General features: G+C 37.0%; 1 protein-coding gene across 1 annotated transcript; it reads right to left on the reverse strand.

Moving 5' to 3' along the window:
• Window positions 1-6,382: 6,382 nt before the first annotated feature.
• On the reverse strand, window positions 6,383-51,860 carry LOC136246715 (uncharacterized). The gene is made up of 8 exons (XM_066038269.1): window positions 51,765-51,860; window positions 42,207-42,273; window positions 32,258-33,932; window positions 31,530-31,882; window positions 27,638-27,691; window positions 27,423-27,458; window positions 22,945-23,048; window positions 6,383-6,790 (listed from the first exon to the last, which is right to left on the reverse strand). The coding sequence occupies exons 2-8, from the start codon at window positions 42,247-42,249 to the stop codon at window positions 6,608-6,610; spliced, it is 2,448 nt and encodes an 815-aa protein (XP_065894341.1). The 5' UTR covers window positions 42,250-42,273; window positions 51,765-51,860; the 3' UTR covers window positions 6,383-6,607.
• Between the last annotated feature and the right edge of the window lie 20,229 nt (window positions 51,861-72,089).

The following is a 72,089-nucleotide window of genomic DNA, read 5'->3' on the forward strand; positions in this document are numbered from 1 at the left end:
CAATCACAATTAACAATATTATTTGTCTTGATGAGTTCTATAAGGTTGATAAGCTAGTCTTTCATCATCAAAAAGTTGTACAATAAAAAGCTAATACTTTTATAGATGCTGAAAAACTTACAAGTTTTTTGATAAAAAGACTAGCATATCAACCTTGTCAGGTTTTATAGTAGCTCTGAACGGTGAGACAACATTTCCTGCTGTGCTAAACAGCCTCTCTGATGCCGAACTGGTGGCACAAACACACAAATACTTTTGTGCAAGCTTTGCAAGTACTGGAAAGTTAAACTGCTGCCTTTTCCACCACATCAGTGGATCCTCTTCAAAATCTAGCCTGTGTCCTGACAGATATCCATCTATTTCCTTCATCATAATCTGTCTATGCTGCTCCTCTTGATTGACAGGGGAAGCGTGCTCTTGTTCTTGTTCTCTAATCCTAAACTCAAAGTCCTTGAACAAAGTTCCAAGGTTACGTTTCTTCTGCAAACACAAACTGTAGCGGGTCAAACAGTACTACAAATGAGCCAAATTTCAAAATCATGTGTAATTGCATCCATGAGTTATTGAATGTTTTTGAGGATTCAGCTCAACGTGAACATCTATAGTATTGGTATCGGTAGTATCTATAGTATTGGTATCTATAGTATTGGTATCCTGTTTGGCTTTCCATCACTACATGTTATTGCTACATACAGTTTGTACCTGGTCAATGTGTGACACCAGTGATGGTGTAGAATCTGTATTGACTACATGTGACCAGATTTTACAAAACCAATCCAAATTGCACATCAGGCAAAATCAAGCTAACATCACCTCTGGATGGTGCAGAAAGCTCGAATGGCGATTTATGGTCTTGTGAAGGGTCTGCCTTAAGTGGTTTACTGGTGAATGGCCTGATAATGTTGGCCAGAGATTTTTCTGTTGATTTTGCTACATATCAGTCACTAAGAAGCCAGCACAGCCCTGTAATCTCGTGTCTGGACTCCAATTGTGGTTTACCTTCATTTTGAAATCTATCCCTTTCCTAGCCCGCCACCCCTACCCTCCACCCTTTGTGAGCACTCGTGATACTAGTTTGCTTGTCCAACTTAGATTTTCTATCTTATTTGTAGGAACCTCTACAAGCAGCTACAGGTACTGGAAGTGATCTAAAAGGTAATAATAGATTGATGCATCTTTTCTGTAAATTTCATACCCTTGCAGCCATTGTTAAATATATTAGCATCAACATCCTTTCAATTACAGGCATTTTGTTTCCGCTACCTTTTTATTTCACAACTTTTTCACCCAAGCTATTTGAAGGCTACATGTGCTTGCTATCCTTGGCAAGTTATGCTGACTTGAATTGTTTAAAACCATTTTCTTGAAGCTTCCAATGTGCGATTTGGATCATTTTTCCGAAATCCAGTCACAAATAGGTCTACATCTGAATGACACAAATCCAATATTTGAGTAATATGATTAGCTATAAGAGATGTGTTAGTGCCACAACGTGTCATTGTCACACTCATACAATCTATCATAAACTCTACGTGTTAATGGGGTCAAGCAAAGTACTGTAAAATATACGCACATTGTACTATATGAGGTGAGGCACTGAATTTTGTAACGGAGTTAGGGGCGTGGCACATAAAAGTTGTAGCAATAATATCGAAATGCTTTAGCCGCGCACTCTAGTAGATCATACTAACATGTACTTCAAACACCACTGTATAACTTTCACCCTGATCTACGTATGCACCTCCTACTCTCTTTGCTAATCCTGAAACTGCCCCTACACCAAAAGTGACCTGCCTGATATAGCCACTTGTTTAATAGAAGGACAGGACACACTAAACCTTACGAAGGTAACAGCAGGCATTATTGTACAAGTACAGTTGCCACTTTTGTACACACTGTAGTTGTACACTACCACTAAAGTGTTGAGAGCTATGTTATGTACACTTGGACAGCATTCTGTGGGGTAGGCAGACTACCATTCCATTATTCTATTATTCTACCATTCCATTCCAAAATGATCAGAGTATTTTGTCAATAGGTGTATATATCAAACAGTACAATAGTACTGCTTAGTAGGGTTTTTCTCTAAAACGAATGACGCCTGCCAAAATGTTGCCATTAAAATTACCTACCCTGGGAGTCCATTCATTCATCTGGCCTAAATAAATCATTGGCTATGAAGTGTGCGTGCATTTGTACATGCGTGTGTGCATGGTACATAGTTGAAAATTGCAAAAAAAAATTTAATTGTGTTAACAGCATACCAGTGGAAGTACATGCTTTTAGGCTTGGATAACTAGTGTGTGTCATTGTGTATCCATGGTAACATTGTTTTGTTCTCCTTCAGACTTTACCCCTGATGAAGACATGACAGCTAATGGGTTCACAAGGAACACTAGAACTACTTACCCCTCAGTTCACCCATCCTATGGTCAAGAAACATGCCATCTGTCAACTGCACCAAGCTAATAATGAGGTATGTAACATTTTTTGTAATTAAGAATTCTATCAATGTATTTCAGGGATTGCTGCTGTATCTACGACAACTGGTGTAAACAGTAAGTGTAGCATTCACCACTGTGTATATCATACCTGTGGTTGACCATCACTGTGTTTTATGTTGACCATCACTATGTATGACTTCATGTGTTTTGTATACCATCCATCATGTATATAATGTTTTCTATAACTGTTGTGCACAGAAAACTTAAATGCTTTTGTAAAACAAAGGAAATCATTTGAATCCTTACATGAAGCGTAATAGAAAAAGCTAATGTTCCCCAGTGATTTCCACCATTCACTGGTTATATACTGTGACTATTAGTGTTCATGTGATATTCCAAGCGAAATTATGCATTAATGTAATATTTTCAAGTAGCACCTAAAATGCTTCTGCCTTCCTCTGGTGATAGTGGACAACACACACGCAGTAACAGTGACACAACACAGTGGGCATAACATGTACAAGGACACGTAACACACGCAGTGACAGTGGACATAACACATACAAGGACATAGTGACATTTGACGTCTCACATATAGTGATGTATAGTCAAACATAACATACAGTGATGGTCCACGTAATACACAGTGATAGTCAGCAACAAAAAAGTTTAGTCCATCCCAAACCAAGGGTTTTTCATAATTAATCTTAATGACGCTTAAACCGCTTCCACCCTCCTCTGGTCACTGTGTGTCACTATGTCTACCATGACTGTGTTACATTGACTATCACCATTGTGTATGGTGATTACCATTAATTTTGTGTATTATGATAACTGTTACTGAATTATGTTGACTGTCGCTTATGTATGTTGCTTGTCATTGTGTGTATTGTGTAAACTGTTACTGTGTTGACCATCACTGTCTGTGACTGTGTTATGTCTACCATGACCATGTTGACCATCACTGTCTGACTGTGTCATGTCTACCATGACCATGTTGATTGTTATTGTGTGTATTGTGTAAACTGTTACTGTGTTGACCATCACTGTCTGTGACTGTGTTATGTCTACCATGACCATGTTGACTGTCATTGTGTGTATTGTGTAAACTGTTACTGTGTTGACCATCACTGTCTGTGACTGTGTTGTGTCTACCATGACCATGTTGATTGTCATTGTGTGTATTGTGTAAACTGTTACTGTGTTGACCATCACTGTCTGTGACTGTGTTATGTCTACCATGACCATGTTGATTGTCATTGTGTGTATTGTGTAAACTGTTACTGTGTTGTGTTTACCATGGCCATGTTGACTGTCACTGTCTGCGTTATGTACGTCTGTGTGTATTATGGTGAATGTCACTGTTATATCAATTATATTACTGTCTCGTGTAGGTCAACTGTCTCGTGTATGTCTAATATTACTATAATGTCAACCATCACTGTGTGTGTTAGCTATCTGGTAAGTCATTCAGGTGTTGTACAGGTTGTATATTGACCTTTGTTTATCTGACTAGAATCTGGCAGCCACTCAAGCTACTATATTAGATATTCACACAGGTCATTCATTGTACTTATAACTTTAACTTATGTACAATATTTACTGCAGGTTTTTATGGGAGTTTTTCAACAGTTGTATTGAAGATGCTTCACATCAAAAGGGCTTGATCACACTTACCGTAAAACTTATTTGATTGTTAAAATTGCAAAAAAGAATAATGAAATACAATAAAAACATTTCAATGCATAGTTTAAACCCAACCACATTCAATCGGAAATTCATCCTCCAGTTGGCAGCAGCAGTGGCTTGTACGTCACCATGGAGAAGCACTGCCAGTAGATCTATTTCCTGTTCACCAAAGTGTCCCATTAACATAGGAGAAACGGACTAAGAGCCACCGCTCAAACATAATGGCGTCCAGTATAATGGGTCACTCTGATATACTGATAATAATCCATGCTGTACCACAGATCTAGTTTTCCTGTAATACATCATCATATTCCTAATTCTGTAAAGGAACAATATTCTCCAGGAACAGGTGGATCTCAGATAAATCATTTAAAACACCTATACTGGTATTTTGCACAGGTTGCAACAAATTTAGTTAAATGACAGACTTTAGCTTAACAGATGCAACAGTATTTCAAATCCATTAAATATTAAGCTATGCGTGCCATGAGGTATAGCTAGTGTAGACTTGACATTGACATAGGCTACTAATCCTACTGATGAACTCAAGTGTATCCATAACAGTACAAACCATCTAAAACATCAGTATCTATATAGCTGTGTGTATTATGATGTATATTGCTGGTTAATTCAGTTATTTGTAGTGCTACATGCATGAAATGTACTTGTACTTCTTCTGAACAGTAAGAGACACACTTAGTACTCACATTAAGTAGAATATTCACCAAACAATGGCATAAATCAGAGAAAGCCAAAAGCTGATGTCCAGAAACAGGATTACCACTTGGATTAGCCTAAGCATTACAGTAAATTATTTTATGGCAGTGGATACTGAACTGAAAGTCGGTTCAGTAATGTACCAGCAATTAAACCAACAATAAAACTTGCTTGCTCCAACCCTTTGAAGTCACCAAAACTTCATATGGTTTACCTGAAAAGCAACTTTCTTATTGCGAGCCAGTTGTGACACTTCACCAGCACCATTGAAACAGGCTCACTGGAACATTTATTTATAAGGGTTGTACAGCACAAGTGCTGAAGGTCTGTATAGAACACCTGGCATGTACAGTCTGTAATAATAATCATTAGTCCAGTATGTACCCTTCGTCACTCTGCTCAGCCTACCTGTTTTAAGTTGTTCCATTGCACTTAATCAAGGAGGATAGCTATTTCAAAAAGGATTTAGCTACCACGTTCACCTTGTTATGAGTTTTATGCTGTTCTTCCTGGCTGCTACCAGCTGTGTTAGTCCCTCAAGTACTATTCCACCTTGTATCACATCTAAGCAGACCTGATCTCATACTAGTTTCCACAGATTATATCATGCTATTAGAACTCACCGTGGTTACTATTACTCAGCATCACTTTTTGGCAGCAAAGAATCGTAAAGAAGATTGCTGTGGCTCATTACATGCTGGACCTTCAACATGCTGAATTTTTGGCTGATTTTTTGACAGTTAAAATAGACCATTTCATGCCAGTGACCATTACAAAACTTAACAATGTATGCCATCTACCAAAGAGTACAATACATTGCATACTTCAGTAGGTAGCTTGTGTGCCATCTACCATTTGTACAGGACATTTTACCCACGGGTTTAGGCATCATCTATTAAGTGCTATTCCACTATACACCTGTGAGAAGACTACACCTGTAAAATCATGGAATGTAGTCAATTTGTTGCAGAGATGCCAACCTCTAAACAATTTTAGGAGTGAGGCCTCAAACACTACCAGCAATGTGGACCAGAACTCAAGTGCAGCTTCAGGATTTTTGGTAGTGAAGACCAAAAAAAAGGTTACTGCACATGCTGCATGCTTAAAAATAAGCACAGGGCTGTCCAATTTTAAGCACAGGGCTAATTATGAAGCAAATCAGGCATGAGAACTAAGCTGAAAGAGTGAGAAACAGAGGGTTAGGTGTGAAAGTGTGAGATTATTGATCATGTTCTATAGCAAATTTAGCAGTTGGGTTTGGACTAAACTGTGTGCTAGTGTTAGCTTACATCCAGTAAAAAGTACCAAACATTTGCTAAAACGATTTGTAAGTTATAGAACAAATTAAATTTCATGGGAAGCCATATAAACAAACTGCACAGAGCACCCTTAAATGCAAAAACATTTGCTTTATCCTTTTATTTCTGCTAGCACATCGTTGTTTCTGCTACACTATTATTATTGTTTAAATTGTTTATTTTTGTAAAACTATAATTATATAATTTTCGCTGTTTAAATGATGAACATATCTAACAACCAAATTTTGCATGAAATTAAATATTATTTGTTTTGTAGTTTTCATTAATGGGGTATTATCACATATGAAAATTTAATGTCAATTCTGCATTCCACCACAAAGTTCTAAATTATCACTTTTGCAGGAAACAACATAGTCAAAAACCTACTGTAAATTTTATGTCGAGCTAAATAATGTATGCATAAACAGCAGCAGTTGCAGTTACTAAATAGTTGTACTGTCATTGTTTTTCAAAATCCTTTAGTAGGTTAGCCTTAACCACACCAGCTAAATTGGAATTATTAGATCCTTCCAGAGCATCCAGCACTTTCTGCCATGTTCTCTCTCCACATTCTAAAAACTTCCGAAATAGTGCTAACTTGCAATTATCAATCTGATCTCTCCCATTTTCAATCTTGATTTTCTAAAAAAAGTATAAACATGTCAGACCTTCAGTGCTGGTTATTGTAAAGTGCTAATAACAATAACATTAAGGTATTGAATACAATAAAATGTACAGTTGCTCAGTAGAAACATTACACTGGTAAAAAACAATTTGTATAGGAGTACCATGAAATTCCAGATTTGAAGTACAGTGGAATTCCTCTAAGATGGACACCTTTAATTATGTCCTTTATGGAGGTGTCCTTATTTAAGGGTTTTCTAAAATTTTAAAATAATCAGTTTGAGTGCATGAGGCTAGACTGAGTGGCGGGGCAAGATGGGTTATGGTACCATGTGAACCAGACATGATTAGTTTAATAGCAACAGAAGTGATGTTATTGAGCATGGGTTACCTAATGTGTGTGGCCTCTACTACACTACCAAGACAGTCAGGCACCACAAAAGTTTTATACATGTTTCATAAAGACTTGTCCGGATTACTCTGTATTTGATTAGTTATCAAGATGGTTGGCTATACAGATTATGTAGTTTATCCTGTAGTGCAGCTTATTCTTAAAGTGCACCAGCTACTATTTTCAGAAGATCTGGGTAAGAAAATTAACAGCAGTATTTGTATACGTATTCATATGGCTTCTCGTAGCTTCATAGCTTTATCTCACAATAGCTAAGTTTGATTGATTGTTGTAACTGGCAATGAACCTTTGTTAGTGTCTGCGATTAGCGAGGTGTTGTACTGTAGTGCTTGCCATGTCTGGGAATTGTGCACTGTCTGGTTTACAGAGTAGAGAGGTGTCCACTATTGAGCGGGCATTAATACACACAAGTATTGGAAGTTGCATTTGGGACTTTATTAATTGTCTGTTATAAAGAGGCTGTCCACCATTCATGGGGTGTCAGTTAAGAGGGGTCCCACTGTACTTGTGAATGGAAATTTAAAATGGTACCAGTAATGTAGGTTGGAATGACCAGATAAAATAACAGTTGGTTTTTTCAAGTTAAATGTATTTATACAAAAGCAGCCCAATAGTATAATAATGTATTAAATAGTTAGCATTAAATTAGTGTACACTTCATGTAATTATAGTATAGTATGCATGTTTAGAACACATACAAGTGCTTTGCCTGTACAGTGGATCCTCGCTTATCCGAACCTCAGTTATCCAAACACCAAATGTGACTGTTCTATTAGAGTATCTTGTCATCAGTGTGCATTCTATTAGAGTAAATGACTGTTCTATTAGAGTAGTTCAATGAAGCTCTGTACATAACTCAATGGGCTTCAGTTATTTGAACAAACAAATTCATGTATCTCAACACCTTTGGCTAACTATAAGAACAAAGTCGTTCAGACAACTGAGGATCCACTGTACTGCCACCTGTAGTAAACAAAATTAATGTTTTGCCTGGTGCATGCCATCTGTAAACAGGGCTAATTCACAGTTTGCTTTATTCATTTATTTACATTGAAAAGAGCTAGGGCTAATAGTGGCTTATTTTCAAAGTTATTGACAAAACTCTGTGGTTGCTAAGGGTTTCATGCTACACAAAATTGTATTAATGTTTTACTAAATTCATAGCTGTAATGTCCAATAAAGTAAAGGTAATCAAATCAGATTTACAAGGATGTCTACATTTAAGCCAAGCAGTATAAAATTGGCAACTGTGTTTTCTTTTCCAGGAAGAAACAGCAGAGCCTGAAATTACAGTCAGACATTGGACAATTTCCCATTTTTAGCAAATGTCTGACCAAATATGTCTTTGTGTGGACAGTGTCCGAGCCATTAAAAATGCTAGTTATCCATTGCCAAACAACTTACCATAAGTAATGCTACTGTAATTTTGTGTAAAAATATATGTCAATATACTTATGGGTGTGGCGCGCCGGCTCCTTGGGCCGCACGACACACTACCGTGTGTCTTGATTTACATTAATGATTAGTAGTTTTATCTCATATAAACATTTTCGTGTAAGAAATTTTTGTACAAATTCTGCATGAGAAACTTATTTTACAATAAAAAAAGCAAATTACAGTACTATTTGTTTAAAAAAATTTCCCTGTGGTACCAAAATTGTTTTTGTGCACTGTGTTTCTCTTGCATTATTTTGCTACTTCTTTGTGGAATGAAAGTTGTTTGCATACTATTCTTTGTCTTACTCATTGCATTATTTGTTGAAAACTGGGAAAGTTTGTAAGTTAATATTAATCTAATCAAAAACAGCCAAGCTGTAAAAAAAGGTGCGGCCCCCATAAAGGCCATGGTGAAAAAAGATGTGAAACCAAGGTGGCGGCCAAGAAATGGCTGTGATGGTAGGTTAATGGTTACATTTTAATAACAACAATTCAGGTGAATTTGGTGCCAAGACCAAGCGGCACAAAATTCACCTGAATTGCCGTTATTAAAATGTAACCATTAACCTACCATCACAGCCATTTCTTGGCCGCCACCTTGGATTTCACATCTTTTTTCACCATGGCCTTTATGGGGCCACACCTTTTTTTACAGCTTGGCTGTTTTTGATTAGATATCACTTCTTTTTGTATTTGTATACTGCAAAGCCGGCCTATGGCTGGCTTTGGGGCTTTTTTAACCCATGTGTTTTTTTCTTTACCACAGGAAGAAGAAAAGAACTTAAAGAAGAATTTTAGTACTTCAATTATTTTTGATTTTATTAGTAATTATACAAATTATATACATATATTTATTACATGCTCATTATTCCCCACAGGATTTTTTTTGCAGCTGATCTCTCTACTGGGTGACTTGAAATGTAGCTGAACTATATACAGGATGGTTTCTTTGTAGCTGAACTCTCTGTAACAGGTGATTTGTTTGCAGCTAAACTCCCTACATGGTGGTGTCTTTATAGCCGAACTCTCTACATGATGGTTTCTTTGTAGCTGAACTCTCTATAAGGTGACTTCATCTAGCTGAACTCTCTACAGGGTGATTTTTTTGTAGCTGAACTCTCTGCAGGGTGATTTGTTTGCAGCTGAACTCTCTACATGATGGTTTCTTTGTAGCTGAACTCTCTACAAGGTGACTTCGTCCAGTTGATCTCTCTACGGGGTGATTTGTTTCTAGCTGAACTCTCTACAGGTGAATTGTTTGCAGCTAAACTCTCTACATGGTGGTTTCTTTGTAGCTGAACTCTCTACAAGGTAACTTCTTCTCTACAGGGTGATTTGTTGTAGTTGAATTCTCTACTAGGTGGTTTGTATGAGGCTGAACTCTCTACATGGCGGTTTCTTTGTAGCTGAACTCTCTACAGAGTGATTTGTTTGCAGCTGAACTCTCTACATGATGGTTTCTTTGTAACTGAACACTCTACAAGGTGACTTCTTCTAGCATGATCTTTCTACAGGGTGAATTGTTGTAGCTGAACTATCTACAAGGTAACTTCTTCTAGCTGATCTCTATACAGGGTGATTTGTTTGTAGTTGAATTCTGTACAGGTGGTTTCTTTGTAGCTGAACTCTGTACATGATGGTTTCTTTGTAGCTAAACTCTTTACAAGGTGACTTCTTCTAGCTGAACTCTCTACTGGGTAATTTCTTTGTAGCTGAACTCTCTATATGATGGTTTCTTTGTAAATGAACTCTCTACAAGGTGAATTCTTCTACCTGATCTCTCTACAGGGTGATTTGTTTGTAACTGAACTCTGTACAAGTGCGTTTTTGTGGGTGATCTCACTGCAGGTTGATTTGTTTGTAGCTGAACTCACTAAAGGGTGATTTTGCTTGTAGCTGAACTCCTTGCATTGTATCTAGTTTCTAGCTGATCTCTCTACAGGGTGATTTGTTTGTAGCTGATCTCTCTACAAGTTGATTTGTGTGTAGCTGATCTCTCTGCAGGTTGATTAATTTGCAGCCGATCTCTCTACAAGGTAATTTGTTTGTAGCTGAACTGTCTATAAAGTGATTTATTTGTAGCTGATCTCTCTGCAGGTTGATTTGTTTTAGCTGAACTCTCTACAGGGTGATTTACTTGTAGCTGAACTCCTTACATTGTGAGTAGTTTCTAGCTGATCTCTCTACAAGTTGATTTGTGTGTAGCTGATCTTTCTACTGGTTGATTTGTTTGTAGCCGATCTCTCTACAGGGTAATTTGTTTGTAGCTGAACTCTGTACAAGGTGCTTTTTTGTAGGTGATCTCACTGCAGGTTGATTTGTTTGTAGCTGAACTCACTAAAGGGTGATTTGCTTGTAGCTGAACTCCTTACATTGTGTCCAGTTTCTAGCTGATCTCTCTACAGAGTGATTTGTTTGTAGCTGAACTCTCTATAAGGTGATTTATTTGTAGTTGAACTCCTTACATTGTGTGTAGTTTCTAGCTGATCTCTCTACAGGGTGATTTGTTTGTAATTGATCTCTCTACAAGTTGATTTGTGTGTAGCTGATCTCTCTGCAGGTTGATTTGTTTGTAGCCGATCTCTCTATAGGGTAATTTGTTTGTAGCTGAACTCTCTATAAGGTGATTTGTTTGTAGTTGATCTCTCTGCAGGTTGATTTGTTTTAGCTGAACTCTCTACAGGCTGATTTGTTTGTAGCCGATCTCTACACAGGGTATTTTGTTTGTAGCTGAACTCTCTACAAGTTGATTTGTGTGTAGCTGATCTCTCTGCAGGTTGATTTGTTTGTAGCCGATCTCTCTACAGGGCAATTTGTTTGTAGCTGATCTCTCTACAGGGTGATTTTTTTGTAGCTGACCTTTCTTCAGGGTGATTTGTTTCTCTCTACAGGGTGATTTTTTGTAGCTGACCTCTCTTCAGGGTGATTTGTTTCTAGCTGATTGCTCTACAGGTTGATTTGTTTGTAGATGAACTCTCTACAGGGTAATTTGCTTGTAGCTGAACTCCTTACTTTATGTCTAGTTTGTAGTTGATCTCTCTACAGGGTGATTTGTTTGTAGCTGAACTCCTTACATTGTGTGTAGTTTCTAGCTGATCTCTCTACAGGGTGATTTGTTTGTAGCTGATCTCTCTACAAGTTGATTTGTGTGTATATAGCTGATCTCTCTGCAGGTTGATTTGTTTGTAGCCGATCTCTCTACAGGTAATCTGTTTGTAGCTGAACTCTCTATAAGGTGATTTGTTTGTAGCTGATCTCTCTGCAGGTTAATTTGTTTTAGCTGAACTCTCTACAGGGTGATTGCTTGTAGCTGAACTCCTTACATTGTGTCTAGTTTCTAGCTGATGTCTCTACAGGGTGATTTTTTGTAGCTGAACTCTCTTCAGGGTGGTTTGTTTCTAGCTGATCTCTCTACAGGTAGATTTGTGTTGATTTGTTCATTGCTGATCGCTCTAAAGGTAATTGATTTGTTGCAGTTGAACACCCTGCAAAGTGATTTGTTTGTAGCTGATCACTCTAAAGGGTAATTTGTTTGTAGCTGAACTCTCTCCACAGTGACTTGTGTGTAGCAGAATTCTGTGTAACTGAATTCTTTAGAGAGTGACTTAATTGTAGCTGAATTCTCTACACAGTGCATGACATGTTTATAGCTGAACTTTCTTCAGTGTGACTTGTAATGTTCTGAATCTCTATAGTGGTATATTTGCTTAACTCTCCGCATGGTGACTGTCTTCTTGCTGAACTGTCTATAAGATTAACTGTTAGCAGCTGAACTCCCTACAGAATAACTTGTGATGTAATAAAATTCTATAATGGAGTAAATAAATTAGCCGAATGCTCTATTAGGGTGACTGTTCTATTAGAGTATCTCGATCTCGCATTTGCTACACGGAGTTGGCTTTCGAATCATAACTCAGTGGTTTATAATCCGATTCTTCTGTACTACTGCAAGGACTTTCTATGAAGATTATTCCAGCTATACACCGATTTTCAGCTCATTGCTCTAAGCGGTTTGCCTAGTAGGCGTGAAAACTAATACTTTTTTTATTCATAAAAATCGATCGCGTAATTGTGACACAGGTTGGGTTTTGTGTCATATCTCCGTGGTCTTTATCTCGATTCCTTTCAAACCACCAAAAGGCACTCCTACGATGGTTACTCCATCTACATAGCAATTTTCAACTCATTCCATGAAGCGGTTTACCCTGTAGGCGTGACAACAAATCGATCTTGTTTTACGCGAATAATCGGTCATAACTCCTGAACCATTCATCGGATTTGTACCAAATTTGATGTTAGGATTCGCCTTTGGACTCCCTTTCTGTGTGCCAAATTGCAAGGCGATCGGAGTACGCGTTTGCTTGTTATAGCAATTTTTGCAAGTGTGCGAAAAGACGAAGAAGAAGAAAAAAACGAAGAAAAAAAAACGAAACTTTGGCAGCTCGTATCTCGGAAATGGCTGGAGCGATTTCCTTCAAATTTGGGATGTAGACTCCCTTGGCTGGCGGGCAACTGTGTAGCAAATTTGGTTCCAATCAGATAAGTGATCACCGAGATACAAAGGTGTGAAAATGACGTTTTCGTTCTTCCTGTCAATATACTCACGGTGTGGCGCGCCGGCTTCTTGGGCCGCACGACACACTACCGTGTGTCTTGATTCTAGCTTTGTATGTTCACAATACAAGTGTGTGGCTAAAGCTGGATTGTTTAGAGAGCAATACTAGCTGGTCTACATCTTGTGTACCACTTTAACTATAATCTCTTGTAGTGTTTTGGTTGGCGGAGCATGCTACATGAATATCCAAGAGAAGTTATAGCAGAAAAGTATGTCAGAATGTGATGTGGTAGAGCCTGATGGTTATGAAAGGAATATGATGCTGGTGATGAAGATGTTGATAAGGAGAATGAGGAACTAGACAAGTTTATACTAGATGACTAGAATGATTGAGTTGTGTGATTTTGTTTTGTATTTTATTAGTTTCATTGTTTGCCACTTGTCTGTCACTTTATAGTTATACTTATTCCAGTACTACAATGAACTTGGCTATGTCAGACCAAAAAGTTGTGATGTCTGAACCCTTTGGCATTATGTTCAGACATATTGTCAGAACAGTTTGAAATTGTAATTTTTGGCCCTGAAACAGGTGGTCACCTTCAATGTCCATTTGATGTCAAAGGATTAAAGTATGAACTAATTACCTAGCCACCAATCTATTACAATTTTAAAAATTAGATTATCTTACATGAAATTTAAACCTTAAGCTATTAAATGAAGGACCAGGTATAGCTGAAACATTGGTCTCACATTCAGCAATGTACCACAGGTCTTGCTACTTGAAATATAGTAATAGTAAAGCCCAGGGCTACAGAAGAGAAGTGCTTCCACCACACTGGAATGTGATGCTCCTAAAAAGACAAGAAGCCAGTTGGATATTTCATTTTTCCAGCACGTACCTACTGTAAGTGTTTTTTTTTTGTGATGAGTCAAGTGGACAATTGCATAAAGCTAGTAGCTTAGAAATTGACTCCCATGTAAGAGAATGTGTAATTCTACTGAATGACATTAGACTACTAGCAAAGCTAGGAATACCAGATATACATGCATTGGATGCACAATTTCACTGAAGATGTTGGTGGCTCTTTAAAATCATGTACAGGACTGCATTAAGAGCAGTAGCACTACAATTAGTGACGATAGTTCTATGACTACACATGCTGTAGCTTTAGTGGAACTGGGTTTATACATTGAGGAATCAGTGCATATAGTGATGCTATGACATCAGTGTTTAAATTGTCTATTTTCACAAAATAATATTGTACACAGAACATTTGAATCAACCTCATCTTAACATTAGCAAAGTCAACTCAACAAGGTTAAAGGAAAGATTTCTTACTGTACTACCAGAATGAGACCATGTCATCATGGAAGGGATATTTTTTTGCATATGAAAAGGATAATGATACCTCAATCTAGAGGTGTACCGATAATCGGATCGGCTATAATATCGGCCATCGATATGGTAATTTTTACCAATATCGGTATCGGGTGCAGGACAGCAGGAGGACCGATATCGCTACCGATTTTATACAGTAGCAATAGTCTGTACATAAGCGGATTATTTCTACATTATCCATGTGGCTCTTTAGTGCCAGTGGCCTATTGTTCACTCTGAAACAAGGGCTACGCTACGAGAAGCCATATAAATAAACGCGATTCTAGTGTTTGTTGCTGGAAAGCTTATTGCAGTCTTTACAAATGAAGCAGTTATAGAGTACCTTGTTATAAAAAGAAGGGTCACAGATAACCAAGGAAACTTGCTGTACCAGCTTTCTCACGAGCCATTAGAATGCGGAGTAATGCAGAAATATCCGTTTAAAGCTTCATGGGAGTATACATAAAAATGTTTGTGGGTGCCTAATTGTCTGGATTGCACAATAGAAACCCAAGCTGGATATCACCACAGGCAGAGTACAGCAATGAATGCATGCACATGTTATAGGGTAGGTAAATGTACACTTTTAACTATAATGCAAATATCGGATCAACTATCGGTTATCGGCTTCTTTTGGTGGCATCAATATCGGACATCGGGACATGCCAAAAGCCCATATCGGTACACCTCTACCTTAATCAATGCTACATGTTAGAAAGATCATGATTCTGAAATTCTGGTGCTATCATACTGGCAAAAACAGCCAATGTAATTTGTGTACAAATTTTTCATCAGCAACAAAATAAGTTTAATGGATCCCATGTCAGTACCAGATGAATTGTTAACATTAATAAGAATGAGGCACCAACATAGCAGAACAGCCAAATAACAGTGGTGACTATAGAAACAATATGCAGCTAGTGTTATCTTACAACTGATATTATTCAGCATAAGTCCTACAAAGAGTCTACTGCAGCTCAGTCAGTGGTGCGACATAGTAAACACAAAGAAACCCTCATAGCATTGCAATTTCATTACCATATATACCACATATCAAATAGTTGCCCAGGAGTAAAACATGATACCATCAAACTTGATATTACTGCTCAGAGGAAAGCTGTTCCTGAAATTATTACAAACTGTTCAGTTGTTTCACCAGCTTCATTTCATAATAAACATCTGTGTGGTCCAATAACTCCCAGTTGTTACATGCCTACATTAAATTCAGGTTCTCAAGATGCCAACCAAGAAGTACAGCAATGGTTAGCTATAGTAAAATAATTAATAGGGCAGCAGTACTAGCAGCTTTGAGAAGGATATTTATATATCCTGGGAAGCATATCGTGATCCACTTCTATGTGGTCAAAAGCAATTATTGCTTTGTTACCTTTATTTTATGAAAATGCTAATTCTGTAGCTATTACAAAGCATGCCATGACCTGCATTACTAAAGAAGCAATAGAATCCTGGCCAAATTCTGGTTATTACAATAGATCAACCATTGTTAAGTTTAACACAGCAGATACGGTGGATATGGCCACATTTGAATGAGCATGCTTTGTCATGATGCTAGGTGGTCATAGAAATGGCCATACTAAACATGTTAGGAAAATGTTCAATGGAAGTGGTTGATGTAGTGCACTAGTTCAGGAAAGAATTACTACACATCTCAATGTGCAGAAACACTTCTTTCTGCTTCGCATGCGAAGCACTATTGTTATGCTCATGAAGTTAGTGACTGTTTCTTCCTTATATGTGCTTCAGAATACTGCATATCACAGTTATTGCAGTGAAGTAGTAGCATGTAAAGAGCAACTGTCACTGGAGGTATGCATTAAATCCAAAGTAAATAGCATCCCTAATTTTACTATTAGAAAACTGTGATAGATTTGAAAATACTAACGTTAGAATTCATTATAGGTCATTGTGAGAAAGAAATTTTGACTAGTACATGTATGTAGCTACTTTAAATCTACTTTCTCTATGGCTTTTCTTGTTTTGAACCATGTAAATTATGCATGTTAGCTTCCAGTGCACATACGAGACATGAGCATGCTCAACAGTACTCATCCATCAGTTTACAGTGAATTTCAGAAAGGTAATCTTGTAGTATGATGATCACTTCACCAGTTTTCCTGCATGGCAATGGATCAATCTCTTGAACATTTGAAAAAGAGGATCAAAAGAGATGGTAGTGCTGTTGGACTCGTGGATGATCCTGATGCACTTGATCGATAATAGCTGGTAACCAGGATTTGAGGAAATATTTTGTGACATGAATGCCACTTGTAAAAACACCATGAACAAGTACCACACATTCAGATCAATTTTGCTAAAGATGTCAACTCCCTTGTAGCCAGATTAATCTGAAGAACTGAAAACTTCATTTCTTGAGAAAACTAAGAACTTGATGTTCTTGACATAAAAATCGTTATGAATGACAAGGTTACAGAATCTGTGATGTTAGCTAACAGCTAGGAATTACACAATAGGGGACATTTGTAGCTGGTAGAAGTACTAGCAATAGTGAAGCTATAACTGATACACAATCAAGGAATAACCTTCCAGACTGGAATGTTATTTCCTCTCTTTCACAACCCATGCTCAACAAAAAATTCAAAGTTATCTCTATGATACCTGCATTGAAAAGAGATGGTCAGCTATTCTCTAGGCTATACACAGCATGCCAATCAAGGAAAGCAGATTTAGAACAGTTTGTTTACACATGAGAACCAACTGGAGCTACCTTCTTTATCCTATAAAGGAAATATTTGACCTGGTACAAAATGTGACATTCTCCAGTGTCTTGAAAAATTGACCCCTAGTGTATCAGGTGAAGTGCACCTTAATGTGACTGCTCATATTATAGATATTTCCGTTGTAATCAATATGAGAAAGCCTAAAGTTACCAAAACATTTGGATAGTTATGTAGATTTAAATTTAATGTAGAACATATAAGCAGATAGGACATTGTTTGGGAAATATACGCAGATTGCGCATTGTTTGGTTTCATTACTGCAAAGATATCTGGTCTCAACATAAGACCAGAGTTTACAAAACCATTCCAAATCAGACATCAGACAAAATTAAACTAACACCACCAGTGGATAGCTACACTAGCTAGTTTAACCCTCAGTACTACTCAAACTGCTTGAGGCTGGTTTTAACAGACGTCTTTTCTGGGTTGTGTGGAGAGCTCGAATGGTGTTTATGGCCTTGTGAATGGCCTGGCTTGGCAAGAATCAGTGGATGGCCAGATAATGTTGGCCAAATAATTTTTCTGCTGATTCTGCTACCACTAAGTAGCCAGCGCAGCCCTGTAATCTCATGTCTAGACTTCATGTGGACTACCTCCATGTTTAAGTCTATCTCTTGCCCACTCTGCCACCCCCTCCCCCTTTTGAGCACTCATGATACTACTTCACTTGTCCATCTGCTAAGATTTTTTATCTTATTTTTTTGGGAACTCTACAGGCAGTTACAAGTACTCTGAAAGGTAATAGATTGATGCATCTTTTGTGTAAATTTTATACGCATGCTTGCTATCCTTGGCAAGTTATGGTGAGATGAATTCTTTAAAATCATAATCCAGTCACATATAGTATGCAAGGAAATATACACATCCCATCTTGATATTTTGACAGTCCATGAACCTGATAACAGCATCAATGAAATCAAACCATGCAATCACAAAGAAGCAGGCACTCGTATGACCCTTCATACAGTACATGTAGCTATGTGCGGCCAGAAAGTTACCAGCAGGGGATGTTGTTGTCTTGGCTGTTGCTAATTTTCAGTTCTTACAGTTAACAGAATTGTGGATTGAATTTGGCATTGGGAAGCATTACTGTTTTATACCAGTATTGGACCTGAAAAAACTAATGCTTTGCCATTTTTTCATGCACTCACTGGGTGTGATACAACCTTTGCTTTTTGCGGCGTTGAAAAAAATGGCTTTGGGTGTCTGGGAAGTGTTTCCACAAGTGATAATTGTTTCCTCTAGTTTGTCTAATAATTTGTCTGAAATCAGTGACACATTTCTTGATAAGCTTGTGAATTTTGCTACTTTGATGTACTGTGTTCCAAACCAGTGAAACTGAGAGAGTCAATTAAGCACAACAAGAACTGTTTGCTAAAGGTAGATTAGTTGAAAACATCCCACCTACGCAGGGAGCACTGATACAGCACATATTATACAGAGCAACTTTTCAAGCAGGCTATATACATTTGGGTCCAATTACTACTCCTTCTAACTGGGACTGGGACAGAGTTGAAACTGGGTCGGGTCACCTGGGTCAACCGGGTCACATTTTGTCTGGGTCATCTGGATCTGACGCACTTTACAAATTATCTTGGTCTGAACAGGATTGGATCACATGCGAAGCAACTTAGTGGACCTTATCCGCAATGATGTCAAAATTGACAAAATGGCCATGTTTAGTGTGGGAACTTCATATGTAATCACTAAAATGAGCTTAGTTTGCAGATTTCACGACATGAAAATATTGGATAATAAAGGTAAAAGGCTAGTTAGCATGATTTGGCGATGCAAAATAGTCCCACCAGACGAAACCAGACTTAAGTTTTACTATCAACACAAAACCACATGCATTTATCTTATGTATGCCTCACCGTTCCCCTTGCTGCAGTATGCAAACATTAACAAAGCAAACTGACATCTCTCTCAATACCCTCTGTACAAAAGTACCCCCACACTATCGACCTCCATTTTGTGGTTTGACGTCATTTCAGGATAAGGTCCATTATTTGGATGATACAGAAGTGTATATAAACAATCCCTGATGTAACCCAGCTTATTATGTAAGCCACGCCCACTTATAGGGATGACAGTCTGCACATTTATCGGTGGTATTGCAAACTGTAGGTATACACGAATCTGCTGCTTGTAGAGCCACGCCCACTAATCGTACAAGACATGGTCTAGTCTTGCAGTAGGCCAGCTTTTTCATGAGCCACACCCACTTTGACATAGGAAATGTGTCATACTGTAATTATGATGTGTTAGGTATGCGCAAAACCACACCCATTTGCAGGAAATGTGTCTTGCTATCCTCAAACTTACGTGGACCACGCTGTATAACATTTGCTTAGTTTTCATACAGTATAGCTACCCTTGTACATACATAACGCGCTGGTCGAGCACTGCTCTTGGTGCACGCTTCAGTTTTGATTAATCTGAGACACATCCGGGTCAAATCTGGGCCTGACCGAGATTGCTATCTGGGTAAGCGGGTCTTCCAGTTCAGCAGTAGTGACCCAGTTTCAGTGCTGGACAAGGAAGAAACTTGCAATGGGTAAATACCTCATTGGACTGCACTACCTGAAGCAAGTGCAGTTTGTAATGAACTACTACACTGTGGTTGCAAAAATCATGTCAAGGATTGTGCAAAAGTTTTAAATCATGACTGTAGTATACCATTCTTTGTGCTTGTGCAGTATATTGCAGCAGACAAGACTCTGAATTGTAAATAATTTAACTATTATGTAACTAAACTAAATGCTGCTAAATAGTGACTGTCTCAGCAAAAACCTGATTTGTTCTCACAAGTATACATATTGAAGTGGTTACTGAATCGAAAGGTTTTTATTTTCACATCTGGTAGTTGCTCTAAGCATTCAACTTTAGGGGACATGAAAAGTAGCATTAGCATTAGGGTTAGAGTCGGGTTCAGTTTTGGTTTCTTCTTCACCTATATTTTTACTACACATACTGAGACAACTACATGAGTAACATTTATAAGATAGAAAAGTAGGGGTAGTGGGTAACTAGCAGCGGTAGCATAGTGGTTAGCACACTTGCCTAGACCCCCAGTAGTCCAGGGTTTGAGCCTCGGTTGAGTTTTGTGATTTTTTTTTCATTTAGTGACCCTTTTTTGTCTAAGTTTTACTGTTGGCTCAATAGCCAGTACAGCTTATTGAACTGACTTTCAGTTCAGTATCCACTGCTAATAGTTCAGTATCCACTGCCAATAGTTCAGTATCCACTGCTAATTCAAAAATAATTCATAAAACTATGTATGCTACAACAAAATACTCAAGTTTTTATTGGGGCAGCACTTGAAGAAGGAAGACATAAATCAATTAAAACTATATACCACCTTATTCACTTGCTCATGGAGAGTTCGAAAATCTTTGTTTTGTTTCTGTAGCTCCGGTGGTGTATGCGTCATGTGCATTTGTTTACAATGTGGTGAACGTAAATGAGATCATTATCATTTCTGCTACTAAACTGCCTTCATGTCCATACACACAAGTGACTACTGGAATAATGCTATACCTCGGCTGATTTGCTAAACCATGGTTAACATTTTAGGCCAAACTGCAAGATTGTAGACTAATCCAAATGGAAGTTATGACTGGGAATGTAAGCACCTGTAGTTTATTTTCAGTATAGTTGCTGATCATCTTGCTCTTCCTACTGTCTAGCACTATAGTTCCAAAACTACTCACCAAAGAAGGCTGAAACTTTGGTGATTCATTTCTTGGACACTGCAGAAAATACAGAGAAAATAAAAAAATTCCAAAATTGTGAAAACAAGTCGGGTTTTTGCTGAGACGGTCACAATTATGTATTAACTAATTGACAATTATTGGTCATTGGGATGGTACATTTCTGTTCTGTATGTTGTGTTTATCATTGTATTCATAGACAATTGCAGTTCCTCATGGTATTTAGCATGTATTTGTATGGCATCTAACCTGTAGCATTAATATCCATACAGTATCTAGTAGAGCGGTATAGCACAAAAAAACATTTTAATGCACACTCAGCTCTGAAACTTTCCACACAAATTGCACTCATTATGACGTTTATTTATTTTTGGTGACCATTACAGGCATTGTTGTAATACAATTAGCCATACAATTAGCTATTTTTGTCTTTATCTCCCTGGGGCATTATTTTACATGGTTAAAACACAGTTTCAAATTAAATGTCTTATTACAAGAAACAACTTGGTTTTTATTTGAAGTAAATAGATTATTCCAAAGTTATTATCATTTCTATTAGTCATAAAAATGAATTTATCTGCCCTTGGGGCATATATTACAAATAGTCAGGTAACTATATAATTTCATGGCTAATGAAAATGACCATAACTTTGGAATAAAAACACCTATTAACTTCAAATAAAACCAAGTTGTTTATTTTATCAAGACCTTTAATTTAAAATCATGTTTGGACAGTGTAAAAGAATGCCTCAGAAGATAAAGACAAAAATGGTAAATTTTCAATGCAAAAATGTCTGTAAATGTCATCAAAGGTCAAATATGCAATGGCACTATATCACAAAATAAATGTCATAAGAAGTACAATTGATGTGCTAAGTTACATGGTTTGCACTATGCCACTCTGCCATCCACAAAGTTCACCTGAGGTGATTATGTGCCATTCTGAAGGTCTCTAATGTAGTGAAGATATATTGTATTATTAATTGTAAACCTCATAAATGAGTATCGTGGATTTGTTCAATAACTGATTTAGACTATGGCTCGTGTGGCTCTGTTAATGGCAGCTTCCTGATCAAATTAGTGCTAAAAAAACTCACTGGTAAGCTTCCTATATGAATACAATCATCTTTATTATTCAGCGATGCTTTTTTATACTCTAGCGATTATTTCTGATGGCTGTTGTGACTGGATCCAGCAAAACATGTGGCACATATAGCTGAGCAAAAGAATCATTCACTTTTGATAAAACTGAGCACCAAATTTGGTACAATATTTACTTGATTCATATTATTTCATTTTAGATATGGTGCCAATAAATTACCAATCATCATATTACACTTTACGAGCCTTTTAAGTATGTAAAACAAATAGAAAATGTATTGGAAAGCTAGCTATAAAAGTATTTAATAGAGACAAGTAAGACATGGTTTCATCCAAAACTGATCAATGGAGGTGTCCATCCAGGTAATTAGCTTGTAATATCAATAAGCACAGAAGTTTGAAGTATATGAAGCCATAGATATGCAATATAGTTGAATTGGTCTGCACTTTTACACTGAAATATTGGCACCATTAAAAGTTTTAAAAACGGTTCATTTTACCACAATTCAAAAGATTTTCTGATTGCACTTGTAAATTTGAAATTCACTTGCATGCTTCCTGACAAGCGGTAAACTGGCTTATAACCTAGTTTAGAAGTTTCCAAATATGCCCTACAGCAATGATTTTGATGTGGCACCATATCTCAAATGATTAGTATACTTTACTCAACTTCCACAGAAAATCTGGTGCTTTCATCACAAAGTGAATGATTTCATCAAAATTTGTTTCTTAGCCACTCTACTAACCAATTTTTGAACAGTAGGTCAGGAAAGTCATCCAGATAAATCTAAATAATTATTAAAAATTATTTACGTACCTCCACCAAATAATTTGCATCATCTTCTGGTAGTAGTAATAAGCCAAACTCTTCCCACTTGTTCAATTTCATCAGATAACGTACCATTTTTGGTATAATAGGTGCTATGAAAAAATAAACAAACAATGGTACTATTACAGTATAGACATTATGTTATAATATATGTATGATGAGGTCAGATGTACATGTATAATCAGTATAATGGGTGCACTAGCAAGGCTGAATTCTCAATAAAAATATAGTAATTAAATAGGAACTGTAGCCAGTTTTTAATTTTTTATTGTTGTAAAAATTGATTTTATATGAGAAGTACTATGTGGTTATCAATGTTTATAGCTGTGCTACATTTCTTTATATATAGAGATATTGCTGTAAGCTTCTTTGTAGTCATTGCTATAATATACATTGATCTGTAGACAGCCTGGCATGCTGGCATAGGCTCATGGCTACTGCTATTATCACACATCTGTGAAGCCTCAAATACATATTTGTCAAGTTTACAAACCAGTACTACGCTATCACACCCCATGGCTTGTCACGACCTGTTGGAAAGCACTTACTGAAATATCTCTCAATAGGAACTCTATAATCCAGGTCACTGCTTTTGCACCATTGTTTAAAACACTGAGAAACTTGTGATGGCATCTTTGAGCATTCAAAACCATTAGTGATGGGTAAATAGAATTTGAGGAAAACAACCAAAAACAGTGGAATGGAATGGCCCACAGAAAATTCCTGATAAAACAATATACAGGTTAGATTTTACAGCACAGTGCTTCTTTGTAACATTACATCTTTCCGCTATAACAAATGAAACACTCTGATAGAACAGTCACCTGTATTAAATTACTCTAATAGAGCATTCAGAGTCAAGGAAGGTTTACTAACTAGCTATCCCACCATGCAACTAGGGACCTGCATTAGAATCCTGTGAATTGATGGACTATAGTTGTCATAGATTAGGTACAGAGACTAGCTAGTTCTTGGCTAACTTAGTTATACTTCACTGTCATCCATGACTCATGTATACTACATATAGCTAGCTATGTAGTTGTAACTAGAAAGTACTTGACATGTCTGCAGACAGTGCAGTAGCTACAAATATTTTATTTTACTTACATGTGTATACACATTTAAGATAAACATGACTGAAATTAGCTAGCTATTTCTTTTTTTTTTGCTTACCAACCAACCCAATATGTTGTAAAATCAATCCAAGCAACAACTTTTCAAATAGGTATGGTCTTAGGGATCATAGGAAAAATAGGGAGCAAGGGACGTTACACCAGCAGATATACTAGTGAATATTTAATCTTTAATTCAGTCATGGTTACAGATTGGAGTATAGGTTAAATGTAAATGACAAAATTCTCAGAAATTAGCTATAACTATACCAGGATTTACAACTTTAGCTGTTTTTACATTTTCATACCTACATAGTAACTGGTAATATTGCTCAGGCTTAATGTAGATTGCCCTGCCAGGTAGGAAACGTTGCATGAGATGTACTTCATTAAGGTAAGGGTGTACAAAAAACTCATTAGTTAGTGTGATGCATTAGCTGGTTCCCTCAGTCACATGACACCATACTGTGTGTCATATGGAGTGTAGTTTTGACCTCGATAATCAAAATGTCAATACCAGCAATAATTCATCCCTGTATCTAATCTATCATATATATATGACCGGATCTGCAAGTAACCCATATGTTCGCACATTATTCGAGTTCCCTTTTATTACATTTTCTTTATCCAGGAATCTAGCTTCAGCTCTAGAAGCCCAGAACTTTCAAAACTACAGCACTACTAAGTGGTAGCAGCAGCAGAAACATCAATTTGTACAGTAATTATCTGGAAATAAACTACAGATACTTAAATAAATGGTCATAACTTTTGCATGCAGTCCTGTACCAAGATGCAACTTACACCATTGGATTCTCCAGTAACAGGTGAATCCATTGCTGGGTAAACTTTGTCTTCTAGGCCCTTCCTAAAAAAGTGCAAAGGCAAAAACCTGAGAAACAAGTTGATGTCGTGCTATGTACTTTTAAAAACCAGGCGCTAGCTGGAAATATATTTCAACTAAAGCTCCTGTTTTGTAATAGTTCAATTATGCATACAGTTATTGTAATTTTGGATTTTGTAATTGGTGAGTTATTTGTAATTCTCTAATTATATTACTATATATGCATTTTTAAGGAAATGCATTTCAAACAAACTGCTTTCAACAACTTATTACACACAGAACTATCTACTCAACTGTATCATAGTTTGTCTATAGTGTTTTTCCACAGTTCTCTCTACAGACCTCAAGGCTACCTTTCATTTTTTGTTTGCTTGTGTGGGGGCATGTCCCCCTTTGAGTCAAAGATATCAAATTTCCTAGTAGCTTAAGAAACCTGCTATGTTGTTTATCAGTAGTTAAATTCATGATGCATGAGGTTTGTAGAGAGTCACTACACCCATATTTCATTGAAACCACCTCAGTGCAAACCTTGCCTATGCTGAAGTTTAATATGGCTTCATTATTAGTGATTAATTTTCATAGGCTGACTCCTTTTACCACTAATAGGATTTGCCCACGTGGATGCATACGGATAGACATAGGTAGACAGATACAATCTATTTCAGGTTGGTTACCCACATAGGCCAAATGCGAAAATATCACGTGAATAAAAATAACCAATGAAATTTCACACCAGGTGGTCGGTTTATTCGTGCCAGCTTGAAAGATGTGCAAAGCGAATCCCTGAAGACATTATGAATGGCTTCCACAACAGGCTATATGATTAATTCCCTATTTAGTTAGAATGGAATAGTATAAACTGCATGGACTCCTGATTATTAGAAGTTGCATAACATCAAATTGTTATGAAACCAATTTCAGTAAACCAGGTTCAACTGGCTGTGGGTGTGAACCTGGTTTACAAAATGATAACAAACTGTCCATCCAACATAAGCCACTATTGATCATATATATATATATATATATATATATATATATATATATCTTCTTTCTCCTTTAATTGGGAGTATTGACACGAAACAAAGATTTTCAAACTTCTCTTGCTTTGGGGATCATGATGCTATCATAGTTTTTGTTACATTAAATTTGTTGCAGCTCACTTGAACGTTTTCTGCTGAACTGTGCAAGGACCTTGGAAGGTAGATCTTGCTAGTCTTGCACAAGTGGTTTCTCTGGGGCACAACCTCAAAAGATCTAAGGAGATTTGAATTGAGTAATAGATAATGCTACACTTTTACAGAATTTGCTCTCATTATACCTCACTAGACCTACCAGTTAACAGCTTCCAAATCATCAAGTTTTATGGCAGCTTTACTACTGTATGTAGACAAAGAAGAAACAAAGGAAAAATTAAACCAATTGTTGAAAGCTTGCATGTCTGGAATAAGTGAACCAATCATGTTCAAATTAGCTATTTGGACTAGTAAAGGTAGAGGATATTTCAAAGCAAAATCCATGTAATTTTGTAAAGGCAAGGCAAGGCAAGGCATTGCTATGTTTTTATTACAATATTGTTCTTTCTGTTTAACAAACTGACGTGACACACTGCATCACAACACACTAATGTGTGTTTTGATTTTTTGAAAATTCCATAGAAACTTTTAGAAAATGTTTGTGGTTACTCTGTACTGTACATACTTAGCATGGGAGGATCAAAGTGCTGCCGCATATTGTATTTTCCATACAACACTGATCAGCTACATAGCTGTACAGTTTGAGTAATATGGTATAGTTTTGCACATATAGTTTTGCACCCCACAGTGACTCTTCTATCAGAGTATTTTGACTTCACGACTCACAGGTTTGCCTTGTAACTCTGTAGCTGTCAATGCAATTTTTCAACCACTAAAGGTTTGAGCTATGATGGTTAACCTATATGCATTCCTATTTTTAAGTTATTCCCATAAGTGGTTGATCATGTAGGTGTGACAACAAATCGGGATTCTTTAACACAAATAATAATCGTCCATAGTTCTACGAATATTTGCATAAAACTTGGTATGTGATTGAGCTACAATACATTCTTAAAGTGTACTAAAGCTCAAGACAATTAAGCTACACATTTGCATTATACGTATAATGGTTTTTGTGAAGTGTGCGAAAAGAAGAATCTAATCCCCCTGAGGCCACTAAAATGAAGAAAAAGAATGAAGAAATTAAGCCAAATTTTGAAGGCTTATATTTCATGATTGTGTTAGGCAATCTTGCTCAAATTTGGTATGTGGGGTCCTGAAGGTGGAGAGCATTTGCAGTATAAAAACAATTTCAATTTGAGAAGAGAGCATGGAGTTATGTATGCATGAAAATCGCATTTTGTTTCTTCCTGTAAACATACTCACAGTGTGGCGGACCAGCTTTCTTGGCCACACGGCACACTACCACGTGTCATGATACAATGCAAACACAGCATTTGAACTATCATATATTAAATATTATGCTTGGTTGCTCTATACCTTTGTTTAGCAAACTTGGTGGCAAGCTTCTATCACCTACAGAAAATGTGTATACAATTTTATAAGCATTATACAAAACACAAAGTTTGATGTGCCAATGCACAACTACATAATAGCACTACAGTAAATAGGTGACCATAGTATAAGCTTGTTTAACAATAACCCAAAGTTTGTAATGCTTAAGTTAAAGCTACAGTGTGTGTATAGGGTCTTACCACAGTCACTTGCTGCAGAACTAGTGCTGAGATCAAGCTTAATTCCTGACTGAGCTAATATGATGAAAATGTAACATTGTTAGTTTATTTACTTCATAGACAAATGAAATTATTACACCCACAATTGAATAATTGAGTCATCAGCTACACAAGGTATGTAAATAAATATGTATAAACCATAAAGCCAATTCAAACAACAGTGACCAGCTGAGCAAAAATTGGTCGTTGTTTATACATTCTTTGAATTCCATTTTATTGCTTCTCTGTTATCTACAGTAACAAATGAGTTGACAACCAAAGTTTCAGCTTTTTGCGATCAATAGTCTTGGAGTTATAGCACTAAACAGTTGGAACAGGAATATACTTGATTTATATAGCAACAGTATGGCAAATAAAACACAGGAGCTTAATTAATCAATGATAACTCATGACTAAAACACATCATGAAGACAGGGCTTGGCTCAATCTGTTCACCGTGAACTGGCACATTGATCAAGGTTTTTGTTCAGTGTACATCTCTGTGTGTAAAAAGAAGGCTATTTCAACAATTAAATGACGACGGTAAACTATTTCTACCGCATCATAAATAAGTACCCATAACTCATGTACTGCAAGCTGTATGAACATGAAATAAAGATTATCATACTCCCAATGGACAGGAGGATCTGGTGGTGTATAGGGTTTAATGATTTGAGCTTTTTTCATTTCATACCAAATCGGTTAAAACATACATAAAATTCTTACATAGCATGTGTATTTTTACCTAGGTTATTTCAACGGAGTAAGCCACCGATGTTTGGCCACAAGGAAGTTTTGGATGCTTGTATGCGGAAACCATAAAACAAATTCCCTTGAATTCTATATCATTGTTAGCTTAGACCCTCACCAACTAGCACACCAAGTTTTGTAAGATTTCCTCTAGGACTTTTTGTGGCAAGGCATTAAACCTAAGTCCAAACCGCATGCTGTTTTGGCAAAAAGTACCTATTTTCACACCTCACAAAGTGCGGCAAATGCAAAGATGTAGTTCATGTAGCTAGGGTAGTGCATGTACTCAATCTCTAGCCCACAATGGTGGATCCAGGATGGGGCATTTGGGGCAAATGAACCCCTCACCTTGTGGTGGAGCCAGCCATTCTTCTGATTAAAATAGTTAGCTACTAAACTTTATGTCAGTCCAAGATCAGTTTATAAACTCATGAAAATATGCACATTTTGATAGCATTTATTACAAATCCACTTGAAATCAAAGACCAAAGCCAAAATAGCTTTGAAATTGTTACCCAGCACCTTCGTGCGTACTAAGCACCACTAAAAATAATTATCATGTTAAGACATTCAGGGCCTTTAAACAGATTTTAAAACTTCATAACCACCTGAAAAAATCAAAATGGCAAAATTAACAGTGAGACATACTAAGAGGTGATTATTTGCTGCTTCAAAAATGCAGCAACTAATAAGAGAATCTAGCTCTCCCCAACCATCAGCAACTTGGCCTGTTTGTGCCCCTCCCCTGGCCCACCAAGTATCAGCTTATAAATCAATGTTAATCTTCATATATTATTAATTAGAAAATGGTATGCATAAAACCCTTTGAACTTTGGGAGATAATGAGGTCCTTATAAAATCCTCTAAGAGACCTGCTAGCAGGCTCTAAAATGGTTAGTAACCTGCTAGCAGAAAAAACCTCAAGCACCACAAATCTCACTTTTGATCATTGATTTGCAATGCTCCCTCCAAGCATAATCAGGCTGATAGCTTGCAGTGGGTGACCAGTCACCCAGGCCAACATGTGGTTAACTTCTCTATTCATTTTATAGGCATACCTAAAATAATTTGATTATGGGAGGTACAATCTAACGTTGTATGTATGTTTGTCACGATGAACGGAGAAGTCCAAAATATCACGGAAAATTCTGCTTAGCACCCATCTGTTTCTAGAATGTTTTGTTGTTTTCATCGTCTATTAAACTATGGATGGACATTACCAAGACCTAACTAGGTAAGCTTCTAGAACATTACTTTTTGCTATGTGTAATGTGAGTGTGGTCCATATTAGAAATCGTGCTTGCTCTTCGTGCTACTGTGGCTCCACTGAAGGCACAACTTGTGACACCTCATTCCCATCATGTAAATCCACACAAGCTGCTTCTTCGACACACGTGTTCTTTACACTACTGTGATGCCATAGGCACTGGCTACCACTATTATCGATCACTGCCATTTCCCAGCTGTGCCAGATCCAATTAGTTTAACTTGCGAAAGGAAGCAATGCGAGCTTCAATTTTTTCAACACTTCAACAAAAAACGTGTTCAGTCTTCCATGATTATTTTAATATTGCATGATGATTTCAGTATGACATACAACTCGATCCCACAACAACTCCACGTATATGCCCATATATAATGCATACATTTCCTAAGCTGGTTAGAACCATGCCCTTGGATCTTCATGTATTTTAAAAACCTACGAATGTCCTCCAAGTAGGTCTCTAACCTACACATATATGAGTACATGTAGGCTAATCAAATTTCAGTCATTGATTGGTACATTTAAATACAACTGCTGATGGAATTTGTGAGCAAATTTAGATGATTTCAGCTGTTTGTGACACCATTAACATCAAAGCAAATCATTTTGAGCGTTTAGTATATGTTATGATGATCCATAGCTGGGCTACTACCAAACTAGCTACACAGCCAGAGTCAGAACACCTGCTACAAAGTCACAAGCAAACACCAATTCAGTAAAAAATTTACATGAAATATTCTCACATGAAGAACAATACAGTAGAAAAGCATTTTGCATGGAATTTCATATGTGACTGTTCTATTAGAGTAGTTGATATATAATCCTGACTGCTTTATTAGATTATCTTAATTTATTTACTTAAATCTTGATTTCTTGCAACAAATTAGATACTCAGAATTGAGATACTATAATAAAAGCAGTCAAAATATTTTAATTACTCTAATAGAACAATCACTGAATTTTCATTTCAAAATGCCTCTGCACTGTATCATTCTTCATGTGAGATTATTCCATGTGAAGATTTTACTGAAACAAGTTTGTTTGTGGCTTTTTAACAAGTATTCTAACTCTTTGCATGCAGCTAGTTTGGGAACAGTCCAGTTACAGATCGTCATAAAACACTCTAAGCACTCTAAATGATATGCTTTGATGTTTATGGTGTCAAACAATTGAAATCTAAATTTTCTCCTAAATTCTATCAGTAATTGTAATTGTATGTGTCAATGAATGACTGAAATTTGATTGGCCTATATGTGCTCATACATTTAATAATATCTGAGGTGTAATGTTGATTTATAAGCTGATATTTGGTGGACTAGACCTTGAGTGGTTACCCTAGCTACATGTATTAAATCTTTGCATTTCCTGTGCTTTGCGAGGTGTGGTGTGAAAATAGGTACTTTTTGCCTAAAAGTCATGAGATTTGGACTTGGGCTTAGTACCTCACCAATACACAGTCCTGGAGGAAATTCTACAAAATTTGGTGTGTTAGTTGGTGACGGTCTAAGCTAACAATGATGCAAAATTCGAAGGAATATGTTTTACAGTTTCTGAGTATGAGCGTCTGAAATTTTCTGGTGGCCAAACATCAGTGGCTTACCCCACGTTTCTAAAGCAAAATAGAATTTTGTGAAAATGACTGGTTTTTACTCAACAGGTCACATACAAATATGCAACACATAAAATTTGGATATAAAATTTTACCACAAATTTTTTTACACAAGCATCATTGTGTGCATGACAACTTTGCAAAGCAAAATATGTGACATGAAGACAGTTATAAACAGTATTGTTTACGTAACTTATTATACTGTACTAATACAGTTACACACAATTGTACAATACTCTGTGTGTATGTACCTGGGTATTGCCTCAGACTCTTGTAGTAATCAGACGTCAACCTTCCCCGAGAGCAACGAAGTGGCATTTCATTAGCTCTGATCTCATCTAATCTTATATGGAGATTTGGACATAAGCTGCAAGGAATGTAACATTCTGGAGGAGCAGAGGCTGGCATAAATGTTGTTGTGATTTCTCTCAGCTTGGCACTAAAGAACTCAATCAAATTCCATCTATTCTGTAGCCCTGCAATGCTGACCACGCCATCTTCATCAGGTGTGATTGCTAATCGTATACTATCATTCTCATCAGAAAGAGTGACATAGTAGTATTGATCAATACCCAGGACTAGCTTGATCACATGTCTCCTCAGCCTGCAATTTAAAGAAGAAGCCATGAAATAAACCTTATTTTTTCATATAGTAAATATGTCATACTCATACACTCCTTAATTTTATAGTGTTATTTCAACAATCATTTATTCTGCCTTTGCAGCTTTTAATGATACTATGGCTTAGCTCCAGTAATGGGAGACTACTATAAACTGTGCTGTGGAAGGATAACACAATACAATAAAGCTTATGAGTACTAACTATGGGAAAGTAGTGTAAAAGACACCTTGGTATGATATAGCTTTGCTTGTGGTGTTTGGTAAGCATGTACGTGTTAAGCCACCATAAATGCAAACATAGGCACACAGGGTTGTATTTTTACATGTATTATAAATGCTGATTACAGACCAAACTTACAGGCATAGATATTCACTTTGCTTGATATTTCTGTTGATGCAAGCAGCAAGCATCTGGTAGAATACCATGAGGGGGATGAAGTGGTCTGGAAATTTGAAATAAACAACACAAACGTTTTCATCATTATCAGCTGGCAAATTGATGCCAGTTTGGGGTAAATTCCAAGGTAACATCGATGGTACAATAAAAACTTTGTCTTCTTGCTTTGGCAGTTGTATTTTTTCTTCTAAAAAGTAAGTGCTGTTGTCGACTTCAGCAATGAACCCAAATAGCCCCACAAATTCAATAGCTTGCTTAGTGGTTAATGGAAAGCCAAATTTCTTTTGGTCTAAGTTAAATTTTTGCGCCATGCAAGAGATGAAATCTTCCACCAAAACACCGTGATTTATTAGTCGCTCATATTGTGTATCATGGTGACTAGCATCAAATTTATATGGGTGCGCAACAATGACATAGGCAAAGAATTTTGCCAGCCACTGTGGTGAGAGAACCACTACTTCTCTCAATGACTGTGTGTTTGGAAAGTGCAGGATGGTACCTTTATTGTGAAAGTGTGCCAATGCACCTTTGAACTCCTCACTACCAATGGCTGTGAAGAAGCCACAATCATTTGTAATAGTGTGGAATTGAGTGGTAGTGATTACAGCCTGTTCGGTTGCAAAGAGCTCTTTTTCAATATTCAGGTAGACAACTGGGTGCTTTTTACCTAAAATATATTGTGAGGCTTCCATCAGTTCAGCCTTTAAACGATTTAGCTCCTTGTGGTTCCTAACCTTATTGCTTATAAAAAAGCAATACTTCTCCAATGCATTTCTGAGGCCATCCTTAATACCGGCTAAATGCTGGGCATATGGTTTCCCCTTTAGCAACTGAACCAGCCAATCAATAATTAGTTTTTTTCTTTCTTCAATGGCCTTCTCATCTCCTAGAGCATCTATATGAGTAGCAACAAGAAATACTACTGGTACTAGTTTAGATTTAGAGCCATGCTTGGTACCATCTTTGTGGCAAATGGAGTGGATTGCTTTCAGCCAATAGCAAACAGTTTCAGCACCAGTTGTAGTCGGATTTACAGATTTTTCTGTGTATGGATCTCTGACAACATTTCTGCCTTGTGTGTGATCATGGAGGTTTTGAGAGGCATCAAACACCACCATGGCTACATTGTCCTCTTTGAGGAACATTGAGTGCAGCCCATGATAGACAGACTGACCAGCAAAGTCCCAGATAATAGCATTAATGCCATCATCATCAACTAGGACTGCTGCCTTAGCTTGCTCCAGATCAGCTTTAACAGCCGCAGGCAGTTCAGGCAAGCTTTGCTGGAGCTCTTGCATGCTTGAGGCTGTGGACAGGGGCTCAATATGTTCAGCAGAGATTTTAATCTCAGCTGTTACCTTAAGCTTGGTATAAAATAATTTCTGCATTATTTTAGGAATCCCTGGCTTATCAATACGATACCAGTTAGAAGCAAACACAGTGCACACATCCACATCGGCACCACGTGTTGCTATGCGCTCTTCAAACTTGTCTCCTAAGAGGGTGGAAACCAGGCAAGATTTTCCAGCTTTTTCTTGTCCCAAAACATATATGGATACACTAGATGGATTAGCCTCTCCCTTTGCCAATGCCATGGCATAAGCTTTGTTTTCTCTGATGGCTTCTTCACTGTCACCTGTAGTAACAATATAAAAATAACTATGTAAAGTATATATAATTATTATTAAAAACGTGTTACATACAACACACCAACATTTCAATTAGTTTAAGCTACAACAGAGTTTACAAACTGAAAACAATTACATACATATGTGACCAGGCCTGCTAAAGTGAGCACATGAAATGATGAAATTTGACTACCTTTTCAACCTCTCATGACTCATATGTATACCCAGAAAGTTTTATGGTATGTATATTTCACAGTTATGCACTTTTTCAGGATTCTCACATTTTAAACTTTGCATCTTAGATTTCAGAAATGCCTTTTAGCTCAGGTATTTTTTTCATTTTACATTTGATGTAAAATCACAGCTGATAGTTGCTCAATTTAAAGATTTTCGCACAACTATGAGGGATCTGTGGACAGTCTGAATTCTGTAGACAACCTCACTTCTTTTATTAATTGAACTTAATTTTCTTTGTACTTATTGTTGCAGATCTAGATGGTTTTCTGTGGTTTCAACAGAAGCCCCTATTTAATTTAGGTCAGTGGCAGTCTTACTAGCTTCATTATTGCTGTGCTGATAATTTGTCATAGAATTGTGCCATAGAATTTAGAAAACAACTACATACCACTGTATTTCAGTAGCACGCATGCAGTTGCACTTAACTAACACCATTTATAGCTGTCAAACCCTCAGAAACACTTCACTTATCATCTCCCACTGCATTAAAAATGATCGAGATACTCTAATATAACAGTCAAGTAACTACTCTAATTGAGCAATCAAAGCTACAGTTTAGTCACAACTTTTTTTTGCCCTATAGTTGGCCAGATTAAAGCATTAGATTTTATTGTGCTTGTTAACTAAAAGCAGCCTACAATCTGATCTCAGTGCTTCTAAAACCTTAAAAATTTACTATGTTCAGTCCATTACACAGCATTACATAATTATACAACACTATGACAAGTACCTCTGCAATGGAAACTCTGACAATTTCCATTATAAGTGCAGGGAAGCCATCATGTGAAGCTACCACGAATTACATTTGGCAAAGATAAATGGGACAAAGAAAGACACAATGAAGCATGCATTGTATGAACTCGGTTATCCAAAAAAGAATTTCTTAGGCTGAAGTGACGTTGAACAGTAAAAGAATTAAGCCCATTTGTCTTAGCCATTATCAGGTTATTTTTGTCTGAAGGTACAAGGTGTATCACTCAGACAGTGAGTCAGGTAGTCAGCCAGTCAGTAGAAAACTCCACAGGATAATTAAAAAAAATTGTAGTATCCTATTGGAAGCATTTCAGGTTGTATTAAAGGCATTTTGGGCTTGGTTATACCTAACTAATACTCCAAGATGCCATGAAGGTATCATGAGGCTGTGATACGTTTAGTAGGACCTCAATTATTCGAATCACGAATATCCGAACAGCATATGTAAGTGACAATGATGATGATGATGTCATAATTTGACCATTACATGTACAATAGAATTACAAAGGGGTCTCAGGGTTACCAAATTATTAAAAAAAGTAATAAAAACTGCAGCCCTGTTAAGACAAAAAGAAAACAAAACTTGTAGTTACTTATATAAAACTAAACAATTATATCAATGTACATCCCATGATGCTGAAGCCCAAGCATTAAATATCCTGTACAAACAGGAGATGGTAACATGAGCTGCCTGCTGAAGTATGCAATATAATGTACTCTTTGGTAGAGGTATACATTCTATTAGAGCAGTTGAACAGAACTCTGTATATGAATGAATGGGCTTCATTTATCTGAACAAATTCAGTTATCTGAACACTTTTATGATTGAATTGGCAAGCAGGTGTTTGGATAATACTACTGTACTGAAGTACTGTATGATTTTAGCAATGCTGTGTCTCAGCACCAGTAGCAAAGTTAGAATCATGTGCTACTATAAATGATTTTACAAAAGTTATACTAGGTACATGACAAATGGCTACACATTGTAAATGAAATGACTATGAGATAGCCATTTCAGTTACAATGTGTAGAAGTTTCAATAGTTGAAAAACTCAGACATGTAAAATGCTAGGCAGGAGTCATTGTATTGTACAGCACTAAAGTACCTCTTTTGCAATATGAATTAAGTTAATAATGATTAAATAAACAGTTTCTTCAAATCACTTCAACAAAATAAAGCCGTATTCATCAGAACTATGGGAGTCTAACTTGTATATACACTTATTATGTTAATGGTAATTAATAATTGCTTAGTAATGAAATATGAAATGTGCAGTCAGAACAGTATCTTCTCAGCTTTGCTATACTTTCTATAGTGTGTTCTGAATTTATGTATTTGGTTAACATCTGTTCAACACAGAGCCTTTAACTGCTTGCACTCACATTTTCAAGCAAAAAAGCATTTCTATATACCATACCAACTTCAAGTATATAGACACAATGCAGATGCCTTAATTGATGTGTAATTGTAAACATACACATGTTCACACAAGCAGCCAGGGTATATCTCAATTTAGTCTAACAGAGACCTAAGACTACATTTCTGACTGGATCTTCAAAATGGGGTCTTATAGCCTTTCCAATTGTATGTACTTGGCAATCCATAACTTGACTTGTGTGTTTGGTACCAACGTGAAACTTGGTCACCTTACACTCCTACCATAGCACTATTCCTGGAAGTAATTTTAAAACAATGGATTTTAAACACATGATGAGTAATGACCCGTCAAACTTGAAAAGGCTACAATATATATATATATATCTAATCAAAAACAGCCAAGCTGTAAAAAAAGGAGTGCAGCCCTTGAAAAGGCTATGGTGAAAAAAGATGTGAAATCCAAGGTGGCAGCCAAGAAATGGCTGTGATGGTAGGTTAATGGTAAAAATTTTAATAACAACAATTCAGGTAAATTTGGTGCCGCTTGGTCAATTGGCACAAAATTCACCTGAATTGTCGTTATTAAAATTTTTTACCATTAACCTACCATCACAGCCATTTCTTGGCCGCCACCTTGGATTTCACATCTTTTTTCACCATAGCCTTTTCAAGGGCCGCACTCCTTTTTTTACAGCTTGGCTGTTTTTGATTAGATTTCACTTCTTTTTGTATTTGTATACCCCAAAGCCGGCCTATGGCCAGCTTTGGGGCTTTTTAACCTATATATTTTTTATTTACCACAGGAAAAAGAAAAAGATGAAGCAGATTTTATAAATACTTTAACTCATTCTGATTTTATCAGTAAATGTACAAATTATATATATAATGCATATTTCAAGAGTTCACAATATAAAAAGAGAGCATATATTTATTACATGTCAATTAATCCCCACAGGATAATTTGCAGCTGATCTCTCTACTGGGTGACTTGAAACGTAGCTGAACTCTCTACAGGGTGATCTGCTTGTATGTAGATGAACTCTTTACAGAATTCTCTCTACAGGGTAACTTGACTCTAGCTGAACTCTCTGCAGGGTTATCTGTTTGTAGTTGAATTCTCTACAGGGTGATTTGTTTGCAGCTGATGAACTCTCTACAAGGTAACTTCTTCTAGCTGATCTGTCTACAGGGTGACTTGTTTCTAGCTGGTCCCTCTACAGGGCGATTTGTTTGTAGCTGAATTCTCTACAGGGTGATGTGTTTGCAGCTGAACTATCTACATGGTGGTTGCTTTGTAGCTGAACTCTCTAAAAAGTGACTTCTTCTAGCTGAACTCTCTACAGGGTGATCTTTTCATAGCTGAACTCTCTACAGGTTGATTTGTTTGCAGCTGAACTCTCTACATGATGATTTCTTTGTAGCTGAACTCTCTACAGGGTGATTTGTTTGTAGCTGAAATCCCTACAAGGTAACTTCTTCTAGCTGATCTTTCTACAGGGCGATTTTTTTGTAGATGAGTTCTCTACAGGATGTTTGTTTGCAGCTGAATTCTCTACGTGGTGGTTTCTTTATAGCTGAACTCTCTACAAGGTGACTTCTTCTAGCTGATCTCTCTACAGGGTGATTTGTTTGTAGCTGAACTCTCTACAGGTGATTTGTTTGTAGCTGAACTCTCTACAAGGTGATACTTCTAGGTGATCTCTCTACAGGATTACTTGTTTCTAACTGAACTCTCAACAGGGTGATCTGTTCATATCTGAACTTTCTACTGGGTGATTTGTTTGCAGCTGAACTCTCTACATGGTGGTTTCTTTGTAGCTGAACTCTCTATAAGGTAATTTCTTCTAGCTGAACTCTCTACAGGGTGACTTGTTTCTAGTTGATCTCTCTGCAGGGTGATCTGTTCATAGCTGAACTTTCTACAGGGTGATTTGTTTGCAGCTGAACTCTCTACATGGTAGTTTCTTTGTAGCTGGATTCTCTACAATGTGACTTCTTCTAGCTGAACTCTCTACACGGTGACTTGTTTTCTAGCTGATCTCTCTACAGGGTGACTTGTTTCTAGCTGAACTCTCTACAGGTGATTTGTTTGTAGCTGAACTATCTACATGATGGTTTTGTTGTAGCTGAACTCTCTACAAGGTAATTTCTTCTAGCTGATCTTTTTACAGGGCATATTTGTTTGTAGCTGAGTTCTCTACAGGGTGATTTGTTTGCAGCTGAACTCTCTACATGGGAGTTTCATTGTAACTGAACTCTCTACAATGTGACTTCTTCTAGATGAATTCTCTACGGGTGACTTGTTTCTAGCTGATCTCTCTACAGGGTGACTTGTTTTCTAGCTGATCTCTCTACAGGGTGACTTGTTTCTAGCTGATCTCTCTACAGGGTGACTTGTTTCTAGCTGAACTCTCTACAGGTGATTTGTTTGTAGCTGAACTCTCTACATGATGGTTTTGTTGTAGCTGAACTCTCTACAAGGTAATTTCTTCTAGCTGATCTTTTTACAGGGCATATTTGTTTGTAGCTGAGTTCTCTACAGGGTGATTTGTTTGCAGCTGAACTCTCTACATGGGAGTTTCATTGTAACTGAACTCTCTACAATGTGACTTCTTCTAGCTGAACTCTCTACAGGGTGACTTGTTTCTAGCTGATCTCTCTACAGGTGATTTGTTTGCAGCTGAATTCTGGTTTCTTTGTAGCTGAACTCTCTACAAGGTAACTTCTTCTAGCTGATCTTTCTACAGGGTGATTTGTTTGTAGCTGAATTCTCTACAGGGTGATTTATTTGCAGCTGAACTCTCTACAAGGTGACTTCTTCTAGCTGAACTCTCTACAGAGTGATTGATTTTTTTTGCAGCTGAACTCTCTACATGCATGGTGGTAGCTTTGTAGCTGAACTCTCTAAAAGGTGACTTATTCTAGCTGAACTCTCTACAGGGTGATCTTTTCATAGCTGAACTCTCTACAGGATGATTTGTTTGCAGCTGAACTCTCTACATGATGATTTCATTGTAGCTGAACTCTCTACAGGGTGATTTGTTTGTAGCTGAACTCCCTACAAGGTAACTTCTTCTAGCTGATCTATCTACAGGGTGATTTGTTTGTAGCTGAGTTCTCTATAGGGTGTTTGTTTGCAGCTGAACTCTCTACATGGTAGTTTCTTTGTAGCTGAACTCTCTACAATGTGACTTCTTCTAGCTGAACTCTCTACAAGGTAACTTCTTCTAGCTGATCTTTCTACAGGGTGATTTGTTTGTAGCTGAATTCTCTACAGGGTGATTTATTTGCAGCTGAACTCTCTACAATGTGACTTTTTCTAGCTGAACTCTCTACAGAGTGATTGATTTTTTGCAGCTGAACTCTCTACATTTTGGTTTCTTTGTAACTGAACTCTCTACAGTGTGATTTGTTTGTAACTGAACTCTCTACAGGGTGATCTGTTCGTAGCTGAACTCCCTACAAGGTAACTTCTTCTAGCTGATCTTTCTACAGGGCGATTTGTTTGTAGCTGAGTTCTCTACAGGGTGATTTGTTTGCAGCCGAACTCTCTACATGGTAGTTTCTTTGTAGCTGAACTCTCTACAATGTGACCTCTTCTAGACGAACTCTCTACGGGTGACTTGTTTCTAGCTGATCTCTCTACAGGGTGACTTGTTTCTTGCTGAACTCTCTACAGGGGATTTGTTTGCAGCTGAACTCTCTACAAGGTAACTTCTTCTAGCTGATCTTTCTACAGGGTGATTTGTTTGTAGCTGAATTCTCTACAGGGTGACTTGTTTCTAGCTGATCTCTGTACAGGGTGACTTGTTCCTGCTGAACTCTCTACAGGTGATTTGTTTGCAGCTGAACTCTCTTACATGGTGGTTTCTTTGTAGCTGAACTCTCTACAAGGTTACTTCTTCTAGCTGATCTCTCTACAACGTGACTTGTTTCTAACTGAACTCTCTACAGTGTGATCTGTTCATAGCGGAACTTTCTACTGGGTGATTTGTTTGTAGCTGAACACTTTGCATGGTTGCTTCTTTGTAACTGAACTTTCTACAAGGTAACTTCTTCTAGCTGATCTCTCTACAGGGCAATTTGTTTGAGCTGAACTCTCTACATGATGGTTTCTTTGTAGCTGAATTCTCTATTAGGTACCTTCTTCTAGCTGATCTGACCACAGGGTGACTTGTTTGTAACTGAATTCCCTACAGAATAATTTGCAATGCAATATAATTGAGTAAATTATAAATGCAGCTGAATGCTTTATTAGGGTGACTGTTCTATTAGAGTATCTCCATCTCGCATTTGCTACACGTAGTTGCCTTTCGAATCATAACTCAGTGGTTTGTAATCCGATTCTTCTGTACTACTGCAAGGACTTTCTATGATGATTATTCCAGCTACATACTGACTTTAAGCTCATTGCTCTAAGCGGTTTGCCTGATAGACACGAAAACTAATAGTTTTTTATTCATAAAAATCGATCACGTAATTTTGACACAGGTCGGGTTTTGTGTCATATCTCCATGGTCTTATCCCAATTCCTTTCAAACCACAAAAAGACACTCCTACGATGGTTGCTCCATCTACATAGCAATTTTCAACTGATTCCTCAAAGGAGTTTACCCTGTAGGCGTGACAGACCTTCGACCTTATTTTACGCAAATAATCAGTCATAACTCTGTTAATGTTCATCGGATTCCTACCAAAGGTGGTACACAGATCCGCCTTAACGAGCCCTTTAAGTGTGCCAAATGTCCGCCCGATCCGAGGACGCATTCGTGTTTTATGGTGGATTTTGTGAAGTGTGCGAAATGAAGAAGTAGAAGAAGAAAAAAACGAAGAAATTAAAAAGAAATTTTGTTCGCTCGTATCTCGGAAATAGCTGGAGCGATTTTCTTCAAATTTGGTGTGTAGACTCCCCTTACTAGCCGGCACCTGTCTAGCAAATTTAGTTCCAATCGGATAAGGGATCACAGAGCTACATAGGTGTAAAAATTGCGTTTTCTTTCTTCCTGTTAATATACTCCCAGGTGGCACGCCGCCTTCTTGGGCCGCACGACACACTACCGTGTGTCTTGATAATATAAGACCCATTTTCACATATCCAGTCACATTATTTTTATGTAGGTCTAGTTAACTTGCAACTCTCACACAAAATTTATAGAGGCTGCTTCTAAACTATTGTAAGTTACAAAAACCATACAATATATTTGTATAAAACTATACTCATTGTTACACACTGTTGGTTTTTGAGATGTATCTTGGTGATTTTAACCTTGATTTCTTTCAGGTTACTAAAAGGCACTCCTATGAAGGTTAATCTAACTAGCTACAGACCATTTTTCAACTGATTTCACAAAGTAGTTTACTGTGTACGCATGGAAAAAGTTTGATCTCATTTTACACAAATAATTGGTCACAATGAAACCTTGAACCAAAATCGGTACTAAGATTTGTATTAATAACTCCATTAAAATGTGCCAAATAAAATTTAAAAAAACCTCGGTTGTTTGTACATATCTTGGAACGGCTAGGGTGATTTCCTTCAAAATTGGTATGTGGACTCCCATACCTGATGGTAGGGGCTTATAAGCACTGAAGCTTATGAGCTTCTGCTGGTGGGCATCCCTACAGTAAAATTAGTTGCATTATGCTATAAGGAATCATAGAGCTACATATCTGTGAAAATTGTGTTTTCTTTCTATCAATATACCCACAGTGTGGTATGCTGGCTTCTTGAGCCTCATGACATACTATACTGTGTGGCTTGGTCTTACTCATTGTAGCATTATTATTGCTATGTAAACAGTGAAGTATTGAAGGGAGCATTGGACAAGCAATTGGTGAGTAGTGACAGTGATGTGAACATTTTACAGGAACTGCAATATTATATTAAGTGATTATGGAGGAGGTTCGATCTTACCTTTTACTACTTCAGGATGAGCTCTCTCATATTCAGCTACCATGTCACTGATTTTGGCTTGGTCTTTCTGTATTAAATATACACCAACAATAATATAGCACACAGGCACTATGACCATTACTAATGTCATACTGTACATATAATTTAAAGTGTAACTTTGTTTGTGACTGAGCCTGAGAAATTAGGGAATGTGGGTACATAAAATTAGAACTTTCATGATTCATAACTTATTATGTCATTATGCTAGGCCATGTAATTTTCATCACTTATTAAACAGTTGATTAGCTATACAATACAAGTTGTAGAATGCAGATATTACCATTCCAGTATTGAGATACTGTATGATCTGTTATGTGATGGAGTGTAGTTCATGTTCGCATGCCTTATTTTCGCAGGCCTGGTCACATTTATTAATGCTTTACACAACATTTTATTGCTGACTGTAGGAACAGCTAATGAAAGCTACTTCATCACTAGGTTTAATCTATTATGTATGTTACCATGATTGTCACCAATAATCATTATACTGGAATAATGCTAGCAGATAACAGTCCTAATAAAAAGAATAGTACAAGTTGCTAGCCAAATAAAAAAAAATACCACATTAAACTGTATCATGCTTTGTAGGATCATAATAAAGAATTATTGTTGTGATGATCTAAAATTTCAATTATGGGATACAGAGTTATCAAAATTATGGTACTTAGAGTAGGAGTATCAAAGTGCCAAACAGTTATCACATAAACAAATCACATTATTAGGAATCAGTTCCAGTAGTTTATTAATTTTCTTTATAGCTCAAGTTCTAGTTCTATACCTGGAATTACATGTAGAATAAAATTACTGGTACTGGAATTACTTTTATATAGTTCCAGTACTGAGAACTGGAACAACACTACTTGGCACATGTGGTATCCTTGCACATTATTGCAGATGAGATGACACCATCACAAATTTTTTTGGTGGTTGACAATAAGCACTGTAGATGATTTGATTTTGTAGTGATAATGACACTGTACTGAAGAGAAACAATAAGGAGACAGATTATACTGTTATTTTAGAGTGACGTGTTGTTTCTTTTGTACATTTCAAATCAGTAGTGTCAGTGGCGGATCTAGAAATTTTCAGAGGGGGTTTCAGATTCCATTCAACTTCAGCCTACTGTAAGTCGAAGACCAAAAAAAAAAAAGGTCACAACCTGCTGCTCTTCAACGCCATAATTGTGATTTCAAAGGAAAAAGTGAAAGTTTAAGTCCTACTGTAACACACTACGTATAACTCATGGTGATTTTATCACCCACTAATAAATTTGGGGCGCGCACTATTCTCAGAGGGGGTTTCAGCTGAAACCATTGCAACCCCCCTGTATCCGCCACTGAGTGTATATGCAAATGCACGCTTAGTCAAATACCTGAAAACCAGACTTGGAGATAATCATTTCAACTGCTAACAGGTGAGCAATGTTTATTTGTTATTATAAACAATACTAGACTGAACAGCTGTAAAATTTCATAATTATACAGTTTCACATAGGCTGATTTTTGCACTTTAAAATAATGGATTTGTGGTTACAGTTGTGTAAACAACAACTAAATAATCAAATTCCTTGTTCCATAATGAGTATTTGATTTTTGTTTTCCCTTATATTATCTGGGCACCTGTGTTGTCCAGACAGCCCAAAATAGTGACGTTGCTGGTAATCTATTGACAATAATGAAGTTTTGGTTAGATGAAAGCACAAGGAGGAAGCCTAAAGGTGGTGGTTTACCTGTTTGGTGGCTTATTTATTGTACTGATAATTGGTTGCTAGGTGATAAAACATTATTACAGCCAAGGGGAGTGGCCATAAATGCTCTGTAGAGACTTCTACCCAACAAACTGTATAATACAAACTGACAGCAATAATAATAATTTACAACAGTTACTTCAGCATATTAGCAACCACTTATTAGTTACAGATATTTCTGAGATACAGACAGTAGTATCCACCAGACTTCCCAGATAAGAGAGGTTCCACTGTAGGAAGATTAAAGGACATGAAGAATGCCTTTAATTAGCCATAAAGTAGTGAGGGCTCTAATACTCTATAACTAAGAAAGAACAGTTATGTGGTGGATACAGTACAGTAATTACTAGAGTTATAACGATTCCCACTTTTTAGGGAAAACCGATATCCAATATATTTTTACCCCGTTTTACTGATAGTTAACCGATACCCGATTGTAGGTCTCTACAATTATATTTGTGCACACTCCACTAAAAGTAGAGCTAGTAAAGCCAATGCTGTGAAATTGTATACTTATCTCAATCGCAGTTGCTAGTCAGACAAGTGGGCTAGGGCTTGAACCACCACTGTTTACTATTGTGGTCACCACAAAACATAAACAAATTGCCCAAGTACATACCAGAGCCTTTGACACCAGCCCTCCAGTGGTATTGCAGCTGCTGAAGCTGAATAGACTAATAATCTGCGGGCGTCTGGATTCAGTGGAATGGAATGGTGGACTGGAATGGTGGAATGGACTGGAATGGTGGAATGGAATGGAATAGTAGAATGGAACGGTACTTAGGTAATTTCAATTAGTGGTCACCTCTTTTAAAAGACCACATTCTAACAAAGACCACCTCTTTACAAAGACCACTTTACTTTAATATCTGAATTGTTGTTTTAGAGCCATATAAGACAGTCTTATTAATGAATTGTGTGTCACATGTTATGTCCCCTAGAAAAGCCAGTGATATCTGATTTATGATACAATACATGCTATATACCCCATACAAAAAACAGTTTGACTATACAAAAAAATATGTGTCCACGAAACTAAAAGCAACTGGCACCATATCTAGAAATGAATGTCAATATATACTGGCAACTAAGTATAATTTACAATAATCTTGGTCCTTTATCATTGACTTGTGCAGTCTGACTGTATTAATTCCCTGCAAATCTAATTGGCTAGTAAATTGGTACCTTTCTCAATAATCCGGTGTTGTAGAGGAGAAAAAAGGCAGCTAGTTCTAAGTCCCTGAAATTAGGTTAGGTAATCCTAAGGCTGCAGCACATGTTGCTGTCAGACCTTCAGTGCTGGTCACTGTAAAGTGCTGATAATAATAAATTACTAGCCAATTAGAGTTACAGGGAATTAATTAGGAATGCAGCAAGACTGTATGAGTGAATGATGATGGACCAAATTTTTATAAATTATAGCAAGTTATTTGTCAGTATTTCTTGGCCTCACCCAAATAATAGCTCCTTTAGTTGTCAGTTACTTTTAGTTTGATGGGGACATCACTTCATACAGCCAAACTGTTTTTGCATGGGGTATATTGCTATATTACAATCAGATATCACTCTAGGCATGTGGCGCACAACTGATCAATAAGACCATTCTATGGGGATACACTCTAAAACAACAAGATAGCAGCACTTTAAACATTAAAGTAAAACGGTCTTTATAAAGAGGTGACCACCAATTGAAATTACCAAAGTACTGTTCCATTCCACCATTCCATTCCATTCCACCATTCTATTCCAGTCCATTCCAGTCCACCATTCCATTCCGCTGAATCCAGATGCCCATAATCTGCTGGCCTAAGCCCATTACAACCGATTTCCAATTATGGTAATTACAGCTAATTTTATCAGCTTCTACTGATTACCAATCCGATTATCAGTACAACTCTAGTAATTACAGATATATAGCTAGCTTAATCACATACAACACACTTTAAAACATCAAAACTAGCCAAACTAATCTTATTTGCTAGTCCTACAACTAGAAACAACATTATATGAACACTTATTAATGGTCTGAGGAATGATAACTGAAGCAGTTCAAGTATACTTCAGAAAACGCTCCAAAGAAGACAACTCAGAAAGTTCTATATAATGTTTATACTCTACCTATGTATACTTGTTTGTACTAAAATAATAGAGGTGGTGGTTTATTAAACTGTCACAACTTTAATAGGAACTTCTCTAATTTGCTCTAAATTATTAAGAGTACAAGGAACACACATTAACAAAATTCCTTTAATATTTGTACCATATTAACAGTTTATTCTGCTTTAATTCAGTTTACAGGAGAAATTGCTTTAGTGGTATTTTATAATAAATTTTTGTGTTATGATGATAAGTATTATAATTAGCATAGCAGGTTGATCTTAGTTCACTGATGGCTAGCAAAATAGACTATCAAGTGTACTCATCCAAAACAGCAAATGGAACTTTTGAACTTAGGTCAACGAAACTTTATTAAAAGATTCTTGTTCATATTTTTGAAAACTCATTAGGTGGGTGGTTATTACTCATTATTCTAGTCATGACTAGAAGCAAACACAACCTTAAGGTCATAGAATTAAAAAGTACATTGTGGAAGGTTGTCTACACCTGCAAATGTACTAGTGGACATCTAATCACTATACTTGATTCTGTACCCATGACTGATTATTTCTAATTCCACTAGAAAATTTACATATTATTTCCTTTGATGTCAGAGGTTACTAAATCCAATAGAAACTTGTGGCTGGGTTACTAAATCATTAGTAACCTGTGGTCTCGCTGGTGGTTGCTTACTACATTTATCAAACAAAGCCAAAAACAAAATGTCCTTACTATTAACTTACTTTCTGGATAAGACAGGCATTGTTAGCATTCAGCTAGGTGTCCAGTACCAATGTCTGACATGGTGTGGCACTGACACAAAACACTCGAAGGATAAATCTCAACGCTAGCACTCATAACTTGCTTCTTAATAGCTTACTTTCTGGACAGAACGAACGTCTTTTAGCTCAACATAGTAACTACTTGATACTGGTACTATAGTCATGCAACAGTTATGAGTGTCATGTCTGTGCAGTGGCACAGACACAGACACAATCAACTCAACTTAAAGATAAATCCCAGTGTTATAGCACACACAGTTTACCACTTTCTCTCCTACTTCCTTAACCTAGAATCAATAGGAAAAAAGGTGAGATTTCTGGACCAAATATCAGTATGGAAATGTACAGGAATTGTCAGTGTTGAATTTTCCAGTCATATTCTTTTTATTGCTACAGCGGAACCTGCCTTAGTGGCCACCTGTAAAGAAAGGCCACCTCTTTTAAAAGACCAGCTTTAAATTACCCTAGTGAGAAGTGTAGACCCTAATCCACCTGTTAAAGCAGCCACCTGCCTATTAAGGCCAAGAAATCTTGGCCCAAAGGTGACTGGCTTAGATTCCACTGTATATCAGACCTGAAGTAAACCAGTATACTGTAAATAACACATGTTGTGACATTTCCTAACATTTCATGTGTCTGGACATTTCCTCTGCCAAGCTGTTGATTTCCTGGTATTTAGAAGTTTGACATTGTCATGAGATTTCCTACATAAGTCACCACTGGAAATCAATGGGTCAGCAGTAAGTGACTCACAAGAGAAGACTGACACTATCAACAAACACTTTTTATCTGTCTTTACTGAGGAGGATGCCTTTACTCTACCAGACCTAGGGGCATCCCCATACAATACTATTATCACACGGTGAATGGTGTGGTTAAATTGAGCTACAAAGCTATAGAGCCTTTAGATCCCAAATGGACTGCTTATAAGATGGCTTTAAAGTATAACTACATCAACATCATCTTCCCAGTGACTGGAAAACTGCCAGTATCACTCCAATCTTTAAAAAAGGATCACATAAAAATCTTGCTAACTACAGGCTGATATCCCTAACAAGTATACCATGTAAGATCATTGAGTACATAGTATGTACAGTAGTTCAGTGTACAAACACCTTGAGACAAACTCTATCTTATGTGATTCCCAACATGGATTTAGGAAGAATTGCTCATGCAAGACACAGCTCATTAACAACTATACATGACATAGCCATATGTCTCAATTCTGGGGACCAAGGTGATATTCTTTTTCTGGACTCTTCAAAGGCCTTTGACAAAGTACCCCATGTCAGAAACTGGATATTATGGAATTTCTGGAGCATGTTTAGAATGTGACTTTTTCACCAATAGAACTCAACAAGCTAAGTACCTGTAGACAACAAGTTTAGTGTACCATCTCTTGTGCCCTCTAGTCTACCCCAGGGTCTTTGCTGGGCCCCCTTCTATAATTACTTCTATTCATCAATATTAACTCTGTACTGAAGCTTTATGGTGATAATGTATTGATTTATGAAAACATTAACAGCCCAAACCTTGCAAAATGGCATTATTAAATTAGCTCTGTGGTCAAAGATCTGGTAGTTACCTTTGAATTTTACAAAGCGCGAACATCTAATAGTATAGTTACAAACAAGCCTTCCCCCTCTGAGTATCACTACCTGCTGAATGATCGAACTATTAAGAGAGTACCATTTGCAAAATATCTTGGCTTGACTATTTCTCAGAATTTGTCTTGCTTTACACACATCCCAGAAATCATTGGTCGAGCAAACTCAACTCTGGCATTTTTAGGAGAAAGTTTGGACAGTATGCACAAGATGTATAACCCAAATACTATTAAACATATACATGCCCCATTCTCAAGTATCCAGCAGTCGTTTAGTCCCCTTACACACAATTTAACATACAACAAATGGAGATGGTATAAAGGAAAGCCACTAGATTTGTAATTAGTGATTACTCCAAATACTTCAGTGTTACATCTATGTTATCTCAACTTGATTGGCAAACAATGGAAATCTGATTACATGAATTAACTTTAGCAGTAATGTTTTATAAAATTATTAATCATCAAGTAGATATATCTTGTAATCACATACTGGACTCTAGTTGAATCGTTGGAACTGCAGTTAACTAAGCATTAGCTGTTAGGCAAGCATACTTGCTCAATCACAGTTAGAGATATTTTTAGAGGAATTAAGCCTCTCCAGAGTACTGAGCCCCAAACCCCCTGTACAAAACGTTTTTCAAGTAATTTTTCTGAGCTGGTTAATTGTGACTGGTTTTTGGAAAACCGATCTTATTGCCCATGACTACAGATTTGATTTTCACCAAGAACACAAAGCTACAAAAATAAACTATCAAATTTCATAATCAAAATCAGCTAGACTTGAGTGGTCTGCTTTTGCTGACTACTTTTACCAAGCACAGTGGTGATCTGTACAAGCACTCTGGGGCTCTAATGGAGTTCCGGCCAGCCTGGGGATGGCTGTATGTGGCTGTACAGCTCTGCAGTGTTGAATACAGACCTGTGTTGTAAATGTCCTTCAATTTTAAATCTAATCCATCCATATGCCTTCCACTTTAATTTCTATAAACAGCTACTTGCACTTAGCTGTTTGGTACTTGTACAGTGGATGCTCTGGAAGATGAGGAATATAGCATAAAACATGTGAAAATTTGGTATATGTAGCTTCATCCATTGGCGAGCTCCATCACACTGAATACTTATAGTTAGCACTTCTTGATACTTTTAAACAGGCAATAAGACCAGTTTTCTCAGACTGCGTCACAATTTATCTAAGCAACTTTGGACTAACAAGGCCTTTTCCAAGGAGTTGTTCCAATGATATAATTATATAATTTGCTTTTTTGGTTGACACTATATACCTGGCATGATGTCATGTATAGCACTTGGGTGGTACTTTGGCCATTAGCATTGTATACTAATGGCTAGTAAAGTAAGTACCGCATATGACCGTATTAAAGCCGGGCTCAAATACATGCCGGGTACAGCTAGGGCACTGTCATAATAAACGCCGGGGCTCATTTAAATGCCAGGGTGCTAATGATATGCACTGAAAGGAGTTCTAAACTCGTGTCAGCTGCTAACTATACAGTGATGTCTCGTCACCAGTCTTATGATGTCTTGTCTTGTTCGACTATACTTTCTCTTCTGGTGATGGCCATAGTGTATTTATCGTGGTCATTGTCATCTTTCCGCCCGACTTCCAATGTTTCACCCAGCAGAGGAGTCCAAATGGGTTTATGTACGTGATGGGCTATGGATTTCATATTTGGTAGGTACTTGTACTGGCACTTGCCATTCTCAACGACTGGCTAGTAAGAAATAAACGCCCGGGTCCAAATTAACGTCGGTCTCGTTTAAACGCCGGGTCAAAAATGATTTATCGGAAATAAACGCCCGAGCTTCTATACGGTCATATACGGTACTTTAGTACACTTAAAACATCATATGAACTTGTGTTTCTGTTTTTATATTACTGTTTCATTGATGATAAACACCTGGAGTGATGTCATGTATAGCACTGGGTGTGGCACTTTGATGATTACTTTTGGCTATTAGTGTTGTATTCACTATGTTAGTTTATTCATGGCTACTTCAGTTACGTCTGCTTTACAATAGTAATTATGCCACAGGAAGCACGCACAATTTGTAGTATGTTAATGTACAAATGCCAGACTAGTACTGTATTAGTTTGCTATTGAAGATAGGTATGTAGATAGCTAACTGTAGCCAGTAGAGTTGCTGCAAAACTCGTCAGGCATTCATAATGTGCAGCAGAGTTTCTACGCAATAATAATTATGTTGCTAAACTATTAATGTACAATGCTTCAGCTTTTCATTTCATCAAGAAATGTTTACAGGGGCACAGCTAAAATATTATGTAGCCACTCACAGTAGCAATACCGCTATTGAAGTTGGGATGCTCATGTGTAGCCAAGCAAGTCATGGACTACTGATCCGGCCTGTTATACTGTACCTATAGTGGACACTATATACATTGTACAAGTTATCTCGCTATTATTCATTTTCTATTTACTGAACACCATGGCTGAGTGTTGTGATCAGAATACTTTGTAAACATTCTACCAGGTAAATATTACATGATAAATAAGCCATAATTCCTAATAAATACCTAAGAAGAACCTTCTACGCTATACAACCCACTGTAGCTATACAATACACAAGGTAGTCTCTGGATGAAACATTGAACAGTACAAAACTCAAGCCTGCAGCCTTGCACATTGTTGATTTATGCTTGGCTGAAGGTATCAGTTAGTCAGTAGAAAATTTACTTAAATAGAATTTTTTTTTAAATTCCATAGAAACTTGTTGGAATGGCGGTGGTTGCCCTGAAGGAATCTTTGGGCTTAGTTATGCTTAACCAATACTGCAAAGCTGTTTTGAAGGTAAATTTAGGATATTTTTCATGTGATTTTGAAAGCCAAGAAGCCCACAGCTACATGATCCCTAATATACAGTACTATGGTACTATATGAATAGTGACATCACTTGCTATGAATGAGCACGTGTGTTTGCCAACACTTTAGATCAGAAACAAACATAACATTTCTGTAGTAATCAAATTTGCATGTAGCTATGATTAACATGAAAGCAAGAAAGGTTAACAAGAAATTGTTTTAATTAAAGTATTGACAACTGGCTTCAAACTATTATCTGGATACTGAAGTAATATCAGGATACCAGATAATATGAATATTGTTCCAGCCTTAGTAAGAACCAACCCTATGGAAAATACTACACAATAATTCATTAATGTAGTAACAGTAGTCACACTTAAATGCACCCAAATCTGCTACCTCAGAGACATGTCACAATTGTAACACGTTGCTGTAGACATTCCTTACCTGTGAAAATTGTGAAATGTTTTGTTTACAGCTCCTTATAAAGTAATAGACCACATCAATGTGGTTTTTATCTGCAGCCCATTTTAAGGGAGTCCGACTACTCTACAAATGATAAAAGTGGATGATTACACTTGCAAACAATACAGAGATTACACTCCCTAAGGGTATAAACATTACACTCCCTTTAATAATATCATAATATTATTAAAGGGAGAGAGACATGGAATTTTAAGATTCTTTTTTATTTCATTACTGTATTGATTTGATACCCTAATGTATGGTTGTACATTTGAAATTTAATTTACTGTATGATTTGTTAATGAAATCTAAACCAACTAGGAGGAGGCAACGCAAATTCACCAGAATTGTCGTAATTAAAATTTTTGCCATTAACCTACCATCACAGCGATTTCTTGGCCGCCATCTTGGATTTCACATCTTCTTTCATCCTGGCCTTTTTGGGGGCCGCACTTTTTTTTTACAGCTTGGCTGTTTTGGTTTAGATATCACTTCTTTTTGTATTGCAAGCCACAAAGCCAGCCATTAACTGGCTTTGGTGCTTCCTTCTAACTTGTTTTTTTTTCTTTTCTGCAGGAATATTGGAACAAAGGAAGAAATGTTGTGTGCAGTTTTTTGTCTGTTTAAAAATATTTGTATATTTAACAATGAAAGATGATTTTGTTTCCAACACATATTTCTACAGGTTGATTTGTTTATAGCTGATCCCTATAAGGTAACGTGTATCCAGCTGATATCTCTACAGTCAAGAGATGATGTTCTACAAACTCAAAGAGTTGTGGTCATTAAACAGAACTAGTCACTGCATACAAAACACATTCATCCCATGCAACCTGCTAAGATGATCTTGAGGTACTGGGCCTTTCAGGGCTCGGATGATGATGACAATCCCCTTTTCCCCTAAGTAATAGTTTTCCCCTTGTAGCTAGCTGTAGTTTATGTAGTTGTAATAGTTGTTTGTAATTGTAATAGTATAAAAAATAAAATAAAAAAAACAAAAAAAAACAACTTGTAGTTACAGATAATTTCTCTTCGAGAAACAAAGTGATTAAATTACTAATTCTACGTATATACTGAGGATTATTATGCACAAGCAATGTATCACTTTAGGTTAGCAGTTTCAGCTATACTATGCTTGTTACACGGCCTTACATACCTTAGTTACAGAGAACAGTAGATGAAGTGTGTCTGTAATCCACTTAATTTGAAAGTAGTATGTGCTATACAAAATTACAGAAAATTATGAAGTATTCTGGTTTAATAACAAAGTAGTTACTAATCACAAAGTAGTTACTAGATGCCAAGTGCAAGAAAACAAAGTGATTTATATAGTAACCTAGAGGGGCCAACCAAGATTGTATTGTCCAGGCACAGGAAGGGTCAATGGCATCTGAACCAGGGGGTGGGGGTACCCACTTTTAAGATCATGTTGAAACTTTCAGCCAAAGCTACACGCACAGAAATAAATACCTTCACATGAGAAGCCATGAAACCATCATGCAACAGCAATGTCTCTTGTGAACTGCAACTATCAAACCATTCACTGTATTAAACCCAGAAACACCTATAATTTTATTGCTGTTTAGTCCTTGCTAGGCTTATTCTCTAAAATTTGCCTAATATGCTTTTTGGAATTTCCCAATTTTCTACCTACTATGCCTGTTTTTGTGAGTATCATAAATGCATTATGCTTTTATTTTATGTGTTTTTTGAATTTTGTGCAGAGAAATTCCTCATAATTATAATAAAATTAATGTGAATGGAGAAGTGTCACTTTAACTGCAGCACACAAAATAGTAGCAAAAGCTTGAAAAGGGAATATATTCCAGAATTAGTAGGCATATTAGAGCAGGAGATCTGTGGGCATATGTGCAGTCCCTCAGAAGCTCTAGGCATTATATCATGGTAATTTTGTGTGTAAATATGGATTCTTAATAATTGATCAATTGTTTGAGTTGTAGCAATTGGTATTCAAAGGACAGCAAAATTGCTAAGTACAATCTGTATCTGGCATTTGCAGCACCATGCCAAGAACATATTAATATCCTGGATTAAATTGTTCTCATTTTATCTGTCATGTATGATAACTATTTTATTAGAGTGTTTGACTGTTCTATTAGAGAATCTTGATCTTTATTTGTGATCTAATTTTAGAAAACCATCAATATCCACACATTTTCCAACATTCATTTCACTTGTTCTTTGTTGTCTATAGGGACAGATAGGTTTCAGCTTCATAAGTTGAGCAGTGTGGGAATTACAGCAGTAGACAGCCAGACGAGCAAATAAATCAATATGTACAGAAGCCATCAAGAAAATAATCTACAGGCACTTACATAAACCTACATAACTTATTGACACAATGGCATACGGAGTTGAATCTTGGCTCATTGTGTTTGTCATGAATTTGTCAATCCACCAAAGTATAGTGTTTTCCCAAGAGATACTTCTGTATTTGAGAAGTAAGGCGAATTCACTGAAGAACGATCGTCGGTAAGTTCTGTTGTCCCCACAACATAAACAAACATTTGTAACTTAGAAACCCTTCCTTGTATGGAGATGAAACAAAGATTTTTGAACTCCCTATGAACAGAAAAATATGATGCGCAGGATTTATCCATTGGAGTCTCAATTCACCAACCAGTGAGGTAATAATAACTTGCATAATTTTTTTCTGGAACTTGTTTTAGCCATTGTGTTTAAATGCATTTTATTGCAAAAGAGTAGTGTATAGATCAACAGTTTTCAAAATTCGGTCACATTTGTTAACCTCAGTCTCACTGCAGACTTGCAAAGACTCAATGTCCAGACATTCACTAGATAAAAGCTTCCATCATAACTATTGTCTTCCAATAAACATAATCATCATATCAAAGTTCAGATGGTGTTACATGTTAGATATTACCAAATTCAATGAATGAGCTCAACTAAATTGAAATGCCATGCCTTTGTGCTAGTTGGCACATGACTGCCTGTGTCCTATAAAACTAAATCCACAATGATAAGCATTCATTATGTCAAGTGTAAACTTGCAGCAAGACTAGAGGCATTGTTTCTACTAATTGTCAGGAATCATTTCACTGGTCAAAACAAATTATCCCTTGTTGAATTTGTGACAATTATAGCAGAAGTTATACTCACTGTAGCAGAAATTTACCCCATATGTTGCAATTGTGCTCCATTATGCCACCATTATGCTTTAGGTTTTTCATTCCTAATTATGCTCAAACTTATGCCGGTATAATCGATGCAAGCCTGGTCCTTGCATGTGATATCTGTTGTTCAAATATTTTCTCGGAGCCCATGCAGTGAGAAATTTAAACAACAAAAAGAGTGCTACATGTGTGGCATTATGATGGGAGTCATTCTGTGTTAAATCAACAAAGAATTTAGGGTCACCTCTCGGATTTTGATAAAACTTGGTGTGTTTGTAGTACCTATGGTGCTCATCACCCTTACAAATTTTTAGTCTTATACACCAAATGCAGCCAGGAAGTGCAATAAAATACTTAAAGCAGTACCCATGCTTGTGTATTTGAAAAATACAGTACTTGAGGTGTCTCGAGACAAATACAGCACTTGGCTTTGCATTGTACTATATAAGCATCTTGACACACTCCCTCACACTGTATTTTTCATACACACGTGCATCGGTGCTTTAACTACGTATAACATATTGTATGGTCTACAAGTAATAGCAGTCTAGAAGCAGTATATCGGAGGCTCTAGAAATTTGATGGTGAGATGGTTTTAATTAACACATCTACTATAGACTGTTCACCTTAACCTAGCCCTTGTTTCTTGTTACTAACTCTTGTTAGGCCAGCTGCCCAAACATTTAGTAGCACTGTGAAGCCAACTAAAAAAGTGCTTTGATACAGGAAAGAACAAGTGAGTTGTGAGGCTTTAAAAATATCCCATACATAGAGTATGAACAATTCAGGTGCACAAACATGTTTAAAACATAAAAACATGCTTGTCACAGTACAAAACTATTGGGAGTGAACACATGCATGTTGACCTCTTTGATACCACTATATTTGGCAGGGTCTCAGGTGAACATGTACCAACTATACTAATTCCTACATGCATTTTATCTGGCAGTCATAATTGTGTGCCTGACACACATGTTTGGCTTCATTAAAACTGCATGGCTATTATTAAAAATTACCAAAGAGACTTTTGTGACGGTTATTCCATTAATTTTACAATCTGAGTATTAACTCAATATTCTAATTTTACCCTGAAGGCATTACAAACGATCTGTCTTTTGTATGCAAATAATTGATGAAAGCTCAGTGAACATTTATCACATACACACTAAAATTTGTACTGATATTTTGCTTTATGTGCAAAACTTTATCTTACCCAGATAACACATTTGCAAGTTTGTATTTTTTACCAGGACTCCAGTAAATATGTACAATACGTGAATGAAACCTACAACACAAATATTATCTGTCTGTACAAAATCAAACAAAATTACAAATTACATGCAGAGACTAAAACTTAAAATTGAATTAAATGAACTAATCATACCCTCTGCGCACACAAAGTCAATAGCTGAAGACTCTTTGAGGCCAAAGCAGTGGTAGAAAGATCTAGATCCTCTCAAACAAATGATGGCTGCTCAGAGTAGGGAAAACTCAGTTTACATCTTAGCTAGTACAGGGTCTTGTTGTAAGATTGCCTATTTTTTTCTGACAGCAGAGTGGCTATTCTCTTGTACACCACTGTTGTCAAAGGACCCATGCCTTCAGTGCATGAAAATACTAAAGGAGAAAATGTCCCATGTTCTACTTCACGAATCCTCTCTTCATAATTTTCTTCTCTAATTCCACATGCCTGTAATACTGGGGTAAAGATACTGAACGGTGTGTGGGAGCAAAAGGATTAAATGCCTTGACATCAAAATAAGCTTTCTGACCACTTTTCCAAAAACCATTGGCAACAACATCAAGATGGGCCCCATCCTCCCATTAGCCAATCTATGCTGAAAAGATTCTCCTGATAATGATTGTAGAGATTCGACACAATGACATAGTTCAGTTACACTTGGAAGCATACTAGGAGTGACAGGGCTTCTGGGTTTCTTCCATGATTTTCACACAGCACCTGCTCGTCACTTGCCCGCGCTTTCCTGTGACAAGCAGCACATGAGCTCTCTTCTTCATGGAGCAGGAGGCCTGGATGGAGGCACACTCTAGCAAAAATCATGCCGAAACCATGAGGTATCGTTTGCTGTTTGGGTTTACAAGAAGAAGGGAGACCTGTTTGTGATTCTAAAAATCTAAAATGGATTCATCGTAAAAAGCTCCTGCCGGCCTGGCCGCTGCTTGTCCTGGCAAGCTGCGAAGAACTGAATTGTGAAGATGACATGAAGTAATGTTAGAAGAAGCAATGGATTGGCCCAGTTCTAAGAATGGTGATTTGGTGAGCATACAAGGCAAAAAAAGTAGACAATTGACGGCATGGCCTGCAAAAGCCTGTGACACGGAAGCCTACTGACACTGACTTATAAAATTCAAATTCCACTCAAAATTCCATCTAATTTGCAAGATTAACTGCCAATGAATGGACAAATCGGACCTATTATTCTCACTGTTTATAATTTATACCGGATTCAGTGGTCTCAGGTGTGTTGGTGCTGTTGTGGTCAGTGAATTCTGCCATTCTAAGTGATCAGTGAGTAAACTACTAGCTATACGTAGTACCCTGGATCTAGTGTATCAGTTTTTTGTTTCTGCTGAAATGCTGTATGGGTAGATTCTGTTAATTCAGTTTTTATACGCATCTACATACGAATATCTGTGATGTTCTGAGGAACTATATGGATGCTGGTTGTGTAGTTTCAAGAGTTACGGCGATAGTATTTCCCCATGTGCAAACAAATAATCAAGTTGAAAAATTTGGTTGTTACCTACAACATGTAAACAGTGATATAAACTTATCTTTATTTGATTAAAAAAACTTTTTGTACTTTGTCTAAGACTTTACTAGAGCAAGACACCTATCCTCCAAGCAACTTACCAATATTTTATCTCTATACCATGCAGAGATTTGTGCGATGCAGTATTACGTGTTAAACCTTTACCACTGTATACTCACTACATGGATTTAGCAGTAATAAAGTTTCTTGCCTTAGAACATCTTAAGTTTTTCAAGCATGTAAATCATCAAATCCATTCATTGGTGGTTGGAGAGACAGCATTATGGTAGGAGGTATACACTCAACATGCGTTGAAGCGTACTGGATTGGAAATGATGGCCGTATATTGATGTAGCCTGTTCTGTATGTTATATCAGAATCTGCTGATAGAAAATGAATACAAGGAAATTTGTATGACAAAAGTACAATGAATTGAAAATCTGCTGCCTCTACCAGGCCAGGTATGCTACACTGAAAAAGCCATTTAGCCAGCATCATTTCTACTAGTGATTAAAATCAAGTGCATTTCCGGCAACTGAACACTGGAACAGAGGCTGTTCTTGCTGTGTATCTGCTGTGTATCTGTCAGTAAAAAAGTTATTTCTGTAATTTTACAAATGACAACTCAACATGTGTTTGGTATAGTTGATTTATACGTAATATAGTGAGTTTTGTAAACAATTGTTCACATGATAGTGAGCTACAGTGCAAAGTATACTTAGTTTGTTAATGATGTGTAATTCATATTCACTTCATATTTATATCATATTCATATCATGTGTATCATACATAGCCCACACTAGTAAATATAAGGTACATATATATGTGCCATGGGATTGCAGATGAAGTAAACGTGTAGCAAATGTGGTACTATATGCACTGCACAAAACCACTAGCATACACATGTTGCAAATATCACATGTGATCTTTGTAATATTCAAATCATATTCGGGTTGTCTCACATATGATGCACATATAGTTAATTATAATTGCTTCATATGTACTCTGTTGCACATATAGACAAATACATAATTTTTTCCAGTGTTAATAGTCCAGCAGTGATGTCTCGAAACTCACTGTGATGAATTGTAGGGAGACCACCATGTGGGCAACAAGGGGCATGCTCAACAGAGAATTGCTTGCCACACACACACACAATTGGAAGGCAACAGTGGTGGTCACCAGTTATATTGAAGGCACGAGGCATCACGAAAAGCACCTTTGTGCAAACAAAAACCATGTTCAGTTAGAGGTAGAGCAGTTACCCAATTGGAAGAGCCTTTTTCAGAAGATAACATGATGGACCTATATAATGATGGTGATAGCATAGATAGCAAAGCATCATGGGAGTCTATGATAGACTGGTGATGATTGCCCATGCAAAATTGTTCTTCTTGCCTCAATCTGTGAAGACAACACTTAGGCACAAGATTGCTGTAAAATAAGGTGAATTAAGGGAGCAGTAACTTTAACGAAGGCACCAAACTGGAACAATGAATAACTGATGGGATTAACAACCCCCAGACCTACCAATCTGGTTGGCAGAGCAAACAAGTTTCGTTCACTGTCACTAAAAGATGGTTGACCAGTCAAGTTAGGTAACAATCTACAATGAATAGTTTCTTCTAGAGGAGACAAGAATGGTTGAATGTTAGGAATGCATCTCATTAGAAAGTTCCATTTGCCAATAAATCCATGTGTAAATGCAGCATATGCAGCTTGAGGATGGGTAACAGGGATGTCTGACAGTTGCTGCAATTCTTTGATCCAGGATGTTACTTGCTTTTCTACAAAGAAGACGACAAATGAATGGGAGCCTAATGCAGCACCAAGATGACGCTTTCCATTCGATGCTATAGAAATCCCAGTCCTCTGAAAAGTGGAAACTGCTGCATCATGCATTCCTTCCTTCACAACAATTCATGTTTTAGAAGGATTAGGGAAATAACCATAATCAGGACCAACAGATGTCAATATATTTCACCAAGACTGAAGTTATTTCAAACCACCACAAGCAGTAGCATCATCAGCACATCATATCTGTTGGACAGAACTTCCACCCAAACAATTAATCAGTGGAATCACTCCTAGTGCATACATTGGCATTGCTAGGGGGTCCCCTTGAGTGGTTCCCTCTTCAGAGTGTAAAACTGACCCTCTCATGTACAAGTTAACCTCTTTACAGTAAGTGTTTATTAAGATGGTAGAAAAAGGTGGACATACTGTAGGTGCTGTATGTTTCATAAAGCTGTGTGGCAATTAAGAGAGTTAAACACATTGGTAGCATCCAAAAGTATTACTGCATCCACATCAGGGGAGGAAATATATCTCTTGTAGAATGAACAGCAGCTTCACACCCTGACAATTGACCAGCACATAGCTGTAACGAACCAGCAGCTACTTGAATATCATTTCAAATCACAGACAGAACAGCCTTGGTAATCTCACGACGTGCAGTTTCTCCAATCCCAATTGAATGAAATAGCTACATGTAGCACACAACATGCTATTATTGTAGCTTTGTTTCATAACAATACATGCAGTACATTAAAATTGAATATATTCAACAATAATTATTATGTCATAATTCATCAATTACTCTATGTTGTTATACATCACTAAGGAAGCTTAACTAAAGCAAACCACTTTAAACCACAAATTTCTATTAGAAATATCTTCTAAACTGTTTTATAGCCTGTCAAAGCCTCACAGCTGCTTTTATGTGTATGTTAGATACCCATTGGAGGTTTTTCAGTAGGTTGATAACCGGAGAGCATGGTTTGGTCACCGAGGCATGGCAATAATTAGTGACTAAGGTGTAGCCGAGGTCACTAATTAGTTCCCATCGAGGTGCCAAACCAAGCATGAGGGTTTCAACCTACTAAAAAAATTACAGTGTGTATCTAACCTATTTAAAAAGCAGCTCATTATCAACACTGACAAAAGAAGCACAGAGTCATGCTAGGTAAGGTCCTTTTCAGCATGTTTGTGTGTGCCGCCAGCTCTGTGGCCAGTTTAGTGTTGTTTTAGCAGCTGTTATTTAGTTTCAAGCTAGCTAATACTAAGAAGTAACAAGCTGGCCACAAAGCGAGAAGCTTTACAACTACTGACAGCAAAGTAACAAGCTTTATTACAACGTGATAAGTTTTATTACAACCTCGATTACAACCTCGATTACAACACCACAAGCTTTATTACAACTGGCCACAAAGCAACAAGTTCTAATTAAAACTGGCCATGAATCAAAGCAACAAGCTATACTACAACTAGCCATGAAGCAACAAGCTTTTTAACAACTGGCTACGAAGCGACAAGTTTTACTACAACTGGCCACAAAGCAACAAGTTTTATAACAACTGGCCATGAAGTGACAAGCTTTATTACAACTGGCCATGAAGCAACAAATGTTACAAACAGGTGCAATAGCACAGCTGAAGTGTGTTGATGATCTAATGGTGACAGTGCTGACAAGCACACGAACACAAATGTGCTTGCTGTAAACTCAGCAACACCAGTAGTTTCACTGATGGCTAGCTAGTTGTGAACTGTTGGGGTAGCTGTAATATGCATCGAGCAGCTGGCTTGTTTGGCTTGACAGCTAGCTTGGTCAAGTGCTGGTATGGCTGATGAAGGTAAAAACCTAAATCTCACTAACCATACAACCACTAATTAAATCAGTGACATAGAAAACTCTTTGAAGTGTTATTAAATTTACCATAACAGTCTCACGTGACAACAGGTCTCTAAATGAAACTTAGAGCCCTAACCTCAGGTCTCTAAGTGTATAAATAACCTCATTAACTGTGTCAATATCAAAGAGAATTATTCATGTTGCTTTCTAAGTTTTGATTGTGTACAAAGGGAACAAGCTCCCTTTCACCAAAACTGGAAAATTTTACAAGGTCTGTTATGTTGTTTACAGTGGAATCTCTCTTATCCAGCTGGTCTGGTACATACTATCATCCATATCTCAGAAATGTCCATAACTAAGAACTGCATACTAATAGTATCCTAAAGTGACTATATAACTTAAATACAAGTAATGTTGTTATTTCTATCAGTTTGTGCTATGCAGTTTAGTGAGCAGAGGGGGAAGTCACTACAGAGCATTCATGATCACTCCCCTGGGCTGTAAAAATGCATTATCACCTAGCAACCAAGTGGTAGTTGTCACTAGTAGAATAAACAAGCCACCAAACAGATAAACAATCTTTAGGATCCCACCACTTAGAAAACCGCCTTCTTTATCAAATGTCTGCATTGGCTGTACAGTGCTCATTAAACAAGGAATATCTTGATTATTCTTGGTACTATAGTCTTAAACTATGCACCATTAGAATCTTCAAGTGCTACAGATTCCAGTGGTATAGGGCAATTGGAAACAGTGGAAATTGAAACCGGAAGCGGAAAGTGGAAATGGAATATGGAAATGGTCAAATTATCATATAAATGTACCCTAGAGTGAAACCCTTGTTTAGTGACCACCTCTTACAGAACACCTTCTTATAAAGACCACCTCTGTACAAAGACCACATTGTAATTACATCACAAAGATGGCTAAGGACCACTTTGTGGTCACCTTTGATAACTAAGACCACGTGCACCCTCACTACATGGTAATATTTGGTAAACTTCAAACATGTATTTCATGGCTCAAATCAATGTCATCTCTTTGTCCACACTTCACTCAAGTCATATACCATCATCGCTTAGTTTGTAGCAGCATAGATAATACTATGGTACTGAATGTGTCATACAAAAATATTCCATGCAAGTGAAATGTAGTTAGTACACTAAAATCTACTGTATTAACAAAGAGCCTATATAGTCTTTTACCTGTTTTGATAAAGCGGTCTGACATAAGATGTTTGGAACCTAGCTATTATTGCAATGTGAAGAGGTGGTCTTTGCAAAGAGGTGATCTTTATAAAAGGTGACCATGAAGATCTAATTATAAAGTGGTCTCTGCACAGAGGTGGTCTTTATAAGAAGGTGGTCTTTAAGAAGTGGCCACTAAACAAGGGTTTCACTCTAGGATACATTTATATGACGATTTGACCATTTCCGTTTTCCATTTCCACTTTCCATTTCAACTGTTTCCAATTGCCCAGTGGTAAACAACAGATTACATTCCAGCAAAGACGACAGAAAATAAACTTTTATTCAATGAGTAAAGGCTGTTTATTTACTGTACTGAATTCCTATTTTCATTGAGTTTATTGAAGGTGGACTGGCTGATCACTGAAACCATGTGATAAAGTTTAGTAGGGACTAGCCTATGTACAGTAACATGCACGTACAGTGGAATCTCCCTTATCCAAACCTCTATTATCCAGGCACCTCCATTGTCTGGACAGCACAAATTGATCATGTGACTTGTAGCTTATTGACCATAATGAAGTTAGGATTAGATAAAAGCACAAGGAAAGGGAGCCTAAAGAGGGTAGGTATAAACAGTGGACTCAGGGACTCCAAGGACCTGTGGGGACCCAACCTTTTTGTGGAATTTTTAGGAAATTTACATACTTACTTTCTATCCTTGTACTACTGAGATACCTTTATGGCCAGTCTGAAATAGCCTAGATCACTCTTTCTCTGTCCTGTGGACTGCTCTTTGTACATTGCCTAGAAATTATAAGTGCCTTGTATGTAGGCCACTCATTCTTCACGCCTTCAGTAAATGTATTAATCAAGGGCTTATTTCTAAAAGGGGTTATTTCTAACAGGTCATTGCCTTCATGTGCTAGCTACATTGCACAAAGATTGTTTATCGAGCTGCTGGTGTACCTTGCAGTAATTGCTTCACTGAATCCATTTTCATGTCATTGAACTTTATTAACTGGTGACATGTTAGGCTGGTGTGCTCTTTGTGTAGCACAGTAGCCTATTCAATGCAGGAAATTTTCAGTGGTGCTTGTATGTTATTTGTAATTGAATTAAACACAGTGTGAACAATTGCAACAGACAGAAAGTGGATTGACCATGAGAGATTAACCACTGTGACTAGCAGAAGTGTCTAGTAAAAGTACAGAATGTATATAAACATTGCAAAATCCCCATGAAAGTTGGGTCTTCACCGGTCCCAGGGTCCTTGGATCCCCGGTCCTGAGTCCACTCTTTATACCCACCTGTGTCTTCCATTCATTGCTTCATTTTAAAAGTAATCTTTAGTGTTGGATATACATAAGGTAGGAAATTAGGTTTCATTTCATGTATAAGAATATCCTGTTATATCATACAGTATGGTGGTACTGTATAATAGGCATCATGCAGAACTCGGTTTTTCCAGCAAAACATATTGCCCTAAAACCAGCCTCAATTTGTCTTCAAGACACCTTGGCAGTATTGGTCAGGCACAGCCAAGCCCAAAAACGTCTTTAGACTAACCTCAAACCCTTCCAAAAAATTTCCATGGAATTAAAAAAAAAATTTAACAGAATTATTTTTATTCTGACTAACCGATGCCTTCAGCCAAGCATAGCTCGACAATGGATATAACTACAGGCTAGATTTCTTCACTGTTCAACGTCGCTTCATCCCAAGAAGTGCCTTTCACCAACCGCAGTACGTACAGTACAATACACGCATCATGGATTTGCCTTTGTCCTCTTTTACATACCAGTTCTTATTCCTGACAATGCTGGCAAGCAGTCAATTCATGTGGCTTCACTTTGGCTGTGTTGGTATCTCACCCATGTTTTCCATAGCAACTGGATTGATTGCAGAGATGCTTCTCCTAATGTTCTTTATTTACAACACTGTGTAACAGATTGAAATAAGTGACACTGAAGCATAATGGCCACTGTTTAATCTCGAGTAGTTTAGGGCTCGCGAATTGTCTGTATTTTCATGGTGATTGGATTGATTGCAGAGGTGCTTTTCCTACTGTTCTTCATCTATAATGCTGTATAATGGGGTGAACATAGCTTATAGCAAAGTGTAATGACTATGTCATTTTCAAGTTAGTAATTGATACCTGGGACACATGTTCAGATGAAAACATCAACTCTGAGGCCATCTTTTTTTTGATGCAGTATGCGTGGGTTTACTATAACGTTAGTAAAAATGTAAACAAACAAGTATGAGGAATTTTAAGTTCAATTAGGAATCATAGAAATAAAAAGTAGGGAAACAAGAGAGATCACTTACACCTGCAGATATACCAGTGGACATTTAATTCCTAATTCAGTCAGGAGTATAGGCTGAAATAGGGATTGACAATGTCCACTAGTATATCTGCAGGTGTAAGTGATCTCTCTTGTTTCCCTACTTTTTATTTCTGTGATCCATAATCAAATAATTTTTCCTTATACTTGTAGTAATATAATAGAAACCTGACACTCTGCCTATAGTTTGCACTTACACATTACTTCATGCTCAGAATTGATTCTGGGTTTGAAGGGTTAAATTAGTGATGATTGGATATAGCAATGAAAAGCACAATAATATAACAAGATGAAAGAAACATAACTGAATAAGGCTTGTATGTTTTGTACTAGCAGTTATACAACAATGTACACAATTGAGAATATAGGTTTTGTGATTGTGTTTACACATTTACTAGCACACTTAATATCTACAGTAGTAGTACTAAACACAGTAGTGACTTACTTTATCCTTCACTGTTATGTCTGCACCAAGTTCTACAAGTAGCTGGACGATACTCAGTTTGTTGTACAAAACAGCATAATGTAGTGCTGTCCAGTTCTGTGAGTAACAGATGATTAACATGTTATGAAGAGACTTTTACAATGTATACATACATCTGCACAAATAAATCATTTGCAGACTAAGCAGCTACACTAGCAACATTAAGTGTCATCTCCCAGGGAATTTAGTGTATCTATATCATTGTGATGTAATGACAATGTAGTGAATTATATACCATGGGTGAATATTGGAATTCTGGAAAGGAGTTTCCACTAAAAGTAATTAATTGGATATTCTACAGTACTGTTCAAATATAACATCATCTTGTTAGAGTGCAAGTAATTAAAAAAACTTGCAAATTAAAAGGCGTGGCACCTGTTTCTCTTGCAAGTATTCATCCCAAATGAAACAGGATGAGTACTTACAAGCTAAAGGGTGCCAAGCCCTTTATTTAGCAAGTTTTTAATTACTCATGCTCTTGCAAAATGATGTTAAATTTAAGCAGTACTGTAGTAAAGTGTTTTATTATAATAACTGACTGCTTCAATAGAGTACCTACATGACTATAATAACAATGCACTAATATCTGATGTTGCTGTTATAACCATGAGATAAAGGCTATTATTGTGTTGTATTTCACGACAAATCCTAGATGTAAGAAAACTTGAAATTTCAAATTTTCCAAGTAGTAATTTGTTAATGGGTATGACAAAAACATAAGGACTCACAGACTATCAAACACAATAGCCTAAATTTGAGCTTGCTGTAGTATAACAGCCAAAACAAACATCTTGCACCAACCTCCAAATGTGACAGGAAATGTAGTTACAAAAACTGGTCAAGCCAATATTAAACCATGAGCTTAAAACAAGTCTTTAATAAAGTGCAATTGATATTGAAGCTGTCTCTTTTGGTACTGTACATAAGTGTAAATCAACAAAATGACATAATTGTATTTGTAGTAGCAAGCACCTTGCTGGCTGATTAACTACAACATACTGTTAAGCCTACCCATCATTATCTGTCACCTGAAAATGTGCACCAAACTACACTAAGTATTCACAACAATTAACCTGAACACAAAATCCAAGCAACATCACATACTCAACAGCCTTAAAGCTTGTGTATTGTATTCTTCACATGTGTAATGCATAATACAAAGTGTGCACATTTCATTAAACACAAAAGAAATAAGAGACTAGTTTTAATTGCAGGGCTAATATCAGGTTGGGCTTGATGTAACATTTTTCTCAAAAGTTTACATCAGACAATTGTTGCAATTAGTATTCCCCTAGCAGCTATACAGTGAGTTACTATGGAAAATAAATGCTCTCAGGCAAGTTCCTCTCAGCTTGTTTGTAAGTCTATTTTCCAGTCCTTTCATATTTTAGTTGTGTCCATTGTAAAATTCCAAAGAGCTTTCCTGAAACCACTGGTAAACCCTTTGGTGTCCTATCGCATACAGAATAACAATAACAAATGTGACCAAGATTTTTCAAAAAATGGTCCAAATCGCACATAATAGTTGGTAGCTAGCTACATTGTTCACTACCACACTATGCCTTAGCATTGCTCAGATTACTCAAGACCGAGTTAAGAGTTGTCTTTTCTGGGATGTGTGGCAAATGTTGGTAAGGATCTGAGAATCAGTGGTGCACTATGGGATGGCTTGATACAATTAGCTAAATACTTTTGGTGCTGATTCTGCTGCATATCAGCCACTAAGAAGCCAGTATTGTCCATTATAACCTTGTGCTCAAGTTTAATCATGGTGCCTCTCCATTTTGAAGTCTTCTCTTGCTACCCCACTTCCCTTTTGAGCAGTTGGGATAGTATTCCACTCATATAATTCATCAATTTCTTTATATGGTGGGATAAAAGTAGCTGTTTGTAATGTTCTGTAAGGTAACACACCGAGGCATAAATTTCGTATACATACCAAAATCTTGTCACATAGGTGCAGCCGAGGGTGGGCATGAGCATGTATTTGCCCAACCATCACAGTTCCTTGTTTGGCCATCTTCAACTTTTGCCCAACCATCACAAGTAGTTAGTATAAATAGCAGCATACAAATAATCTTGTGACAGTTATACTATAATAGTGCACACGTCACTTGTTGAGTAATGACTATGAACAAGTTCAACAAAGGCCATAGTCCAGTTGATTGTCATCACATGATCAAATGGTACGGTTGTACTGTTTAAGTAGGGATCCGGGTGAAAATTTCGTGCTCCACCAAAAATTCTGCCTTTGAAAACCATCCTAGATTTTTTTAGAATCTATAAAACAAACTATATAATCACAACAAATAAAAATACAATGAATAAAATACAACTACTGGGAAAGGGGAACAACAAAGAAAAACTACAGGGAAAGGGGAAGTCATCATCACTACCTTGCAGAGCCCAATACCTTAAAATCATTCGAGCATTATTCACCCATAAACAAACAGAGACTTGTTGAAGTAGATTTCTTCTGGTCACTTTAGGTGAAATGCCACTACAGGTGGTGGTATGATCAGCAATAGAATTAAGAACTGACAATGCAAAAGGTGTCCATACCCCAAAACTTTTCACAACTAGTGGAATGAAATCACCTCCTGCCCTCTCCACAGTAGCAAGGTGCTTCGCATCCTTAGCCACCTCTCCAGCTGCAGCAGCCACCCCACACAGGAGGTGGAGGAAGAAATTTGAGCAGGCTGAGTAATGCTGCAGACAGAGACATCAAAATAGGCAGGACGACCAAGTTGATAATCAGGATGGAAAATGTCTCCTGGACATGAACTGTCATCAAAAGAGGCACATTGCTCTTTAAGAACTCCTGGATGGTCTTGTAATAAGACATGATGAAGGATGTTAACTAAGGCACCATGGCAGCAGATTCTCATAGGACCGTGGGAACAGCCTAAAAGATGGTCACCAAAGCAATCTATGGAAGAGAGGCATGTACACAATGGGGAAATGGGAAACAGAGAAACTCCAAGCCATAGACACAAACCAACAATAAACTCTGGACCTGGGATAGCTAAACCAAGAGAGGTTGAAGGAACAGCTTTAAGCCAGCCACTACTGGTGCCAGAAGAATAAGAAAGGGCAGTCAACCATCCTAGAGACATTACGAGACGAAAATCACCTTTACGGAATAGTACTAGTCCATAGAATACATAATACAACATTAAATATAACAAAATACTTATAGGTGGCCGGATATAGAATTTTTTTTAAATCGCCAAAACTCAAATTTTAGACTGACTGACTGACTGACTGACTGACTGACTGACTGACTGACTGACTGACCACAGTCACAAGCCTAGAGGCCAAACGAAGCAGTGTACTGCCACCATCTTATACCACAATAACAAACTCACCAGTAGGGTGTGCCTTTTGGGGTTCTGATGAGTGTGTTCCCTCTGTGCCTAGTCTTTTCTTTTATCTTCAATCAGGCTGCTTGTCCTCTTCTTCATTCAACGAAACCATATTGAGGCATTAATTTTCCGTATCAACACTTTCTTTAAGCAGCATAATAGACACCACAAGATTATTTAAGGTGCTTGTACACTACTATATGGTACGGAGATACCGGTACTAGGTAGCCACCTGTATCTTCATGATAGGTCACAGGATCACGCCCATTCTTTATTCTACACATTATCAATTAAAACCACAATGACCACACCCCTTTTACGCTAGCTACAGAATAGCTAGTGACCACACACCTTCAAGTTGGTAGGCTGACTCTAGATGTTCTAATAATCAATCGAAACCATGATGACCACACCCTTTTCAAGCGAACATCTTTGCAGGCTAGCTGACTCGAGATACTCTAATACAGCAGTCACCCTAATAGAACAATCACATGTTTATAGCTAGCTGTATGCTTTTAATAACAAAAACTAAACTAACTAGTATATAAATTTAAAAATGAAGTAGTGATCCAAGCAATAAAAGTAGTGAAACAAGAGATGAACGATGGTAGCTATTACAGCATAGTTCGGTGGGAAATCCCTACTTTGGCATTGAACACAGAATAATTGCTATATCATGCCAAAGTAGGAATTTCTCATTGAACTATGCTGCAATAGCTACCATCATTCATCTCTTATTTCATTACTTTTTATCACTTGGATCTCTACTTCATTTTTAAATTTATAATTTTTATGATATACCATGTATTTAGGTGAAACCTTTGGAAAGTCGGTCCTTTGACATCTCAAGTAGATTCATGTGACACATAGTTTAATATTTTTTGATTTTTTTAAAAACAAAGCTGAAGTCTTGTACCATGGTAGAGCACAAATATTAAATGTCTGAGTCAGTCGGATTCTACCAGTAAGATATTTCATTCATAAATTAGTAGTTCTGTAGTTTAAGCATGTTTTAGTTTACTATGGAATGTGCCACACACTCAAGGTGTGAATACTTCCCATGAAGTTGAGTACAAAAGAACAAATGTTGTTCTAGAATAATGATACACACAATGATGTATGCCATGGAGGTTGATTGTACTTAGGGTAATAGGATTATTGAATCTTGTAATTTGCGAATTACACTGAACAAAATCAAACAAATAGGTAATATGCTCTTTGCGTGCACTAAGGATTTCATGCTGCAGGAAAATTCACGGACCAGCCTGATCTTGAAAAACTTACCTTTTTGGCACATTGGTCAATTTTCTGTTTTGTAGCTTAAACGAGAAACCGGGTGCTCATCTATCTTGTGTTAAAATTTCAGCTTAATATCTTTAAGCATTCCTGAGATATAGTCAATTTTCTGTTCTGCACATTACAAACTAACTTTTATGGTAATGTATTGAGTTCTGTGAGTGATTAATGGTGACAAATGGTGACAAATCACTTTGTTTACCAATAATTCCATTCTTACCATCTAAAATATTTTAAAAGACATTTCTGATAGTTTAATGAAGTATTCTTGGTACTTTTCTGCAATTAAATGCCTTAATTTTACATTATTGTCTAAGACTAAGTTTTAGTTATTCCAACACCTGAACAAATCACCCAATTTTTAAGTTAAGTGTTGTCCCATACATGTGAAATTACTACATGGTCTGATATAATCATCAATATCTCCTAGGAAAAAGAAGCTATGGGTGCGTAAATTCACAAGGATAAATTCATATTAATTTACAGTAAAATCACAAGGATCGGAGTAAAACCACAAATCCCTAAAATCGCTCCGCTTATAAAAATTCAACAGTGCGTTTTCATAGCAAGAAAATATAACATTGGGATGGGAGATGTGGTAGTATTGTTTTTTCCAAGACTGTAGAGTGTTATGGTTTGTTATGGAAAATTTTAGAAATGGAACTTCGGTAAGATGGCATCCCTGGTACTTAATTGTGTGACCGTGAGTCTAGCAAATTAAAAATTCCTGAATTGAAGTAATGGTTGGCTTGTAGAGGTATATACTCCATTGAAAAGCAAGAAGGAAGATTTGATAGCCAGGTTTCTTAACGGAGGCATGCCTTTGTGCTAAGTAGTATAAGCAGTAGTTTGATTGTTAAATGTCTTCATACAGTCAAGAGTATACAGTCTATAATCATGCTGTTTGTAAGCATGTAAGCTGTTTCTCTCTGTATGATATTGTTTGATTACATAGGTGTTGAAAATGGGAAATGACCTCCCTACTCCCTGGAAAATGCTTGGAAGAAAAGATAGAAATACTCTAATAGAGCAGTCACCTTTGCATTTATTTTAAAAACACTGTTTGTTTACTTCTTTATAATATACCCCTGTACATTATAGGGTCAAAGTATAGAATGGATGGGTAGACACACTAGTGGATCCTGATGATGTTTATACTACTAGTGGTGAAGCTTGTGTTGCACCAGTGATCGATGATTATAATGTCTATTGCTGAGATTTTTAGTTGTTTTGTAACATGGTAAGTTTGTGACTCACATCCCTGTGGGATTTTAAGGCTATCAACAGTATAGTTGTACTGATTATTGGATTGGTAATCTGTAGAAGCCGATAATTAGCTGTTATTACCATAATCAGAAATCAATTGTAATGGGCTGTGGCCAGCAGATTATTAGTCTATTCAGCTTCAGCAGCTGCAGTACCACTGGAGGGCTGGTGTCAAAGGCTCTGGTATGTACTTAGGTAATTTGTTTATGTTTTGTGGTAACCACAATAGTAAACAATGATGGTTGGAGCCTAGCCCACTTGTCTGACTAGCAATTTTGAGTTGAGGTAAGTGTGCAACCTCACAACATTGTCTACTTTTAGTGGAGTTTGCACAAGTGTAACTTGTGAAAATTAGTCAATTCTCAAAATTTTTACTTTACTCAGCATCTGCAGGAATGGATCAAAGAAACTAAATCACAAACCAGTAACTGATTTAGAACAAAATAACATTGATGCAGCTTGCTTAAATAGTCCAGTACGCCTGCTAAGTTTACCCAAGATAATCACAATTGTATGCTACTGATGTAAAAATAAAGTCCTTGACATTTCGAGAGCAGACTTGTCTGCAGTCAATAACATTATTGTTCCTTTATCTTAGAAGGGAATTGAAGTGTCCCCTTCCATTTTTTACTGTGTATATACATACACACATACATACATATATAGTACATATGTATGTATGTATGTATGTATGTATGTATGTATGTATGTATGTATGTATGTATGTATGTATGTATGTATGTATGTATGTATGTATGTATGTATGTATGTATGTATGTATGTATGTATGTATGTATGTAT

The sequence above is a fragment of the Dysidea avara genome, chromosome 2, assembly GCF_963678975.1.
Source record: "Dysidea avara chromosome 2, odDysAvar1.4, whole genome shotgun sequence".
In the NCBI taxonomy this organism is placed as follows: domain Eukaryota; kingdom Metazoa; phylum Porifera; class Demospongiae; order Dictyoceratida; family Dysideidae; genus Dysidea; species Dysidea avara.

What these genes read in the sequence shown, in the direction of transcription:
- LOC136246715 (XM_066038269.1), bottom strand. Translation starts at nt 42,249, where the DNA reads ATGGTAGCTGAATATGAGAGAGCTCATCCTGAAGTAGTAAAAG. An exon ending in CAAAGTGAATATCTATGCCT is followed by an intron (nt 31,883 to 32,257) that starts GTAAGTTTGGTC and finishes TTTAAATTGCAG; the next exon opens with GCTGAGGAGACATGTGATCA. An exon ending in GAGTCTGAGGCAATACCCAG is followed by an intron (nt 27,692 to 31,529) that starts GTACATACACAC and finishes TCATCATATTAG; the next exon opens with CTCAGTCAGGAATTAAGCTT.